General features: G+C 34.9%; 2 protein-coding genes across 2 annotated transcripts; both read right to left on the bottom strand.

Moving 5' to 3' along the window:
- Positions 1–9350: 9350 nt before the first annotated feature.
- On the bottom strand, positions 9351–13755 carry wfikkn2b (WAP, follistatin/kazal, immunoglobulin, kunitz and netrin domain containing 2b). The gene is made up of 2 exons (XM_042734901.1): positions 12006–13755; positions 9351–11462 (listed from the first exon to the last, which is right to left on the bottom strand). The coding sequence occupies exons 1-2, from the start codon at positions 12204–12206 to the stop codon at positions 9966–9968; spliced, it is 1698 nt and encodes a 565-aa protein (XP_042590835.1). The 5' UTR covers positions 12207–13755; the 3' UTR covers positions 9351–9965.
- A 7606-nt stretch (positions 13756–21361) lies between these two features.
- On the bottom strand, positions 21362–65602 carry abcc3 (ATP-binding cassette, sub-family C (CFTR/MRP), member 3). The gene is given in 32 exon segments (XM_042736032.1): positions 21362–21987; positions 23794–23988; positions 25132–25298; positions 26608–26766; positions 29223–29369; positions 29557–29658; positions 30437–30563; positions 30695–30894; positions 38703–39013; positions 40642–40849; positions 41194–41347; positions 41925–41945; positions 42279–42413; positions 42984–43098; positions 44116–44299; positions 44475–44642; positions 47818–47994; positions 48065–48191; positions 49449–49515; positions 49666–49753; positions 50715–50861; positions 51096–51299; positions 52559–52654; positions 53963–54121; positions 57940–58117; positions 59427–59660; positions 61553–61708; positions 62466–62527; positions 62761–62886; positions 64648–64776; positions 65194–65319; positions 65401–65602. Coding segments are annotated over 32 exon segments (4608 nt in total). The 5' UTR covers positions 65431–65602; the 3' UTR covers positions 21362–21878.
- Between the last annotated feature and the right edge of the window lie 6487 nt (positions 65603–72089).

Genomic DNA, 72089 nt, shown 5'->3' with positions numbered 1-72089 from the left:
AAAAGTTCAATAATCGGGCACTGTTTGACAGGCTATAGCGCACCCGCGCTTCGGGTGTATGCGGCGCTCAGAAAAAGCACAGGTCAGACCAGCGTGCAAATGAAACATTTAGCAAGGAAACACAAGCAAATTATGTGAGAGCAACTCTACCGCTGAGTTAACACTGCTGTGAATGCATGTGGAGTTGTAAAGTATATGATGGAGGCACCAGAACTGCAGCTGATAGAAGTCGCGCTGTAGTACAATACTACGATATTTCTTCAAAAGCAGATTGTGGAGACATTTTTATCGTCCACGATCAAAAATCGTCATATCGCACACCTCTAGTTCATAGTGCATTAAGTAATGATAACAGATCGTGTTTAAAAAATCAATCAAACACAGCATTTATTAACCTCAGATCTGAGTTTATCATGGTTGGAACTTAAAGGGTTAATGTGAACTACATACCAATGTACAAATCTATCGATTGCCTCCTCTCAGCCTTAACAGTAAACATACTACTGTCTTTTCTCCACTAATGCAGCATCTAGTCAACAAATGAATTCCTTTATATTATATTATATTATATTATATTATATTATATTATATTATTAAACATGTTGCTAATGTACTGTATACTCACCATTTTTATGTCTATGTTTTGAATTGGCATCGTCTCGGTTACATATGGTAACTCTTGTTCCCTGAAGGAGGGAACGGAGACGTCATGTCAGTGACTGATGAATTGGGATATCACTTCGATAGACCAATCAACTTCAAGTGTAAACTAAATGAGCCAATGCACATTGGCATGCAATTATTGCATCCAGCTGCAGCTGATCACAGCGTGAGTATAAGAAGGCAGCAGGTGCAATGCATACCAGGTTTTCGCTCAGGAGCCGAGCCGGTAACCCGGCCACTCAGTGATGGTACAGCAGCCGTGGTGCCGGGACGTGACGTCTCCGTTCCCTTCTGCAGGGAACGAGGGTTACCATACGTAACCGAGACGTTCCCTTTCAGTCGGTCACTCTCGACGTCACGTCGGTGACCGATGAATTGGGATTCCCTACCAAAGCGCCATGGTGTAGGCCGGGGCTCACAACAAGAAGTTCCACTCACCATTGTTAAATCACTACCCACTCAGTGAGATTGGATAACACTGGGAAAATGTACCTGTTCCATTTGGAACAGGGACGCTGCGGAAGCTCCATCCTTCCTGAAGGAGGTCTTGTGAGCAAATACACATATGAACATCCGTTTAGGTGCATATGGAAAATTGGAGGTGATTGTAACCCTCTTGGAAATGGCAGAAGTCTGCCGGGGAAACACGGGCTCTAAGGCTAAACCATGGACTTTACACATATGGGATCCACTTAGGTCTCACATATGGACACCAGCCTTCTACTAGTTTTTAAAGACTCAGCGAGTGAAGGCCTGGTGCCGGACACTCCGCCACATCTGGCTGCCAAGGGGATGGAGGAGCTCAACAGGGTCTATGATATGGACTCTCTAGAGAGGTTTTAGCAAGCCGACGCTAGCCGTGGCCTCTCAGTGCCACTACCCGTTTGAGGTAAGAACACAGGAGGATACCGACTCCACACGAAGGCTATAGAATCTAGTGAACATGTTGGGGGTTGCCCAGCCCGCAGCTCTACAAAAATCTGTCAGCGAGGCACCACGGGTCATTGCCCAGGAGGATGCAACACTTCTAGTTGAGTGAGCCCGCAACCTGTACGGGCAGGGCACACCCTGTGCCTGATAAGACAGGGTGATGGTGTCCACTATCCAGTGGGCCATCCTCTGCTTAGAGACGGCATTCCCCTTCTGCTGGCCTCCATAACAGACAAAGAGGTTGTCTGAGGTCCTAAAGCTTTGTGTCCGGTCTACGTAGCATCTGAGGGCTCGGACGGGAGAAAGCAAAGCTAGGGCTGGAGCAATATAGGATTACCTGGGAGTCAGGCGGCCCAAACTCTAGGCATGAATCGTCGACCGAAATGCGTGCAGGTCCCCTACCCTCTTGATGGAGGCCAGTGCAAGCAGGAGCAGAGTTTTCAAAGAAAGAAACTTTAGCTCGACTGACTGCAAAGGCTCAAATGGGCCCTGCTGTAGTGATTTAAGCACTAGAGACAGGTCCCAAGAGGGTATGGAGGGGGGCCAGGAAGGATTTAAAAGCTAGTTCATGCATTCATGACCTCTAGACTGGACTATTGTAATGCACTGCTAGGTGGTTGTCCTGCATCCTCAATAAACAAGCTACAGGTAGTCCAAAATGCAGCGGCTAGAGTCCTTACCAGGTCAAGAAAATATGATCATATTACCCCAATACTACAGTCTCTGCACTGGCTACCTATTAAGTTCCGTATCAGTTACAAAATATTATTACTTACTTATAAGGCCCTTAATGGCTTAGCTCCTGCGTACCTAACTAGTCTTCTACCACGCTACAACCCATCACGCTCCCTAAGGTCACAAAACGCTGGAGTTTTGATAGTACCTAGGATAGCAAAGTCCACTAAAGGAGGTAGAGCTTTTTCGCATTTGGCTCCCAAACTCTGGAATAGCCTTCCTGATAATGTTCGGGGCTCAGACACACTCTCTCTGATCAATATATATCTGATCAAATGTGCATTATTATTCTTTAGCTTGGGTTAAACGAATTAATTGTACTTGGCTGGAACAGCAGCTACGCTAATTATGTCTCTATTTGTTTCTCTGCTTTGCCACGGGATTTACATCCCGTGGTAACTAGGATTTACACAAGCTCCAGTCTGGATCCAGAACACCTGAGAAGAGATGATGCCAGCCCCTCAGAGGACCTCAGATGATGCTAACCCAGAGACAACATACAGAACTACCACATTTTGCTATAAGTTTGATTGCATAATTGCTGTTAATAGTGTTAATCATCTGTTTGTTTACGTCTTTTTATTAATTTTTCAGAACATTTCTGCTATATGCACATGAACTGACAGTCACCACTGATAAGCTACTACTAAATATTGTAGAAACTTAATTTTCTGTAAAGTTGCTTTGTAATGATTTGTATCGTAAAAAGCGCTATACAAATAAACTTGAATTGAATTGAATTGAATTTAACCTCCTGGCCCCTCTAAGGAACCTGATGACCAGGTCATGCTTACCCACCGTCTACCCTTCTACGGGGTCATTGTACGCAGCAATCGCAGCAGTCTGGACTTTGAGGGTGGAGGAAGACAGCCTTCGCTCCAGCCCTGGCTGCAAAAAGGAAAGAATGACCCTGATCGGGCATCTTCAGAGGTCTTCTTGACGAGAAGAACACCACTCGATGAACAGGTTTCACTTCTAGGCATAAGCGTGTCTCATAGACGGTGCTCTCGCCGAAGTGATGGTGTCCACTACCTCTTGGGGTAGGTCACCTAGAGCCTCCGCCTCCATCCAGGGACCAGACATTAAGTTTCCAGAGGTCTGGACGCGGGTGCCATAGAGTGCCCCATCTCTGAGTCAGTAGATTCTGCCTCAGAGGAATCCGCCAGGGAGGGGCTGTCACGAGGACCACTAGTTCAGTGAACCATGTTCGAGTGGGCCAATACGGCGCCACAAGCAAGACCTGCTCCTCGTCCTCCCTGACCCTTGCACAGCATCTGTGTGAGAAGGCTCACTGGGGGAAATGCATACTTGCACAGATCCCGCGGCCAGCTGTGTGCCAGTGCGTCCGTGCCAAGTGTTCCCTGTGGCAGTGAGAGGTCTCTGGGGAGGCAAACCGGTCTACCTGAGCGGCTCTGAAATGTCTCCAAATCAGCTGGACCATGCGGGGATGGAGTCGCTACTTTCCTGGGAGTGCTGTGACTGTGCTAGTATAAGCCAATCATCTAGATAGTTGAGGATGTGAACACCCTGCTCTCTGAGGGGAACAAGAGCCACTTTCATGAAGACACGGGAAGACAGGGACAGCCTGAAGGGCAGGATCTTGTACTGATATGCCCATCCTTCGAACCCAAACCGCAGAAATGGTCTGTGCTGCAGAAGGATCGACACATGAAAGTACGTGTCCTTCAGGTTGATCGCTGCAAACCAATCTCGGGGATGGATGCACCCGAAGATGCGTTTCTGCATCAACATCTTGAACGGTAACCGATGAAGGGCACGGTTCAAAACTCTCAGGTCCAAGATTGACCGTAATCCACCGCCTTTCTTGGGTACAATATAGTAAGGGCTGTAAAACCCCGACCTCATATTGGCTGGAGGGACCAGCTCTATCACGTCCTTCGCCAGTAGGACTGCGAACTCTGCATGCAAGACAGTAGCATCAGCCTCCTTCACTGTTGTAAAGCGGATGCCACTGAACTTGGGGGGACGCAGGTTGAACTGAATCGCATAGCCGAGGCTAAAGGTCCGCAAAAGCCAGCGAGACGGGCTGGGTAGCGCTAGCCAGGCACCCAGATACCGCGCAAGCAGGACCAACGGAACCACCACCATACCCACAGTGGGGCAGCGAAGTGGAACGCAGGGACCCAACTCGGGGGGCTTGTGATCGGACGGGAGAGGGGTCTGAGTGTACTGTGCAATGCATACCTGGTTCCACAGGTTGGCAGAGGGTGCATGATAAGGGCCTTTGTTGACACTCTCGAACCACCCACTGCTGTTGGCTGGCGAAGGAGGAGGATGAGTGGGGTCCGATGTTGGGCCGTCCGCAACTCTCTGTGCCCTATTGGGACTCAGATATATTGAAAACAGCTCTTTTGTCAAGAAATTGGGTACCGTCGACGGTGAGGCTGACAGCAGGGTAAAACTAAACAAGATTCTCCGCCCTATCTCAGCCTGTCTCAGGGCCGCTTGCTCTTCCGCATGCCGCCAGGTGTTACGGGGGACTGGACAGGAGGGGCGGCCTGTCTATGCCCGGCTCCACAATGCTGCTTGGATGGAGCCTGCTGCGGATGCTGTATGGGAGTGAGGGCGGACGCAGTGGTCCACCTTCGGTGACGAGCAGACTGGGGCGCTGTGGCTGGCAGATGGGTGGAGGCAGCAGCTGCCCGCCGGGGCAGCCGAGAACTGCTGGGCAATGCTCTCGACTGCGTCAACGAAAAGAGGCCAGTCTGGGACACAGGGGCATTGAGGAACTGCACCTTGTTGGTGTCCCTCATGTCAGCCAGACACAGCCAGAGATGGTGTTCCTGGACCACAAGCGTGAACATCGCACAACCCAGAGAACTCGCGGTGACCTTCACCGTTTGGAGCGCTAGGTCAGTGGCAGTTCGGAGTTCTTTCAGAACTTCTGGATCGTGACCACCCTCGTGCAGGTCCTTCATTGCCTTGGCCTGGTTCACCTGCAGTAACGGCATAGCGTGTAAGGTGGAAGCAGCTTCCCCGCAAGCCCTATAGGCACTGCCGTTTAGACCAGACATATGCCTACAGAACCGGGAAGGGAGCGACAGGTCTCCCCACCAGGAGGAGGCAGACTTAAGACACAGTTGCATCGCTACCGACCACTCCACCGGGGGAATCACCGAATACCTTTTTGCTGCACCACCATCGAGTGTGGTGAGGAAGGATGACCCAGCAGGCTGGTTTCTGGCAGTAAAAGGTGCCATCCACGACCTGGTGAGCTCCTTATGCACTTCTGGTAAGAAAGGCACTGGTGCGGGCACTGAGAACCAACACGGGCCACCTCGAGAAACCAATCGTCCAGCCTGGAAGGCTTGGGACATGATGGAGGTTTCCACTCGAGCCCTACCTTTTCGGCAGCCCGGAAAAGCATAGCTGCCATCTCTGGATCCGATTAAAGCATTGCCACCATTCTGGAGGGCGGCAGTGCAACCGAATCTTCCTCAGACAGCTCTCCTTCTCCTGCTGAGGCATACAGGGGAATTGACCGCTTGCAGCACAACATGGGGGTAGTGCAGCCTGAAGTGCGCAACCCACTCAACACATAACGACCACCGCTGAAGCGCTGTACCACCAAAACCAGAAGCTTCCAAGAGCGCGTTGAACTCGCAGCTCACTTGAAGACACTGGATGCAGCAGAATGATGTTGTTGCTCATCTTCAAAGCGAAAAGCTGGTATGCATTGCACCTGCTGCCTTCTTATACTCACGCTGTGATCAGCTGCAGCTGGATGCAATAATTGTATGCCAATGTGCATTGGCTCATTTAGTTTACACTTGAAGTAGATTGGTCTATCGGAGTGATATCCCAATTCGTCGGTCACTGACTGAAAAGGGAACTGAAGTATCCCGCTCCACACAGCGCTCAGTCTCACATGTCAAAACAAACAGCATGTGCTGTTAGTGTTTCCACCTCTAGAGGCTGCTCTCACACTGTATAATGACAGCAGACCCTTCTCAGCAGCTCCTCCAGCAATGGATCAACCCAGAAAAACTATCAGCATGGATTTTGCCGATAACCGATTGTTCCAGCAGTCTGCTTGCTGATTAATTGGTCGACCTCTTGATATAATATTTTAGACTTTTATTTTTATATGTTCTGTCTTCACTTTCATTTTAGTTAAATATTTAGTTTTTTTTTTTTTTTCATTTTTAAATAGCTTTATAGTTCTACAAATTTTTATTTCAAAGTTTTAGATTATTTATTTTGCTATTTTCAGCTTTAATTGAAAATGAGAAATGTTCAAATCAATTAAAGTTGGTAAAGATAAATAATTGTGCCACTTAAGTGTTAATTCCCTGCTGTTGTTTCCAGTCATAAGTGGCAGCAAAAGCAGAGCAAAGACAGTTTTGTTGAATGAAACTGACTGATCTAGTACTGTATATGTAGCATTTTTCAGGTAATATTTTGTCAAAGCAGGCAATATTCTGATTTGAGCCAGTGAACTTCATACAGTTTAACCCTTTAAAGCTGCATATTGTGTGCATATGTATTTCTAAAGCGTCTAAATAGTCAACATGATCACAGATTTGCTGTTAAACCTGTTATCCACAATTTACTGTATGCCTTCTATTTTCTGATTAATAGTTCAGATTTGTTTTAGCAAGAAAGGTACAAACTTCCTCCTGTTTATTCCCATATTTGATGTCTTATGCATCAAATATGATGCAAAGCACGTATGCATATTTTTTTTTTTTCAATATTTTGTCTGATGGTTTAATAAATGGTTTCATTTATTTAAAAAAAAAAATCCAGAATTTTATATGTGAGGCTTTATAAATACAAATGTTGGTTGCTTTGAATGTATGGTTTTTCAACTATTATTATTGAGTCTCAAGAAATTTTTGTGTGAAAAAAACTGAAATACACTGACATGCATTAAAACAAACAAACAAACAAAAAACTAAAATCATTACTATACCTAAATAAACCCTAACACCTTTTTGATCTAAAAAATCAAAGCACAAACACATGCTGTGCATATCAAACCTCACACAGTCTGGCAGTTGTGTCTTTTTTGTTCTCTGGCCAAAAAATTCTAATGCCAAACATGTAAATAAATGCATACAATTACACATTGTTCTGAATAAACTCCACAGTGTTATTTGAGGTAACATTTTTGGATAATATCCCAGTGTGTAAACAACGTTATTTGAGTAGTAATTACGGCTCCAAATTTGACTTTCATTGAAACCAGTACTGTTCCCTATAATCATCAAACAATTAGGCAACTTTTAACTAGCAAGGCGATGTTTGCTGAGTGTAATATTCATTTAGATTGTAATATATATGCATATAATACCTTGGCAAACATCTGCTTTATGATTCGATGTTAAACGGGGACACGACGCTGTGGGTCCATCGAGTTTGTGGGGCCAGATTGAAGAAGCAGAAACCAGGGAACAGGAACCACCAGGTGAAATTCATTGAACAAGGTTTACATAACTCAGCACACACTTGGCAGATCAGAGACATGCGTGAGGTTCCCATTAATCTGAATTGGAACGGCACCCATAGCGCCGTAAATTTTCTTTTATGATGCCAGGAGGATTTGCAGCTACAATGAACCATTTCTACACTGCCATATTTACAACAGGAACATTCAGAGTACTAAGGGAAGCCAAAATGTTTACTTTGGGTGAGAGAAGGTATTCCCTGCTTCATTGCAAGTTATTACTATACCTAGAAAACTTCAGGGCATCCCAGGACACGTCCCAGTCTCTCTCTTCTAACAGAAGGACATTAAAAACTGTCATCAAATACTCAGGTTTTACTCATGAGCTGTAATTCTGAATGACATCTAACTGGACGGATTCTTTCCCTTCGGCCCCCTTGATCGGTCTACTGAGCGTCTGGCAGCTAAAAAAATGTTTTTGATATTTTTCTATTCTGCCACTCCCTGCCTTTAAGGTCACGGGTTTGCTTTCCACCACATGCGGCAGGCGTCTTTTGAAGCCCACCCTGAAAAACTATAAGGAAACCATCTGTTAGGACATTAGAGGAAGTCCCAAATGGTCAAAGCTGATATCCAAACAGTTCTTCATCTTCTAGCTCCCCCCGTATCTCAGCATGGCCCTGCGTCTGGGCTGGAATGAGCCGAGGGGCCCCGTCCATGCTGGAGGCAAACATCTACAGCATCTCAAATGCGATGCTTTAAGGCAAAACATTACAGGCACATGCATTGTTTTTTTAAGCATTTGTCAGTTTGAAATTTTGGGCTGTTTTGCTTTCCCTAGTGTTTGTTTGATTGCACTTCATCTAGTTGCATCTGTCGAATTCAATTGCAATCTTTATACATGTTTTCAGAAAATATTTTTTTTCTCCACTTGAGCAGCACTTGCATCCACCAAATTGTATATTCTGTAAAAATATAATAAAAAAAAAACAACAAAAAAAAAAAACATATATAATATATATATATATATATATATATATATATATATATATATATATATATATACTGTAGTTAACATTTAATTCCTGAAAACATGGTGAAAATATATTTTTCTTTTTCTGACTATCGGCAGTATTTTTTAATTTATGGAGTGATAAAAAGTGATAAAAGAGTAATCCAAAATCTCCTCAGTAAAAACCTTTAATATGTCAACAAAATGAAATAAAAATATTGAACCTGGCCTTATCCAATGTTCAGATACATTTTCTGGAAATTTAGGAAACTTGGTGCATATTTATTTAGTTGGCATATTTAAAAATATTTCAGGAAAACTTGTAACTGACACACAAAAAAATGTTTTCAATTCTTAATGCAATCAATTAAATGTGTATTTTGCGCAATTCTGTGCAATTCATTTGTAGTGTCTTACCTTACTAAAAAACCTTATCTAATGTTTGGACAAGGTAAAGTAGTCCAAGCCAAAATTGCATTGAAGATAAACTCAAATGATTAAATACTGCTTGTTTTATGAAAGCAGATTTGGCTAAGAAAATGTTTGTGAGAACTGGTATTGTGCACTTGAAAAAGTAGAAGAATTAGACTTAGAGTTTCAAATGTTTATTTTGGTGTCACTTCACAATGCAAATCGTGACAGACGACTAGAAAGATAATAAAAAGACAATTGTAGAAATACATAAGTGCTTGTAAGAAATGACAGTCAGCTTTTTGGTTAAAAAAAAATCAAAATAAATAGCTTCAAATAAATGCAGTCTGTGCTAAATCATATACACTCAGTTCTATACACAAGTGAGCCTTAAAGACGGATTATTTCTCCTGCTGAAATTGATCTTATTTTCAATATTATACAACTTATCTAAGTGCATTAAGCAAATCTAACTCTATAATACAACAGTCATTTAATTACTAAGAACAACAACAAATCTTCTGTCAACTAAGCACAGAGAGAAAAAAACATTAATTTATCAAAATCATCAGATGACACAGCATTTGTGGGATTTTTGGGTGAGCAGATGGGTTTGTAAGGGCAGCTCTTATAAAAACCTTCCAAGTTGATGTGAGCATTTCTATTCAAGCTGTAGAAACATATCTAACCTTGTCAAAGCAAACAGTCTGGGTACAAAAGCTGTACATAAAAGACAGATTCTCAGAACCCCAGAACAACGATTTAATCGTTACTTTATGTGACGTCAGACATCTGGAAAAAGTCCTACTGGATGAACTCTTTCAAAATGTCACAGGTGTTTTTATTGATGACCTCCCGGAGCTTACGGACGCGTCGGACGCTGGAAAGTACGATGAAGCTGTCGGGCTGCAGGACGGCCATGCCGTTGTCGACGTCCCCCATGATGATGATCTGACCGTCGGAGGCGGTGACGTTTGGACACGGACAGGCCCAGTCCATGTTCTGCAACGTCACCTCCAAGGGCTCATTCCCAAAGAACTTCAGCCCCATTTTCTCATCCTTCAGAATCTCCTCCACGGTGATCAGAGCATGGCCCGAGTCCTGGTCCTCTGTCAGCTCCGTCATACGTCCTAGAATCACGAAATCGCTTTTGCAGAAGCTGGTCACCATCTTGTGCCGCGGCTTGCACGGCTGGCAGCGATGGTTCCTCGGGAACGGGCAGGAATCCTCACACGCCTCTTTGGTTTTGAAGTTGTTCTCATTGCCTTTGCAGCCGCCGTATACGAACGGTTGGCATTGGCGCTGGGTTCCGCTGTAAGCCCAGCGAGGTTCGTACGCCTTGCAAGGTCCCTGGTAGATAGGAAGGTTACAAGGAGAGGCGAGTTCGTCCCGACAGGATGACATGCAGGTCTCGTAAGCGTCAAAACGGTTGCGGTTTTTGCTGCAGTTGCCGTAGGTGAAGGTGTAGCAGTTGTTCCTCTGGGGGTCATAAAACCAACTCAGCTTTTCCTCCCCACAGTTTTCGCTATCAGGCACCTTAAAGCATTCCTCCGCTGGGAAACGAGTGGAGTTCGACTTCGTGACTGGCTCTTGCTCCACTACGGATAGTGGGAAATTCGCTTGGATGGATCCGCCTGCATTCGTGGCCGTGCATGTATAGATGCCGGCATCTTGCAGTTGAGCGTTGTAGACCACCAGCTGGCCGATGTTGGTGACCACAACGTTCCCATGCACGTGATTGGGTTTCAAAACTACTTTTCCTTGGCCGTCCATCTGCTTCTCCCAGGTGATCTCTGGCTTTGGCCGGCCAGCGACTTCACAAAGGAAGCTGGCTGTGTCGCCGACGAACACAGACTGCTGCGATGGGCTGTTCGCCAGGATGGGAGCGTGCACGTCTACAGGAGTGGTGCGCTGCAGTGTGGTGGTGGGCAATGCGGTGGTGCCTGCCGGGAGAGGACTAGTGTTGGGCCAGGTGAGGTGGAAGCGGCACATCACCACTGATAAGGAGATGCCTTTGGAGCACGCTTCCGCGTCCATGTAGCACTTGTTATAGTAGGTCATCCCGTCCGAGGCGCAGGTGAAGTGAGGCTCTCTCTCGCAGCGGTCACGGCATTTGCACACGGGCTGGCCATCCCAGATTTCGCACTCGGAGCCCTGCTGAGTGCACATGAACTTGTCACAGGACGCCTCCTTTGGCATGCCCATGGGCCCTTTCTTGCCTGTAGCGTCGATGTAGCGGGCCGCCACACAGCTGCGATTGCCGCAAACATTGGCACAGCACTTTTCAAACGTTTCACATTCCTGAACAAAGCAAAGGCAGAATGCATCATTTTGCATGTTATTTCAGTTGTATTCTCTTGATAATCATGATTACACAAATGAAAAGAAGTATACATAACAATAAATTGTTATAATATATATTTATATATATATATATGGTATATGGACATGCATGCTGTATGAAGTAATACATACATAAAAAAATTTATATATGTGTTTATACAAATAAAATTGACATGCACAGTTTATACACAAACACACTCTGTATATGTAAGTAATACATATAAAATATTGTGTGTGAGTGTGTATAAAGGAAATGGACATGCTTGCATGCAAGTAATATATACATATAAAATATTGTACATATACATATATAAATAAATGAAATGGACATGCATGCATGCAAATTATATACACACACACAAAAATAACTATATATATATATATATATATATATATACATATATATATATATATATATATATACACACACACAAAAATAACTGCACATATACATGACATATAAATATATACAAATAGTTTCAATGAAATGAAAAGGCAAACCTGATCAGATTCACATTCTCTCGTGCAGGTGCTCATTGCATCAACCCACAAGTTTGGGTTCATGTCGTTTGGACAGATCCCTGCGTGTGAATACGCAACTCTTTGCAAAGTCATGCCTTTCGCGCATTGCCTGTCCACAAATAGCAGCAAAAACTGTCCCGAGACGAACCAGATCCAGCGAGGAAACAGCATCCACCACATGTTGGAGGGCAGAAATGAGGACTTATTTTGAGGAGTTACTAACCTAATTTTATTGAAACAGCTGAGCCAGAATTGAGCGCCTCGAGCTTCCACGAAGCAGGAGACAAGAATTAAAAAAAAAAAATCTCCCAGTGTTTCAGAATACTGTGAGTGAAAAGTGAGTTCAGATCTCTGTATTTATACTATTGTATAGTTTTGACTTCTTGAGCAACAAAGGCTATTCTCCTGACCACAAAACTCGCCTTACGCGCTATGACAGTTATGAATTACTCTGTAGTTCTAGAGAGAGGATTAAAAACATCTGGTCCAGATTTGGGTTGGTACTGGGACACCTGCCTCTCTTTGAAAGCGCTCTAGGCTGCTGCTTTAACCCTTTATCCACGTGATGCGCGCTCGCGAAGTGCGCGCGTGTGGGAATGGCGCGCACACGATCCTTCAGCGTATTCCACATAAGAACCCAAAAGCAAGAACGTCAGTTTTCAAATATCAATGTTTAAGTAATATACACCCGTTTAACCAATCACAGATAAAATCTCCATCATACTTGAGCAGTAGAAAGGCATTTCAGGACAAAATATGCAAGGTAAGAAAAGATGTCACAGCTTTTACCTTTAGCATGGAATTTATCATTACGGATCAGATATATGGCATAAAATCTAATCCTGTCAAACAAATGCAAAGTCGAATCCACTATGTTATACTTTCTTTAGTCGCCAATTCCAATAAGGAGTAGTCTAAGTATGCGAATAAACAGCCCTAACAGCCTACATAACAAAGGGGGAAAAACAGATCCATCGATAATGCTGTCGGTGCATTTTAACATACACTAAAAAATAAAAGACATAAGGGTACAACACAACTAAAGATGCACTAAAGAAGCATTTGATTCTCGTTTAAAACACTAAAGCTGTGCCCGAAGACGCGAGCGCGTCCAGATGATTGCCATTATTTGATCTAATATTTAATGGTTTAAAAAAAAATATTATATAGATATATGTAGCAAATGAGAATCATTATAATTACAGAATATATTCTGAGACAAATGTTATTTGAATGATTTTCAGTTTTGCCATTTTTTATTCTTAAACTGAATATATTTTAGTGACGTGCATAAGAGAATACATATACACTGCACTATTTTACTTATCAAAATAAACAGAATATGGTTGCAACTTTGCTGAAGGGTAGGGATTGTCTTGAACAAGTATTAACCTTTTTTTTTTTTACCATTTTAGCTGCATTTGTATAGATACATTTATAAATACTTTTATGATTTCCCACAAAATATGTTTCTACTTGTTCAATAAAGAGATACTTCTTTTTCTGCAATCATACACTAGTGGAGTAAAGCACATGTTGGTGAAATTGCAAATTAAATAATGTGCATTAAATTAATAAATCTCATGTGCATTAAAATTAGGGTTTATCTTATGTAGAACACATGGAGCTTTCCATAAAACCACAGCCTGTGAGTAAAACTCAAAACCTATGAATGCAAAAACACTAATGCTGATTAACTAAGGGCTACAAGACCCTCATTAGTCCTGCCAAAAATGTGAGCAGAACAAAGGACGTTTCATTCACAGTGCACTTAAGCTAGAGAGTCCCGCCTTAAACAATAAATATATACAAAATAAGACTGATAGATTTTCAATTAATTCAATAATTTAAAAACATTTTAACTTTGATTTTATTCTTTGGCTATTTGTTTGTTTCTTCAGTTTATAATCTCAAAAAAAGTTAATTTTACAAACCATTTTAATTCTAAAATATCTAAAACATATATATAACACAGCAGCTACTGAGCGTTTTTTAACATTGCACTGCTCAAGAGACGCTTCACCTTATTTTACCCCTGTGACCAGAGATTAACTTTAACAGTGCCTTGTTGTTAACTTTAACTGTTTAATTCCTTGTTCTCACATATTGTTCCAGAGAAAGAAAGAAAAAAAAAAAAACCTTTCAGGCTCTCGAGTGTCAAATGAGGACAACCTCTTTATGAATTACACATTCTTTCTTTCTTTTTTCTTCCCCCCTTGCATTTTACCTCACTTAAATATCCAGATATCTCAGACTGTAGACTGACATTCAGGAAAGATCTACTACAATTTGGCCATCAACAGTTATCCATATGATATTTCACGCCTCAGGAGTTTCGATCCAAATATATCATTACCCGAACCTCTAACAATCAAGCATTTTTTCCTCAAACATTGCAGAGGAAGCGTGTTTGAGTGAAGGATCCAGGTTGAGGAGAGTATCTGGCCTCCAGCAGGAATAAAAGGCTTTGATGAGCCGCTTTAACTGCTGGCACATTGATAACATACTGCAACAGCAGCTCCTCTGCGCTCGGTGTGATTGATTGCTGAAGGAGCTGCTACACACTGCATTCTTTCACGTACCTGCTTCGGAGACGCATTACCTTACTTGCCCTCTACGGAGGCAATGTGGGATGTGTTTGTTTGAGGAAATATTGTAATGGGAACAGAAAATTAATAAACTCCTGTCAGTCTGAACATCTTGAGTGAGGACTGATGCAACCTCAGGGTGTGCCATTAAAATAACAGCTTAGTTAGTTGTGGAAAACCCAGTTTAAAATCATCGACCGGGAGGCTTTAACACAGCAGACTGAACTATACTAATTATTTCAAGACAAATAATTATCACTCTGTTAAGAAATGGTAGACAGTTTAATGGACAAATTAAGCAGATGAATTAAAGTTCTTCGGGGTATTCATGACTGTGACATTTTATTGGAAATGAGGCCATTATTGGTTTTAAGATACCAACCCTTCAGAAAGATTTCCCTAGCTTGATCACTATTGATTTCAGGAATTTATGAATTTACACAGTATGCTACAATGTAACTGCAAAAAAAAAAAAAAACCTGTAATGTTTTTTAAGGTAAAGAATGTAAACTTTAAATACATACACTACTGTTTAAAATTTGGGGTCAGTCTCTTCTGATCACCAATGCTGCATTTATTTAATCAAATACAGTAAAAATTCAGAAATATTATTACAATTTAAAAAATATTGTTTTCTATAAGAATATGTTAAAATGTAATTTATTCCTGAGATCAAAGCTGAATTATTTTCAGCAGCCATTACTCCAGTAATGCTCCAAAGTTGTTGCCAAATTGCAAAAAAAATAAAAATAAATAAATAACAGCATAGGAGTACAAAGCAGCTTCTTGTAGTTAAATGAATAGTTCACCTCTAAAATTAACATATGCTGAAAATGTCTTCACCTTTATTTCTTCATCAGATTTGGAGAAAAGTAGCATTGCATCAGTGTCTCACCTATGGATGCTCTGCAGTGAATGGGTGCCGTCAGAATGAGAGTCCAAACAGCTGATAAAAACATCACAATAATCCACACCACTCCAGTCCATCAGTTAACATTTTATGAAGCCAAAAGCTGAGTGTTTATAAGAAAATAAACCCATCATTAAAATGTTTTTTAACTTCAAACCATTGCTTTTGGCTAAAATACGAGTCCATAATCCATTATAACGCTTCCTCCAGTGAAAAAGTCCATCTCCTGTTGTCTCTCACATCAAAATCCACAAACATTTGTTCAGAACTGTTTTGGCTTGTAAACGGTGCTTGATCTGTGAAGATTTCTCTCCTGATTCAGACGAAATAACTTCTTTACTGGAGAAAGTGTTGTTATGGATTATGAACTCATATTTTGGCAACAGTTTAGTTAAACTGTCTTGATTGATTTGTTTGTTACAAACACGCAGCTTTTGGCTCCACAAGATATTAACTGATGGACTGGAGTGGTGTGGATTACTTGTGATGTTTTTATCAGCTGTTTGGACTCTCATTCTGACGGCACCCATTCACTGCAGAGCATCCATTGATGAGCAAGTGATGCAATGCTACATTTCTCCAAATCTGATGAAGAAACAAACTCATCTTCATCTGCACGTCCCATAACGAATGAAAATCGAGCGCAGTATTAGTTCAGTCAGGCCATGGAGGCATAGGCTGCGACCAGCTGACGCGGTCAGCTGTCAAATCGCTCCAATCACTACCATTCTTCTATTAGACACAGGACATATATACGTGGCACTACTGCTCGGTAAGTATGCTCAAATGGCTCTCAACCCTTCCTTCCCATTATAAGCTTGAGCATATTACCGTGCACCTTCTGGTTGTCGTCTTCTTTGTTTCAGATCACTAAGGCTTTCAAGTCCCGGTTGGCATGGACCTCACTGCTGAGAGTCACTCATCCTCATAACCAAGCTACAAGATAGACGTCTGACTGCCACATCTACACGATTACCACTGTTCGCCTTTAAAGACATTACTAAAGTGTCTTAATTGTCATGTATTTCCAAGCTGATGGTTCCGGGGGGGTTCATGTTTAAGCTCTTGTATGTTCAATTAATTTGGGAGCAAGAACCGCCATAAGGAACCATACCGCCAAAGATAAGTTGTGTTCAATAAACTCAAGTAACTTGCCAAAGTGGTCCTGTCTGAACTACAGTTTATGCTTCTAAAGAAGTGTTTTCATCCCAGCTCACATTCAGCACGTCTGCAGATCCAGGAACACCGGCTGCACATAACCCTGTTGTTCTCAATATAAAAACAGCATGCTATATTCTCACAAACAGGCCCAACCCTTGCAAGAAGGTTTATTTCCCAGAAAACACCTTCCACTCCAGATATCATTTACAAAAACCACAGGCCGTCAAAGCCACAGATAACTAAATTGGGAAATGCGCTGACAGTACGAAGATAAATTGGCCCTCAATAACAAACAAGCGCTTTGTTTTATATCGCAGGCAAATCTTGCTTTGTCACCGGTCCATCGAAACACACCCGCCTCTGCTCCAATCTTTCCGCCCGCAGCGTGAAGTGATCAGGCAGGTAAAGAGGAAGAGCCAAACCCATCCATATTTCATGTGCTCAGCCTGAGGGAGCCAATCTGCCTCGCAATTACATCCTTCTGTGTCCATCATCATCTGTCAGCGCAGCGGCGGTGAGACAGCACTCTTTAAATGAAGTAACACCGCTGATCCTAATTAAGAAAATGACATTAAAGGACAGCCAACACTCAGATCTCCAGCGCAGAGCATGAGGTGTCTTGTTTGGAGATGAATGGGAATAAACAGCCCTCCTGTCTGGATCCTTGCAGGCCTGCCAATGTTTGTCACTCACAGGGAGCTGTATGACGGAGGTTATTTCAAGATCTGGGATTTTTTTCTGCCTCCAGGAGATGTTTCGTGATTAAGCTTGCTCCGTGAGCCGAAAGGAGCCGTGGAGGGAGTTTTGTGGGCTTGTGTCATTGAATTAGCCAATTTCGTTACTGAAGTGTTTGACATTTGGAATGACTGGTTTCTCAGAGGTAAAGATCTGGAGAAAATCATTGTGAGCCATTATCATATCAAAAACATACAGGGTTATCATTAGGAATGCACGCGCCACTAATAAATTTCTCTTTCGATATTGAAGCAAACAAAAATAACGACTTTATTCAACAATTCCTTTGTCAGTGGTCTCCTCTGTGTGTCATCCGCGCCACAAGGATGTGCTGTTTCTACGTGTATTTAGTTTTGATTTGAAATAAAACAGTGCATCCTTCTGTATCGGATGATACAGAAGAGCATACGCAGCATACGGTGATATGGAGAGACACAGAGGAGACCGTTGACAAAGGAATTATTGAATAAAGTCATTATTTTTGTTTTCTTCGCTTACAAAAAGTGTTCCCGTCACTTCATATAACCCAGATTGCACGTCTGATGGCAGATGGAGTATTCTGACGAAGACTTTCATATCTTTTCTGGACCTTGACACTGCTATTTATTTGGCAGTCTATGGGACAGTCACAGGCCTCCCGGTTTTCTTCCAAAATATCTTAAATTGTGTTCCGAAGACTTTAATTGGACTTCAAAATCTCAAACGACATGAGGATAAGTGATTAATGACAAAATTTTCATTTTGGGGTGGAGTATCCCTTTAACCCGGAGCCGTGTGGAGCACTTTTATTATGGATTTATGCGCTTTTATTGGACTTCAAAATCTCAACAGCCATTCACTGCCATTATAAAGCTTGGAAGAGCCAACACATTTTTTTATATAACTTCGATTGCATTTGTCTGAAAGAAGAAAGTCATATACACCTAGAATGAGGGTGAGGAAATCATGGGGTAAATTTTTATTTTTGGGTTAAAAAAACGAATGCTGTAAACTATACCGGAACCTTCTCATTTGTTATATCACTAAAATATATTAGAAGTTAGACTATTAGAAATGAACTATTATAATAAACGGATATAATGATCATGCTCAAACAAAAACTGAAACATTTGAGTCTAAAACTCAGTTGCACATCATAAAAACTTGTCTTCATGTTGGATTTATTTAAACATACATATATAATTAACAGTAAACAAGACTTTTTTCTTTCAGCAACTTCTGATGTTCCTTCATGTTTATTTTGCGCTAAAACTAATAGTAAACAGAAAGAGATTATCGATGCACATGCCGCTTGAACTACAGTTGCTACAGCGATCTGTCACAACAAATTCAAGAGCATAAAAAACACATTTATTGTTTGAATTGTGTGACAGAATGGACAGAATTTGAGAGCTGAGAATTTGTTTCTCATTAAAAGTAACAAAGCTTCTGCGATTATTGGATGGGGAGTGCGGCGTAAATAATGTCTGGTGAAGGGAAAACCACGGATCTGGCAACCCTGACATGAATTATGAGTGAATCAGATGTTCAAATAGAACCCCAAATAGAGCTATTTTTAAATTGTGTTATGCGTTATTATCGTGTTATTGACAGGAAATAATTGGCCCTGATTATCAGCTGGTTTTAAACAGTGACCCAATATTTTACAGGAAATAATTGCCCCTGATCATCAGCTGGTTTTAAACAGTGGCCCAATAGTGCTTTAATTGTTTGATAGTTAAAACTTAGAACTAAAACCAGAAAAAAAAAAAAAAATAATAAATTAATTTTTAAACCTAATAAAAAATTTTAAAAAAATCATTACTTGAAACAAAAATAATTTATTTCTAGTTAGGAAACATTTATCTAAACCATTTAAAAACTAAAACCTATTAAAACTGTGTAGAGATATTAAAAAATAATAATCAAACAAAATAAAATCTACTTAAAAATATTAAATCTATTAGTTTATTAGTGATACAAAAACAACACTGCTTTTGTACTTCTTGGATTTTCCTACATTTATTTAATTACATTAAATGTTTTTTTTTTTACACATTTAAAAGTTCAAAAGTCAGAGTATTATTGTGAAATAAATGCTGTTCTTTTCAACTTTTTATTCACCAAAGAATGCTGAAAAATCAGAAATGTTTCTTGAGCAGTTAATCAGCAGAATGATTTCTGAAGGATCACGTGACACTGAAGACTGGAGTAAAATTCAGCTTTGATCAGAGCAATAAATTACATTTGACTACTTATTCACATAGAAAGCAGTTATTTTGAATTGTAATAATATTTCACAAATTTAACTGTATTTCTGATCAAATAAATGCAGCCTTAGTGAGCAGAAGAGACATTTTTCAAAAACAAAAAAAACTTACTGATCCCAAATCTTTGAACAGTAGTGTATATTTACAGATCTTTCCATGTAAATGTAGTCAGGTCAGTCTCAACAGATTATGAGGGTTAAATCAAATCTGTTTCATTGCTTGGCACGACCTTTAAGATCTTTAGATGTGCAGTCAGTGAAGCTCAGAGGAGACGGACAGCAGCTGCGTCCAGAATGAGAGGAATGACACCCTTTGACCCGCTTTATGTTGCATCTATTGCGGCAGATTTTTATACATTCACACTATGAGCCCTCAAAGTGTCAACAGTTCAACATTAGATGTGTTCAAGCCTATTCCTAAAACCAAAGTGTCCTCAGACAGAGGTGATTCAATCATCAAGCACATTAGTTAATGTTTTAATGTTTTGTCTCTGTTGAGGCTCAATTGCAGGATCAGAAAGGTTCATGTGCTTTATTACAGATGACATGATGATGCTGAGGAACGTCCTCTAGTGGTCAGTTATGATTTACATCTACAGACACTGAAACACAAGGACTGGGCAGTGAATTCAGGTTCAGATCTACTGCAGTTCACTCTATACATTCATACTCATGAAGAGATTTTAATATTATTTTAGTAAACAGACATTTATCTTTCATGCTGTTTTAGAAATTAGCAATAAATTTTAGTAAACAATACACTTCTGAATTCTCTTTCATTTCAACTTCACCTGAACATATTTAAACTTTTATTTAAAAATAAATGACATTTATAAAATCTATAGTTAATTTAACTGGGTTTATGTCCATCTATTTCATTTTATTTTAGTGAAAGTGGATGTTTATTATCATTACTCTCCTCAAAAACTGTCATTAAAAACCAAATCAGCTTTTGACAGAGTATATTAAAATGTATTTATGATTAATTGGGCTAGTGTAGATAAAGTTTTATCAAAATTAAAAAACAACAACAAAAAAAGTAATAAAACAACAAAAAATAACTTATTTGTAATTATTAATAGCTGCCACAACTATTAAGCAATACATTAAACTATAATTATAATAAAAAAAAAATAAAATTAAAATTATAAAAAATCTTAAAAACATTATTCAAAAATAATAATTTATATCAGGTAGTAGTTTATATCAAAACTGTGAAAAACATTATGCAATGATTATATGATATTATAATTATAATATAGCATATGAGGTTTTGTCAAAATGATGAAAAATGTATATATATATATATATATATATATATGAAAACCAATTAGAGAAAAAAAACTTGCTAAACAATTAAAAATATATATATATATATATTAATAAATCATAGGTTTGTGAGTCCTACTCTGGTAAAAAAAAAACAGTGAAAACCAATTAGAGAAAAAAAAAACTTGCGAAACATTGAAAAAGTATTACTTTTTTATTTATTATTATAATAGTATAATGATATTATAGTATAGTAGTAATAATAATAATACTTACAAGTAGTAATAGTATAATTATAATTTATAGTTGGCTAGCATAAATGAAGTTTTTTTCAAAATTATGTAAAATTCACTATCATGCTGTATTGTTTATGAGTTTATATCTATAAGGGCTAAAAGATAATATTACAAATAAGTTATTAAAAAAAAGTTACAATTAATTCTTAAAGTAAATACCCTAAAAAATGTATAAATTAAAATATAAGAGTGGCAGAATTTCCTGCTGTATGTCAGGTCACTACAAAAAGGAAGTTTATGAGTGCAATGAAAATCAAAACGGCTTTTGGACAGAGAATTTCCAAAATACACATAGAAACAGTATTACTTTTTTTTTTTAATAAATGCAACAATACTCCAATTCTGCTAACAGAATTCAAGTTTTTACAGATTTGGTTTACAAAAGGAATCACACAGAAATCTTCCCTATTGAACAACTTCAAAAAGTGACTTAAATAATACAGTACAAAAATAGACTGCTTCATCATGAAACGACTCATTCAGTAACAGTGGCACTGTAGTCATAGAAAAAACAACAATAATGTAAAAACAATAAAAGATCCTAGATGTAGCTTTCGCTGTTGAGTAAAAACAAAACAACATTACATTCACTGGCATTGTGTGTGTGATACTGTGTGAAGGCACTGCGGTTTACAGCATAGCGGCTCACGCCAGACCCGCGTCTTTAGCCATCCCATAGAAGATTCCTTTCTGAGCGATCAGGTTAGTCGGCGTGTCGAACTCTGCGATCTGTCCCTTGTCCAAAACGAGCACTCTGTCACAAGAGAAACGCACATGAACCGCCTTCAGAAGAATGATATGGGTTGGCGATATACTGCTAGACATGCCTCATTGGGGTTGAACCCAGTAAGTGAGTTGTAAACACAGCTGTTTATGTCTTAAGTGAAGGTAAATAGAAAACGCAAGAGTGTCAGTATATTAGATCCGTGCATTAGGTCTTAAAGTGACAGCAGCCTAATAAGCCTGCTGTTGTCATTAATGCTATTCAAACAATAAAAAAGAAAATCTCTCACTGCTTTCAACTCAAATCACTTTTGCATGGAATTGCATTTCTGCCAATTAATAAAGAAATAGTTCATTGGGACTTTTTATTGCACAATTCTGACATTTTAGATTTTTTTTCCACTCAGAATTGAGATATAAACTGAAAATCATAATTGCATGATTTAATTTGAGATACTTTGTTTCTCAGAACTGAGAGTTCATATCACACAAGAAAAGAAGTCAGAATTCTGAGAAATAAAGTCAGAATAAAAAAATACAAAATAACAAAATAAATAAAATATTAAATTTTATACTCATAAAATTACTTTAAAAAAAGCAATAACAACGACATATCTCAAAATTCTGAAAAAAGAAGCCAAAATTGTGAGACAAACGTCAGAATTTTGAGATATATAAGTCAGAATTGCAAGTTTTATATAACGTAACTTTGAGTTTACTGCATATCTTGCAATTTTGAGTAAAAAAGTGAGATAAGTCGCAATTGTCTTGTTTTGTTTTTTATACAGTGATGGAAACAAGCTTCCGTTCTCTTTAATAGGACTAAATTTATATTTAATGTACACAGTGAAGACTATGCAGTGTTTGTTTGTATAGAACAGAATTAAAGTTCTTATTTCTAGTGCTTGACGTTTTTCACTTGGGTCTATTTCATTTGTGTCTTCGTTGTTGTAGTTTTCATCCTTTCATTTGTTTCTTAATGTTCTTATTTTATCTGACTGTTTATTTGTCTTCAGTAAGCTTGAGAGATTTTCTTTTACTTATGTTAGGTTAGTGTTAGTTTTTTGTGATATTTAAATTGATGATAAGAATTATATGAATGGTTTCGAAACTTCTGCTATCATAAAAGCTTTACTTAAAGCAAAAATATAATAATATAATAAAATAACAAAATATACTATAACAGAGCTGAGTTTGTGCTGCATCTGTCAGTGATGCCAAAAATGACTAAAATAACATATGCATCATGAAAAATAATTATGCTGATTTACAAAAAAAAAAAAAAAAATCCTAATGATAGCTTGTTCAAAATGATGAAAAATCAGTGATGCATTATTATTTATGAATACTTCGAAATTGCAAATAAATTACATTTTGTAATTAAAATATTTTAAAAAATAAGGGGCACAATTTTCTGCTATTATATCATGTGCCAAAAGCCATTCATGATTATTATTACTCTGGTCAAGTGAAAACCAAAGGCATTTTTGGACAAATAACTTATGAAATATACATTGAATCAGTATTACTTTAATAATAAATGCAATGTAATAATACATTAACTCCACTTATCACAACAACAGTCAAATGTCAAAAATGACTAAATGTATAATTTAATTTAAAATATGCAAAAAAGGTGTTTTGACTACAAGACTACTTCACCCTACAAGCGATCATCAAATGCAAAAATGCTATAAAATGCATCATATTTTTTGTGAGAAAATGTGACGTGGTCCAGCAAAGCAGACCGTATTTTTGGAATCTGCAGCTCAAATGTAGTAAGAAACAAGAATTGTGTTTGCAGACGTGATGCGGGACGGTGTGTGATTTGATGTACCTGGTGTAGTCCATGATGGTGTTGAGTCTGTGAGCGATGGTGAAAACGGTGCAGTCCTCGAACTGTGTGCGGATGGTGGACTGGATGAGATCGTCCGTCTCCAGATCGACGGCAGCCGTGGCTTCATCCAGGACCAGGATCCTGGTCTTCCTCAGTAAAGCTCGCGCTAAACACACCAGCTGCCTCTGACCCACACTGACACACAACCACACAGGATTCATAACACGCTATACATAAATACACTCATAATTAGGGTGGCCATATGCGCCGTTCATACGGGACACGTCCTGGCCAGGATTTTAATATTGCCTAAAACATCCAAAGCAGTTTGACCAATAACATGCAGGTATTGTACATAATCGACCAATTGTGGGGCTGTGCGTGAGAAGGTGAGATCTACAGTACAGGGAAAGATCAAAGCGATGCAAATATGCATACGTGTTTGTTATTTCGTTTGACTTGAAGCATCGCTGCGCAAAAAGTAGGTGCGAGAGCAATTCAAAAGCAGAGCTGTCTGCTCTGCTCTCTATAGCTCTTGTGAATGTCACACAACGATCGACCTGCACAGTGCAAACAGCCAAAACCTGGATATTTTAGGCAATATTAAAATCCTGTTCGGGACTTGTCCCGTATGAACGGCGCATATGGCCACCCTACTCATAATGCATCACACTTACCGCAAATATTGTGGGAAGTCCATTTATGCATGTATGTATGTATGTGTTTGTTTGTTTGTTTATCTATTTATTTATGTATTTATGTATGTATGTATGTATTTAATTATTTATTTCCCTGAAAGAGAATATACTATTTGATTTTGATAACGTTTTTTATTTAATATTTTTTATTTTTAGAGGACTTTATTGTACTAATTTATATTAAATTATGTACATAAAAAAATATATTTATATTTATTATATTTAAATAATAATTATATGTATTAAATCTTAAATGTTTTGAAGCACAGACGCAGAAAAAAGTTAGTTAGAAGTTTATTATTATAAAAAATGCATATACTATTTTTAAATTTTACATGAAATATATATTTTACAAAACATGTTTAAGTCTGAAACTGTTTGAAAAACAATGCTTTGAATTAAGTTGTGCTCCAAATTTGAGGTTGACATCACAAAAAAAAAGTGTGCCTATTATTTTTCAAGATCATTTAACCTTTTCAAATCATGTCAATATTTTTTTTTCATGTTTATGTTCACACATCAAGTTTTTTTTAGTTGTAAACAACCAAAACAACCAGAGGATTAAAATATCAGTGTTTTTTTCGTGAATATATTGTGATGTATTGCACAGCCCATATTGCTGTATTGCTCCTGCTTGTACCTGAGGTTTTCTCCTCCTTCGGAGCACTCCAGCTCGAGCTTGGACGTCTGGTTGCTCACAAACTTCTTCAGATGAGAGAGTTCCAGCACTTTCCACACTTCTTCATCACTGTATTTCTCAAAGGGATCGAGGTTCATCCGCAGAGTCCCGGAGAACAGGACGGGCTCCTACAAACACACATCAGTCGCACAACACACCGCACCGTCAGATACTGTGTCATGCAAAACATCTATAACCAAAACTCACTTATATTTGGAGAAAAACAGCATTTATTTATCATCAGCATGAATCAATGTGAATGGCAGGACTCAACCATAAATAACAAAATTATTATTAAATAATAAATTAAATAATATAAGCAGCATGATTTCCTGCTATTAATGCAAATTAATAAAAAAAAAAATTAACATTAACATAAATTTGATTTTCCAAAAATATTTTCAATATTTAACTTTACTGAACTCAATATTTACTTAATGCAATTGTTGAATTAAATTTATGGCTGTCACAGTTAAATAATATGTTATTAAATAATATATAAAATTATAATAAATTGAAAAAATTAAATATGTAAAGTGGTGATAAAACCAGCTTTTAATGGAATTAATTAAAAAAAGAAAATGTAATTACATTAATACATATTTGATTTCAAAAATATTTTCAATATTTAACTTTTTTGAACTAAATATTTAACTAATGCTGTACTGCTGAATATATAGCTAAATATATAGTTATTTACTAAATAATATATAAAATTATAATAAACTATAAATTGAAATTAAATAAGTGGCACAATTTCCTGCTATTAATACAAATTAATTAAAAATAAAATGCAACATTTAACTTTATTAAACTCAATATTTAACAAACGCTGTATTGTTTATGAACTTATAGATGTGAAATAAATAAGTTACTCATTGAATAAAATATAAAATCATAATTAAAATAAATAATAAATTAAAATCAAATGATATAAGCAGCAAAACTCCTGCTATTAATGCAAATGAATAAAAAAAGAAAATATAACATTTATATATATTTGATATATATTTGAATACTGTAAATATATAGAAAATTTGAATAAAACTGCTGTCCTGTAATCGCTGTGAATAGTGAATGGCGCTGAGCAAAACACATTAAAACACTGCAGCATTTTAGCAACTGTTAAAAGGTGAAATGAGGTTAAGAACAGGTTTTACTAGAGAAAACAAACAACATGTTAATAATCTGGACACAAGCTAACAGGCCATTAGCTTATAACAGGCTAATTAGCCAGCGTTTAGTGAGCCTGAAGGTGCTTTGGCATCAAAATCACTATCAACTGCTTTATGGCTCTGAATGGGGAAATGAGCTTTTTCTGCTGAGCCATCATGAGCGCAACGCTCACACAGCAGTAAACACCATTCCCAAGCTGTGCTTAAATTAAAACAGATGCTTTACCACCAACAAAGCCCAAGAAAAAGCCAAAAGAGCCACCTGAGGGATGATGGTGAGTTTGGAGCGGAGGTCGTGAAGGCCGATCTCTGAGATCTTCACCTCGTCGATCACGATCTCTCCATCCGCCGCCTCCAGCAGACGGAACAGACACAGAGTCATGGAGGACTTTCCAGCACCTGTCCGTCCGACGATACCGATCTGAAGAGCCACACGCCACCAGTTATGAACTCAAACCATCATACAGAAACATGTGCTGAATCTACTTGAAAATACACAGAACGATTCTAGACACCTTATTATGAATGACTTAAGATTCGTAGAATGCTGCATTTTCATCAGCTGGTTAAATTTCACAACACTGCTTATGTGCTTCATAAAGGAACACAGAAATAATGGGGTTGCCCTGTAAACAAAACATTGTCTGTTTCTGACGCCCGCTTTTCATGGAGAAGAAGAGAAGTCCAACAGTATTTAAGATTCAATATTATGCAAGTGTGCAATTGTGAGAAAAATGGTCATAATTATGAGATATAAACTAAAAATTACAAGATATAAATGTGCATTTGAGAAAAAAGTCATGATTATGAGATATAAACTCAAAATTACAAGATAAAAATGCAATTCTGAGAAAATGGTAATAAATTTGAGATATAAACTAAAAATCACACGATATAAATGCGCAATTCTGAGAAAATGGCCATAATCAAGAGATATACACTCAAAATTTAAAGATACAAATGTGCATTTCTGAGAGAAAAAAGCCATAATTATGAGATATAAACTAAAAATTACAATATATAAATGTTCAATTCTGAGAAAAAAAGTCATAATTATGAGATATAAACTCAAAATTGCAAGATATAAATGTGCATTTGAGAAAAAGTCATGATTATGAGATATAAACTCAAAATTGCAGGATATAAATGTGTATTTGAGAAAAGAGTCATGATCATGAGATATAAACTCAAAATAACAATATATAAATGCACATATCTTTTTTTTTTCCTGTAGTGGAAACAGCCTTCCATAAAATTATTGAGATATAAAATAAAATAAAAACGAAAAACAAAATAATACAAAAAAGTGCAAGATACTGTATAAATGCACAATTCTGAGAAAACAGTCATAATTATGAGATATACAATAAAATATTGCAATATATAAATGTGCATTTCTGAGAAAAAAAAGTAATAATTATGAGATATAAACTCAAAATTACACATTATAAATGCAATCCTGAGAAAACGGTCAAAAATTTGAGATACAAACTAAAAACTGCAAGAGATAAATGCGCAATTCTGAGAAAACAATCATAATTATGAGATATACAATAAAATATTGCAATATATAAATGTGCATTTTTGAGAAAAAAAGTCATAATTATGAGATATAAACTCAAAATTACACATTATAAATGCAATTCTGAGAAAACGGTCAGAAATTTGAGATACAAACTAAAAACTGCAAGATATGTGCAGTTCTGAGAAAAAAAGTCATAATCATGAGATATAAACTCAATTACAAGATATAAATCCACAAATCTTTTTTTTAGCAATTATCTTTTTTTTCTGTGGAAAAAACATCCCCACATATATACACATAAAAAAGCAACAAAAAAAAAATCAACACTGAGGAAAAAAAAAAAAGTCATATTTATAAGACATAAACTAAGAATAACACATTATAAATGCAATTCTGAGAAAACAGTCAAAAATTTGAGATAAAATTCAAAATTTAAAGATACAAATGTGCATTTCTGAGAGAAAAAAGCCATAATTATGAGATATAAACTAAAAATGGCAAGATATAAATGTGCATTTGAGAAAAAAAGCCATAATTATGGGATATAAACTAAAAATCACAAGATAGAAATGTGGTATTCTGAGAAAAGGGTCATAATTATGAGATATAAACTCAAAATTGCAAGATATAAATGTGGTATTCTAAAAAAAATTATAATTATTAGATATAAACTCAAAATTGCAGGATATAAATCCACAAATCTTTTTTTTAGCAATTATCTTTTTTTTCTTTGGTGGAAATAGCCTTCCATATATATATACATATAAAAGTGCAAGATATAAATGCGCAATTCTGAGGAAAAAAAAGTCATATTTATTAGACATAAACTAAGAATAACACATTATAAATGCAATTCTGAGAAAACAGTCAAAAATTTTAGATACAAATTAAAAATTGCAAGATATAAATGTGCAGTTCTGAGAAAAGGGTCATAATTATGAGATATAAACTCAAAATTGCAATATAAATGTGCAGTTCTGAGAAAAAATATCATAATTATGATATATTAAATCAAAATCATAATATATAAATGTGCAATTCTGAGAAAACTGTCATACTTATGAGATACAACCTCAAAATTACACAATATACTAAATGCAATTATGAATATAATTCATGCCAAATATTTGCAAATGTTCTGATTCTTTATTGTTTTTCTTCATAGATGTGTGAAGTCTTTAGCAATCACTGTGATGTGAAAAAAAATGCATGACATCACTTTAACATCACTTTTTACGGTATACTGGGTGAAGTAACAGTACCTGAAATAGACTACATGATGTTTTAGCTGAGAAGAATGTTTCTGTGCTGTGACAGATCTAAAGCAGGTCAATGAGAGCAGCACAGCTCACCTTCTCTCCTCCTTTGACCTTCAGCGAGATGTTCCTCAGCACCAGGTCCAGTCCCTCGCGATACCTCACGCTGTAGTCTACGAACTCCACGTCTCCCTTCGGAGGCCAGTCTGGAGGAGGCTGCTTGTCCTTCACTATCCATGGAGCCTACGGGTTCGATTTCAATGATTTACAATGAACTCTAGCTGTCTATTGAGCAGTCTGTGTGCAGAGTCAACTGCAAAGTGGACCAGACTTTAAACTGATATTCAAAGTCTTGCTCATGCAAATGATTTCTTAACCCTAGGAAAATGATTATATGATGACGGTGGATTACATTCTACTGTATGTGTACCTCAGTCTGCGTCTCGGAATACTCCTTCACTCTCTCCACTGCTACTATGTTGCTCTCGAGGTCAGAGGTCATCCTCACCATCCAGTTTAGGGACATTGTGACCTGTTTAGCAGAAATAACAATTGTTGATGCAGATTTTATTTGCACAAAAAACATTGCATTTCTCTTTTTCATAATATGGCTTTATAATAAACGTGACATTGTATCGTGTGAATGTTGTTGGCTCTGTGATGAAGTGCTTACGCTCCTCTATTTCAAGTTGCTTTGGATAAAAGAATTTGATAAAAAAATGCATACACTACCAGTCAAAAGTTTGTTTTTGTGCTTTTGATGGTGCTCACCAAAGCTGCATAGCAGTAAAAACTAATACCTGTTTTCAATGTGAATCTCTGTTAAAGTGTAATTTATTCCTGTGATGCGCAGCTGTGTTTTCAGCATCATTACTGCAGTCTTCAGTGTCACATGATCTTCAGAAATCATTCTAATATGCTGATTTGCTGCTCAAGAAACATTTCTGATTATTATCAATGTTTTTTGTGGAAATCGTGATACACTACCATTAAAAAATTTAGGGTAAGATGAATAAAAGGATGCATTAAATTGATCAAAAGTGACTTAAATAAATGTAGCTTTGGTAAGCAGAAGAGACTTTTTCTTAAATAAAAACAATCTTTATTTCAAACTTTTTACTGGTACAGTGTTTCTCGATAGTCCTATTATATGTTTTTGAGCATCAGGAGATGCAGTTATAATAAAACACAGTAGAAAAATATCTAATGAGAACTATTGCTCTGCATTATGATTTAAGCAGTTCAATCTTTTACTCATCTAAAGGTATATGTTAACTTGATTATACAGTACATAGTGAGTGTGATTTTACCTGCAGAGCATATGACACGGACAGACCGACCAATCCGGGGCTGAGTTTGTCCTTCCCAATCACAGCAAACAGAGCAGCAAACAGCACAATGCAATTGCCGATGAACTCGATGCGAACCCCCAACCACCTGTGAGCATCCGAACACAACACGCTGAGAGATGCTCGAGACTGAATTCAGAATTCAGAAAGCAAGTGTTGTTATTCTCTGTGAAGCACGAAAACATGCATGCATCCAGACGAGAGCGAGACCAAACCTACCTGTTGGAAACAATACCAGGGTAGTAACTCTTTTGGTTCTCATCCACTTTCATATCGCTCATGAGAACAAAGGCAGCGTTGCGCCCGTAGGCGCGGATCACGCTAGTGCCTGTGATGGTCTCCGAAAAATGAGAATATATAGGAGACCTACTGACAGACTCCAGTCTCTTAAGCTGCCGAGACGTGGCTACATAAAACCTCTACAGAGGAAATCAGGGAGAGAAATAAACAAGCTGCTATTACAACAACATCACATACAGTAGATGTATAGCATTCAACAGGAACATTAGATATTCATAAATATACAAATGAGCGAGGATTCTCATCATTTGACTGGCAACATGCAAGTCTTTTCAAATAAGGCAATAAATTAAAGCATTAAAAGCAAAAACATAAATCCAAACAAGCAAAAAAACACAATAACTCAATATTTCACTTAACTCTGAAACCTGTAACGGATGTTTGGTCACTAACTAATTTATGACATAAATTTGAGCAAGAGAAAAATGAATGCAAACTATTTTATGGTGGGCAAAAGCTTCTATATAATCATTTTCAAATTCAAATACAAATCAAAAATAAACTTTAACCACTCTTTTGTCAGTTTTTGACAAATTTTTGACACACTCACCTTCTGCTCACCGAGGCCGCATTTATTTGATTAAAAAATACAGTAAACTATTTCAGCGTCATTACTCCAGTCATCATTCAATCATTCTGCTATTCAGATTTGCTGCTCAAGAAACATTTCTGATTATTATCAATGTTGAAAACAGTTGATATTTTTGCAGAAACTGTGATACATTTCATTTTTCAGGATTCTTTGATGAATAGAAAGTTCAAAAGAGTTTTACAAAGAACAGCTTTATTTGAACAATTTTTTGAAAAAAGTTTTTAATCCAAATTCTTCTGAATTTTGATCAATTGAATGTGTCCTTGATGAATAATTTCCTTCAAAAACAGTCTTTTAAAAAGTTATAAGATTAATACGATAATCCAAATTCTTCTGAATATCAATTACTAGTATCTATAATAAACTGTGTGTAGATAATCCAAACATTCCTTCGTTCAGACAAACCACGATGTCCAATTTTTAATTTACAATTGAATTTAGTTTCTAGAATCCTCACTTTTAATCAGTTATCAAACAACTTAAGAATACATGATGTGGCTATCTTTAAACATCCAAATATGTCAAGACAATGTTCACATTAAGGGAACAAATGTAAACGGGATCAAACACTATCATAATGTTGTAGTGTTTGGTTTGGCTTTGTGCATTCCTGAGTTTGTGTACAGTATATAATGAAATTAATGAGAATTTAAAAGAATGCATTTGATATTTTTTTGCATGCAACAAGTGATTCATTTAGTCATCGCACAGAAAATACAGAAAGCCAGTTTGCGCCATGCAAAGCCTTAGCAATACGTAAAAGAGACATTGTATGTGAAATTAAAAGACAATCAGGAGGGATGCAAGACCAAGTTAAAATTATGCAATGAGAGATTGTAATTTTAGTACCTAAACCATCTTGAGAATCACAGTAGAATGACTAGACCAAAACTGCAAAACTAATGAAATTACACCAAAGGCCCATAAACATCTGAAACACTATCTTTAAAAAACATCATTAATCAGTATCACATGCTATTTTTGTTATCACCACAATGCTGTTTTCCTTTCATCTACTGTTCTTGTAATTAGGATCTGAACTGGTTAAGCAAAATTTAACACTATGTTGTTAGTAGCCTAAATATTAGTAATAAGTTAAAGGAACAGTTCACCCAATAATTTTAATTCACTGAAAAAGTGCTCACCCTCAGGCCATCCGAGATGTAAATGAGTTTGTTTCTTCATCAGATTTGCAGGAATGTAGCATTGCATCACTGTCTCAGCAATGGATGCTCTGCAGTGAATGGGTGCCGTCAGAATGAGAGTCCAAACAGCTGATAAAAACATCACAATAATCCACAAGTAATCCACACCACTCCAGTCTATAAAATAACATCTTTTGAAGCCAAAAGCTGTGAGTTTGTAAGAAAAAAATCCATTGTTATGAGTCATTTTTAAAAGTTTTATATAAAATAGGAGTCCCTAATCCATTATAATGTTTGCTCCAGTGAAAAAAACCATATCCAGCCACATACATATTTGTTTAGAGCTGTTTCGGTTTATAAACAGTGCTTGATCTGTGCAGATTTCTCTCCTGATTCAGACCAGACCACTTTTTCACTGGAGGAAGTGTTATTATGGATTAGGGACTTGTATTTTAGTTAAAAAGATCTCAAAAAAGTTTTAAAAGTATTTGTTTCTTACAAAAGTGCAGCTTTTGGCTTCACAAGACGTTAAATGATTGACTGGAGTGGTGTGGATTATTGTGATGTTTTTATCAGCTGTTTGGACTCTCATTCTGACGGCACCCAATCACACATATCACCAAATCTGATGAATAAACAAACTCAACTACATCTCGGATGACCTGAGGATGAGCACATTTTCATCTTTGTCTGAACTATTCCTTTAACAGCGGGACACACCCCCAAATCCCTAATCTTAATCTCAATCCAACCTCACACCCACATCCCCATCACTAAAATAAAAACAACAACAAGAACACACCATCACAACACCCCCTCATTTCATCAAAAAAACAACCACTAAAACAACGTAAAGAAACAAAGTTAAAAGTCCTGTCTGTTATGTGCGCTAGCATTAGTACTGACAGCTACATGCTACACTGTTAGTGTTAGAGGAGCACACAGTATGAGTGCGGATGTGATGCGAAGGTTAGGCTGATGAAGTGATGAGATACAGCACAGCAAAACACTTCAAAATCATGTTCAGTAGAAGACAAACGAATTAACTTCTACTCCTGCAAAAGCTAACTCTACAGTAAAAGGCTGTTCTTTACCTGCCTTTATTACTTTTCAAAATAACGGATCATTCTCAGATTATGATTGATAATATGGAATATGAAGTTTGCTGCTGTCACTACAGGGAATATACTGTTTACTACATGCCAAAAAGTACTAAGAAATTCATCAATAAAATAAATAAATAAACAAATAAATTACTTTAGATTAATAATCGTAATCATTAATTATCATTACGTTATTTTTATTTTTATTTTTTTTTTTTTATTTGCTTTTTTTGCCATGAAATTAATTATATTTGTTTTTTTTTTTTTTTTTTTCTCCCCCCACACCTTACTACTACTCTATATTAATCATAATGATAATTAATAGCAACATCAAAATTAAATAATAAAAAAAATTAATACTACTCTATATTAATCATAATGATAATTTATTGCAACATTTAAATTATATAATAATAATAATTTGTACTAGTAGTAGCAGCATTAAATCCTTTAATACATTAATTTAATAATAATAATAATTTAGTAAACAATATAGTAACAAATATATTTAATACTACTAGTAGTAGTATCAATATTATATCATTTGATAAATTACTGCAAAAATTTATTATTACTATTACTGTTAATAATATTAATTATTATTATTATTTATAATCATTTATTGCACTAACATATAATTACATAATAATAATAATAATAATAATAATAATAATAATTTACTGTAATAATGTTTTAAATTATATCCTAAAACTAATCATTATTATCATTACTAGTAATAGTATTAATAGCATATCATTTAACAAATTATTGTAATAATTATTTTTTTATAATAATAATAATAATAATAATAATAAATGATTGCAATGACAGTAAATAAAAATGAAAATTAAAAAATTCTTACAATAGATATTTTGTAAAATGGTGCTTTGGTTATTTCATAGCATTAAAAAGAGAAATAAAGACAAAATTCATGAAGTTAAAAATTAAAACTGAAATTTGATATAATAGTATAATAGATATAATAGATACTATTATAGCATAGATAGCATTGCATCATTTAACAAAATTACAAATTTATTACTGTTGTCGTTAATATTCTTAATAATAGCAATAATAAATCTTAGTAAAATATATAATAATAATACTTTTGACAAAACTTTGATAAAAACTAACTAGGAAGTTCTCAGAAACTCATGATTCGGTAAAGAACAGCCGCGACTAACCGATCAGAGAGCCGAACCTCGGCGGGCCTCGACTCCCGATAAGTGAACCTCGGCGGGCCTCGACTCCCTGAGCGCACTACAACAGAATTACTAACCGATCAGAGAGCCGAACCTCGGCGGGCCTCGACTCCCTGAGCGCACTACAACAGAATGACCAAACCACACGGCGTCCAACTACAACACTACGACATAATGATAATGCAGCTAGAACATAACAACAACAACAACAACAACATGTTAGCATGCTGTATTAATGAGTTAGCAGACTTGTTCCTATTTACCTGGACCCACCAATAGAACAGCATTAACGGCACTATGACTATGAGGAACATAGGGGTGAGGGCAGAGCATACGATCAGCACATTTACTGTGTACCAGAAAGTGCGCATCCAGATATCAATATTTTCTGGAATGACAGAGTCTATAGTGTCCACGTCTTTGCTGAAGCGGTTCAAGACCCGCCCAGAGGGTGTGGCCTCGAAAAAGGCCTGCGGGGCCCTCAGAATGGCGTGGAGCATGTGGAGGTGCGTCTGGTGGGCTGCCTTCAGCATGCTGTACGCCCGACACAGTAAACAGTTGGCCAGAATCAGCGCACCTGTTGAAGGGCAGCACACGGGTTAGTGGAGTCAGCCCTCGCTCGCTCACGGCTGCTTCAGACAGTGTGTGTGTGTGTGTGTGTGTGTGTGTGTGTGTGTGTGTGTGTGTGTGTGTGTGTGTGTGTGTGTGTGTGAGAAATACTGCCAGAGGCCAGCACCGTCTCCGCTCATCTAGGAGAGAAACAGACTCGTGTGTACATCAGAAAACTGCTTTCTCTGGTTGTGTTTCTGTTGTGCTTGTGAGAAATTCAGCATTCAAATGATTATGACATTCACACACTTTAATGTAGCTTAGATGAAAACTGTTCAAAAGTTTTGGGTCGGTAAGAAAGAAATGCACACTTTTGATTATCCAGGCTGCATTTTTTATGTGTTTCTGTTTCAAATAAATGCTGTTCTTCTGAACTTTCTATTTATCTGTGAATATTGAAAAATAAAATGTATGATGGTTTCCACACAAATGTGACCCTGGACCACAAAACCTAAGTGTCTTAAGTGTCAATTTTTCGAAATTGAGATTTATACATCATCTGAAAGCTGAATAAATAATCTTTCCATTGATGTATGGTTTGTTAGGAGGACAATATTTGTCTGAGATACAACTATTTGAAAATCTGGAATCTGAGGGAGCAAAAAAATCTAAATATTGAGAAAATCATCTTTAAATTTGTCCAAAAGAAGTTCATAGCAATGCATATTACTAATCAAAAATTAAGTTTTGATATATTTACAGTAAGATACTTTTAAAATTTCTTCATGGAACATGATCTTTATTTAATATCCCAATGATTTTTGGCATAAAAGAAAAAATGGTAATTTTGACCCATACAATGTATTTTTGGCTATTGCTACAAATATACCCCAGAGACTTAAGACTGCTTTTGTGCTCCAGGGACACAAATATGATGCAGCACAAATGTTTTCATCACTGATGATAATCAGAAATATTTTTGAGCAGCAAATTAGAATGATTTCTGAAGATCATGTGACACTGAAGACTGCAGTAATGATGCTGAAAATTCAGCTGCGCATCACAGAAATAAATTCCATTTTAGCATATAATCACATAGAGAACAGCTATTTTAAATTGGAATAATATTTCATAATTTATATTGCATTTTTAACCAAATAAATGCAGCCTTGGTGAGCATAAGAGGCTTTCAAATACATAAAAAATCTTGCCGACCTCAATCTTTTGAATGGTAGTGTAAAGAATTTTCTGAGATATTTTTAAGATGTGATCTGAAACTACTAGAGACATGAGATTACTTGGGTCTTTATCTGAGGAGAAACATCTGAGAGCCTAAAGGCTTCACAAAAGATCTCAATATTGTGTCATTGCTGTCTAGAAGCAACAACTGAGATATTACAAATATTTTTCTTCAATATTTTCGTCCTATTCTCCCAGTACAAATAACCAAACATTTACTTGAGAAGCAAAATGACTTGTTTTCTGAACAAAATGTATCAAAATTGAGTGAATTTAAGTCTATATATATATATATATATATATATTCCCCTTAGAAAACAAATATATATATATATATATATATATTCCCTTATTTTAAACAAAAACTTACCTCATTTTGATACTTTTTTTTTTTTGAAAACAAGAAAGCAATTTTGTTTTTCAAGTAAATGATATGATATTTGTACTGGAAAACAAGACAAAAATACTGAGAAGAAAGATCTCATTTGGATTATTAACTAAAAACAAGATAATCACTAGGTTGTACTCACTGCTCTCAAATACAGAGAGCAAACACGCACCATTTACTGTAGTAACTCATAGTGAAGTGACTGGAGAAGTGTGGATGTGTTTGATGATCAGCAGAGGGCGCTGGTGAAGCACAAACCAGAGACGGACAGACACTCCCAGAGTCCCTGCGTGCATGTTTGTGTGATGGTTTGTGCTCATGAATGGGTGCCATTGTGAAAGCAAACAGCCGCAGAGGTCAAAGCAGGAAGTGGGCAGCAGGCGCTGAGGGAGGAACAGGAAACAAGCTCTTCCACATGCCGGGAGTCACGACACACAAGACACGAGACACGGCTTTGCTCACACCACGTGAAAATCTGATCTTTAGAACTCAGTGTCTGCGTGTGATAACATCACATCTGTGTGTTCAGACACTGTTGTGCATAAAACTACTGGTTTTTCATTCACTGTTTACTACATACAGAAGACTGCAAAAAATTATTTTCTTACTCAGTATTTCTGTTGTTGTTTCTCACAATAAATATTAGAACATTCTTAAATAAAGATACATAGTCTTAAATCAAGGTACACTTACTTAGAAAAATTTAGAAAACTCAAAACTTTTTGGAAATGCACCAAAATGTATCAAGTTTAAGCTTAACACAAGAAAAAAAAATATGTATATAAAAAGAAAAAAAAGAAAAAAAAAAGCAAATTGGGTCAGAAAAATGTATTAAATTTAATTAAAAAATTTAACAAGTATTTTTTTTTTTTTATTAATGATAAATAATAATAATACATTATTATTATTACTATATATATAATATATAATATATATATATATATATATATATATATACATATATATATATAATAATACTATATACTTATATATATATATATAAAATTTAGGGTTAGAAAAATAAACTTAATAATAATTCAAAGTGAAAACTAGTTTATTTTACTCCCGACTGACAGATGATTTCTTTTGTTTTAAGCTAAAACTTGCATAATTTGATCTAAAAATTAAAGACTTAACATTTTAAGTCAATTTGCTTCTCTAGAAATGTAATTAAATAACACAAAAATTAATAAAAAAAATTATTATATTAATTAAAATTACATAAAATGTCTTAAAATTCAATATGATAAAAATTCTAAAATACTTTCTGGAAGGATCTTATTTAAGTCCTAATAAAAAAAAAAAAATAATTGTTTACTTGCATTAAAAGCAGATGAATGTTTTAAAAAAACACTAAGAAAATAATTGTTTGCAGTGTAGAATAATAATGCACACTTTGTGTGATTTTATATTGACAGGGTGTGTCCTAATTGACAGAATAAATGCAAATCGAAGAGACTGTTTAAGTTTGCTATTCTAATTGTTCAATAAAACCCAAAACAACAACTAAGAAATCAGATTTTCCCGCTGTCTGAACAAAGCCATACAGACATAGAGGAAGGAAGAAATCACACGGGTTACACACACTGACTCTGTACCATATTCTGGAAATCACACGCTCAAAAACTCCTCGAAAGGGAACTGAAATGCAAACGTTATCCCGCTTTCATCCAGAATCGGTGTACAGCTGCAAAAAAGGGCAAAAATACCTGCACAAAGACGTAAATCAAAGCCAGAGGGCCAATGACCAGCGCGAATATGGGCGTACTGCAAATGATAACAATCATGGTGGACACAGAGGCAAAGAAGGTGCCCAGGAACATGAGGATGGTGGACGGGAGGACCTCATCGATCACGTAAATGTCCTTGGAGAAGCGGTTGATGATCCGGCCTATGGGGGTGGTGTCAAAGAAAGACTGGGGCGTGTGAAATTTGTTGTCCAGCAGGGTCTGATGCAGCTTGCGTGCGGCCTGGATTTTCCCCAGAGCCAGAGTAAAGGAGGAAAACATAACCAGGACGCCTGTGTTAGAGAGACCAGAGGAGGGGCACAGCATCACTACACTACACACGCCTGCAGGGGATTGTGGGATACGGGAGAGCTACAGAGCGGGAGTCAAACGAGAGCACAGTCCTCACCACAAATACACACAGGGGCCGAGTTCACACAAAAACTTCAGTGGAACGCAAAAGGAGACATTAACGCAGCTCTTATAATCCGTATAATGACAATAAAGCTGTATTCATTCATAATAGAGGATAAAAACATCCACTTTTAAACACATGTGCCTAGTTTTTATTATATTTAGTCAACCTGTCTTGTTTTTTGTTTGTCATCTTTGCTTTTTCATCAGAGAACGCATGTGTGAATGGTTGCCAGGTTGAGAAGATAAAGTGAAACACTGTGCAGAAAATGTATCCTTTCAAGAGAGAAGCTCTAATTTGGGGATTTAAACTCATCTGGCAACCCCAATAATTCAAACACATGGAGGCCTGCCTTGGATATACAGAGTTTTTATTTTTTAAACTACATTTTAGTCTCGTCTTTTTTTGTTAACGGTATTGCATGTTAATATAGTCACTGTAGTGTAATGATGCTCATGGAAAAAAGGTTGTCGGGGAATATTTTCGTTAACGAAATGATCAATTCTTGCAATGCAACTCTTAGTTTTCACATTAGTTTCATATGGTTTTGATAACTTTTATACCACTTTATACAAAAATGTTGGTATGTACATAACTAATTATTAAAATTATTTATGATACCTGGTACCAAAATGTTGGTCTTAATGCTGTTCAAAACCCTGTATTTATGTGATTTGGTTATTTTATAGGAAAACTAAAGTTTTAATTAAAATTCTTAAAATAAAAAATTAAAATAAAAAAACTTGGTAAGTTTTATTTTTTAATGTTTATTTATTTATTTATTTATTTGTTTTTGACATTTTTAAATGTCATTTGGTGTAACCAACAGGTAAATGCCACATTTTCCGGACAGGCAAGTGTACACATTAATAGTTCCTAAAATATATTCTTTTAAAAGGATAAAAGAAAATGTATTTTTTCTTCTTGCAAATATTATGAATTAATATTACAGTCAATAAATTGTCACATTTTTGTGGAATTTAACAAAACAAAATATAACAACACCAAATCCATATAAAAGTCAACTATTAATAACATTTTAATATTTATTACATTTAATTATAATTATACTAAATGCATAATTGTATATATTATAATCAATAATACAAGATTTCTTGATTTTGACATACAGTCTAGACTAGTTTTTTTATGTAAACAAACATGATGTGCCAGTTTGAATACGCAGAATGGAGAATAACAGATACTGAGCAAGTTCTGACTTTTAAGAAGAGATTAATGCTGTTTCTAAAGTTTGACAGACATGGTCACTTTAACAGAAGCGAGTGAATCTTCATAATTTCTAATTTTTCATTCCACTGAAGCAGTATAAGGGTGTTTTTGGGTGCTGTTTTGATTTTTGTGTGAACTGTCCCTTTATGGTGGATGTGAATGAAATGATACGACCAGGTGTTCAGTCAGTATTTCTGTGCTTGGTTAAATAACACAATCAGACGAGACTCGTTAGATATGCATTAGTGTGTCTGTGCTCAGAGTATCTGACGGTACCTTGTGAAATGCCCAGCGCGGCGTACACCCCCACCCTCATGGACACTTGGTCCTGCGTCCGGTTGTGCTGCGCGTCGTTCGTCCACTCGCTCAGCCAGAAGTTTGCTCCGATGGCGGAGGCGCTCTGGCAGCCGTACAGGAAACAGATGAAGAGTGACAGGAACGGCCCCACGGCCTTCGCATACTCCCAGTACACCTTAAACTTCACCTGCAACACACACAACACACAAGACATCACGAGAAAACACTCTAAAGGAGTCAAAACAAGTGCATAACATCCTAAAAAAGAAATAAATGTTTTGTTAAATGGTGCTTTGGATATTCATAAAGCAAAAAAAATCAAAATAAAGGTTGGGTACTATATATATATATATATAAATATATATATATATATATTACAAAACTTAATGTATATAGTATACTATATATATCAGTATATATATAAATATATATATATATTTATTACAAAACTTAATGTAATGTGCCATTATAGTCAGGTAGAGTTGTGTGTAGTGTTTGTCCTCCACACGAGGGCAGTCTGGAGTCACGAACCCGTCCGGTCTCAGTCGTCTCAGCCTGGATGAGTTTGTCCACCTTCAGCTCCTTCTTCTCGGTCGGAGACTCTGGGTGCTTCCGCTCGCTGCAGCGCCGCCGGCGGGACATTTTCTTTGGGTTCTCCAGATCATTAGACATGATGCTCATCTGCCTCGCAACGACAGAAGAAGACGCAGACTGATGGGACATCCCAACTCACACCCCATGTTGTGTAATATTGAATGAAATGAGATCTTTCAGGGTGACGATTATTTGGATATTTATATAAACCCCTGAAGATCCTGCATTCAACCCTCTTATCGACTTTTGCATTCAAGGTGCACAATTTTCATTCATGGTTACCAACACTATTTTTGTAAATGTTACACCATAGTACTATGCAAGAGCAATGTAATTTGGTATTTTTTTTTTTTATGTTGTTTAAACCAAATTTATTATTCCTCAAACATGCATGCATCTATAGGATGATGCTTTATTTTATAAACATTCAAATAGAACTAAATATAGCGTTTCATTGGCATCCAAATGTCTTTTGTATATTCCACTGAATGTGATATCAGGTGGTTTTTAACTGGATATACAACATGCTAATTACATTGTATATCATAAAGTCACTGAAAAATAAAAGCAGTGTTTGCCGAGAGCCAAATTTGTCATCAGAAGTGCTTGTAAAAGCAGAAGTCACAAAGCAACTGACAGAGCGAGAGGCATTAAAAATGCATGTGTACCTCATGAACTGGCCTGCGTGCCTCCATTGACCACAGGCTCGTTACCCACCATATCTGCACTGTGGATTACTGAAGCATCTGTCAGGGCAACTCCTCGCTCCTCGTCACATCAACCAATAAACTGAAAAAAAAAACCATCAAAGGAGTCAAAGTCAGAAAAACATAGTGCAAAGACCAAAACTAAACGCAATAATGTTATCATAAATATATTATGAATAAATAAACAAATCTATATCCATAAAATAATCTAATATTTAATAGTGAAATTATAGTCAGGTAGAGTTGTGTGTGGTTTGTGCCTCCACACGAGGGCAGTCCTGGATTGACACACGAACCCGTCCGGTCTCAGTGTATCAGCCTGGATGAGGTTTGTCCACCTTCAGCTCCTTCTTCTCGGTCGGAGACTCTGGGTGCTTCCGCTCGCTGCAGCGCCGCCGGCGGGACATTTTCTTTGGGTTCTCCAGATCATTAGACATGATGCTCATCTGCCTGCAACAGACAGAAGAGAGACGCAGACTGATGGGACATCCCAACTCAAACACCCATGTATTCATATTGATGGAAATGAGATTTTCAGACGATTATTTTGGATATTTATATAAACCCCTGAAGATCATCATCAACCTCTTATCGACTCATCGACTTTGCATTCAAGGTGCACAATTTTCATTCATGTGACAACACTATTTTTTAAATTTTACACATAGTACTATGCAAGGCAAGTGTAATTTGATCTTTTTTTTTTTGTTGTTTAAACCAAAATTTATTATTTCTGAAACATGCATGCATCTATAGGATGATGCTTATTTATAAACATTCAAATAGAAATAAATATAGCAGTTCAGTGGCATCCAAATGTCTTTTGTATATTCCACTGAATGTGATATCAGGTGGTTTTTAACTGGATATACAACATACTAAATAAACATAAAATCATAAAGAAAAATAAAAACAAAATCAGCCTATACCCAAATCCAAATTTCATCATCAGAAGTGCTTGTAAAAGCAGAAGTCACAAAGCAACTGACAGAGCGAGAGGCATTAAAAATGCATGTGTACCTCATGAACTGTCTGCGCGCCTCATTGACTACAGGCTCGTTATCCACCATATCTGTGTGATTACTGAGAGCATCTTCAGGAAACTCCTCCTCCTCGTCATCATCAACCAATGAAACTGAAAAACCATCAGGAGTCAAAGTCAGAAGAACATAGTGCAAGACCAAAACTAAAGCAATAATGTATCATAAATATATTATGAATAAATAAACAAATATATATACATAACTAATATTTAATAGTGAATTAATATTTTACAGTTGATTAATATTTAATTAATATTTTATAACATTGTAATATGTATTACAAATAAATCTTTAATGATAAATGATAAATAAACAAATAAATGATAAACAAAATAAATGAAATATTTTAATAATAAACATTTCATAATATGTATTAGAAATAAGTAATGTATATATAAATATGTATTATGAATAAAAATACATATATTTATTTAGAAATATCTGTCAAACAACAAAACTGAAAAACCACAGTGTCAAAGTGAACTTGTATAAGATCAAAATGAAAGTAATAAATAATTGATTTTTTAAAAATATATTTAATTAATAATATGTAGAAATAAATAAATATGCAACCAACAAACAAATAATTATTTATTAATATGTATTATAAACAAATAAACACTCTAAATACTCTAAATATCTGAATAATAATATTCCAAAATATGCATTACAAATAAAAAATATATAAATATATCAATTAGAAACATTTATTGTGTATTATAAACAAAAATAAATAACATCTAAATATATGAATAACAAATATTTCATATGTATTACAAATGAATAAATAAATAAAATTATATATAAATGTACAAATGATAAATACTTGATAATATTACAGCTAAATAAAAAGAATTTAAATATATGAATAATAAATATTTTATAAAATGCATTATATATAATATTTAAATAATATTTTCTATATTATATTTAAATACAAATATACATATATATATATATATATATATATATAATATCTATATATATCTATATATATATATATATATATATATATTATAACTTAAAAATAAATATTTATATAAAGATATATAGGAACATATTTTATAATATGTATAATAAATAATGAATAATTATTTATTAACATGTACCGGTGACTTCATCATCTTCGATGATATCCTCGAGAGAGTAGTTTCTAAGGAACTCTGCAAAAGCTCCATTCTGCTTGAGCAGATCCTGGTAGGAGCCCATTTCTGACACGCGTCCGTCCACCATCACCAGGATGTTGTCCACCTGCGGCAGGAAGCTGATCCCGTGGGTCACCAGTATCCGCGTCTGGAATAGGAACAGCACATCACTTTACCCTGATCTGCTAAATCACATTACAGTCTGACTGTGACAGATGAGAGTGCATCACATACACGGGTCAATGTGAGACCATTGTCCTGACCACTGCTAGTTCACTCAAATTGTTTTCAGGGAAAAGGCTCTGAAATAGTTATGCACATACCTTTCCCTTGAGGGCTCCTTCAGGCCCGATGACTTTGTCAAAGATGTGTTTGGCGACGTGAGCGTCGACGGCAGACAGAGGATCGTCCAGCAGATAGACGTCTGCATCACTGTACAGCGCTCTGGCCAAACTCACTCTCTGCCGCTGACCACCGGACAGATTGATGCCCTGCACACACACCATTAATTGCATGACATTCTGATAATCACATTACATGACACTGGTCATAAACAGATTTGTAAGCAATAAGGTACGAGAGGCCGTGCTGTACAGTGAATAAGTCACGACTGAAAGGCATTGTTAGGCAGTAATTCACAATACAGTACACCTGTGCCGTATTGCTTTTATAAAATGTTTACTACGCCATAAATAATAAATATTAAAACCAAAAATGTATGTATTGATATTATACTTCTTTGAAGTAAGTTAGCTAAAAAAATAGTTCCTGACAGCAACAGTAAACAGCAAGAGAATGTTCCAATTTAACATGACTCATCTTATGGAGCTTAAATAAAAACAGAAAATAGGAAATCTTCTCATCCTCATCCTTCCATGAGGAATGCTCAAATCGTACTTATCTGACCGCCATCAATTTGTAGCAGTGAATGAAGAGGTATTATATTGATCACAAGTGCAGTACCTCAAGGCTCAGTACTAGGGCCATTACTCTTCACGCTTTACATGTTACTTCACAATATATCAAAAAAAAAGCACGACGATAGCTTTCACTGTTATCCTGATGATACTCAGCTCTATATTTCTTTGTGGCCTGGCAAAACATACCAATTTGAAAAACTAACGGAATGCACAGTTGATATAAAAGACTGGATGACGAGTAATTTCTTACTGCTAAAATTTTACTGTGTTAATTATCGGACCTACTGTAAAACATCCGCATGTAATGACCTAGAACACTGTCTAAGACTTGATGGATGCTCTGTCCATTCTTCGTCATCAGTTAGGAACCTAGATGTGCTATTTGATAGCAATCTTTCCTTTGAATGACATTCTGATAATCACATTACATGACAATGGTCATAAACAGATTTGCAAGCAATAAAATACGAGAGGCCGTGCTGTACAGTGAATAAGTCATGACTGAAAGGCGTTGTTAGGCAGTTATTCACAATACAGTACACCTGTGCCTTATTGCATTTATAAAATGGCTACCACGCCATAAATAATAAATATTACAACCAAAAATGTATGTATTGATATCATACTTCTTTGAAGTAAGTTAGTTAAATGTTGTCCTTCCGCTAAAAAAATAGTTCCTGACAGCAACAGTAAACAGCAAGAGAATGTTCCAATTTAACATGACTCATCTTATGGAGCTTAAATAAAAACAGAGAATAGAGAATCTTCTCATCCTCATCCTTCCATGAGGAATGCTAAAATCATACTTATCTGACCGCCATCAATTTGTAGCAGTGAATGAAGAGGTATTATATTGATCACAAGTGCAGTACCTCAAGGCTCAGTTCTAGGGCCGTTACTTTTTACGCTTTACATGTTACCCTTTGGAGATATCATCAGAAAACACAGTGTTAGCTTTCACTGTTATGCTGATGATACTCAGCTCTATATTTCTTTGCGGCCCGGCGAAACATACCAATTTGAAAAACTAATGGAATGCACAGTCGTTATAAAAGACTGGATGACGAGTAATTTCTTACTGCTAAATTCTGAAAAAACAGAGGTTTTAATTATCGGACCTACTGTAAAACATCCGCATGTAATAACCTAGAACACTGTCTAAGATTTGATGGCTGCTCTGTCAATTCTTCGTCATCAGTTAGGAACCTAGATGTGCTATTTGATAGCAATCTTTCCTTTGAAATCGATGTTTCTAGCATTTGTAAAACTGCATTTTTCCATTTTTTCAATACTCTTTAACTGAAAATGGAGTGTTTACTATTGTCCTTTTGCATTATTGACACACTAAACACATTAAATAAATAACAGTTAATTTTGCCGAAATACATAATACATGGGACAGTTTAGATGCTGTATTATTGATTGTTTATGTTGCTAAGGATGGTTGCTAAGGGTCTTGCACAGTGATACCCAGAAGCATTGAGTGAAAAGGTAATAGTCGTGCATTATCGTGAATCAGAATTTAGGACTGTAACTAACCGTTTTATAAACATATTTTTTTATATCTGCTGAGAAATGTCCAAAGCCTAACTGCATTGTCTTAATTGCTCAGATGGTAAGAAAACCGTAAAAAATAACTAACTAAATAAATAAAACAAATAATAATAATAAAAACACATTCAAAAGTCATACATAATTAAAATCAGGTAAATGCACTGCACACATCTTAACTGCAATGCTGGAATTATTATTAAATAATATTAAATCCTATAAAATGTCTTTTTATATAATTGCACACAGATACTAACCATTACTACAAATGCTGTATTACAGTTAGGGCTGTCAATTTGTTAGTTTTTAATATGATTAATTACATGATATGCTAATTAATTAATTAAGTTAATTGCAAATAATACGTTTATATGCTGAAAAAACCCAAAGCCCCAAATCGTGCTTTGTATTTGGTATATGCATTGCCTGAATTAGCTGCTAAGAAGAAAAATTATATTTGTTATGTTTATATATGTATACTTATATATGTATAAGCAACTTATTTATGTGCCAGGTGCATGATTAAATGTGTTAATTTCTTTTAAAAATATTACTAAACAATATTTAATGCTATGGAATATTATATAAAATATATTTTATATGATTAATTCTATTAAATGCATATTTTTAACTAACAGCTTTAATAACATTACTTTATATATTTAAAAAAAAACATATAAAACAATTAAAATCAGATTAATGCACACACATAACCTTTACTAAAAATGTACTTTATGTAAAAATGTACACAAACTGTACTAAAAATGTCTGTCAAACAGTTAAATTTTAATATGATTAATTATATGATATGCTGATTAATTAATCAGATTAATTGCAAATAATTGCATAAATGAATATCTGTTGAGAAAAGTCCAAAAATGCTTTGTATGTCATGATTAGATGTGTTTTAAATATATAAAATAATAAATACTATATAGTGTTAAATATAATATAATATAATATAATATAATATAATATAATATAATATAATATAATATAATATAATATAATATATATTTTTATATAATTATTTTTATTAAATGAACATATTAATCTGACAGCACTAGTTACCATTTAATTAAAATATCTAAATAAATAAAAAAATATCATAAAACAATAAACTAAAAAAAACGAACATTAAAAACCTACACACCACCTTATCCAAAATCCAAGCACAGCCTCCTCCGGGAAGCACCTTCTCTCCGATCTCAGTCTGGTCTCCTCCAGGAAGCACTTCCAGGTCAGGGGTCAAAGCGCAGGCCTCCAGCACACATCTGTACTTCTGCTCCACGTACGGTCTGCCGAACAGGATGTTGTCTCTGAGCGTGGCGTTCTGGATCCAGGCCTGCTGCGGTACGTAAGCCACGGATCCCTACAGGAGGAGACGAGTGTCAAACACAGCATTCCCCTGATAAAGACTGATCTGGAGACGAACTACACACCCGTATAGAGATCTGACCCTCCAGCTTCTCCATCTCTCCCAGCAGAGCACACACCAGCGACGTCTTCCCACAACCCACGTGACCCACGACCGCCAGCAGAGAGCCCTGCGGCACCATCACATTAATGCTGCCAACACATCACACGGGTTACTCAGCACTGCTATTAATCAATCACTTCCCCTTTAAGAGAAGCACAATCATGAGACAGCTTTAAATCTTGTCTTAAAACATCTTACTTAAGGATTGGTTTAACTTGACTACTGGTTTAATTCTATATTTATTTTACATTTTATTTCATTTTATTATTTGTATTTTTTTGTTTTATATTTTATCTTATTTTGTCTCATTTTTTATTTTGTCTTTTATTTAATAATTTTTTTATATTTATTGTATTCTATTTAATTTAGTTTATTTTGTTGTTTTTTTGTATTATTTTCTTATTTCATTTTATTCATTTTGTTACATGTTTTGGCTTGTTTTATTTTATTATTTTATTTTATTTATTTTTATCATCAATTTTATTTTATTATTTGGCTAATTTTTGTTTAATTCTATTTTATTTGGCTTATTTTTATTTAATTTTATTGTTTTATATTTTAATTTATTTTGTTTTTGTTTTTATTTCATGTTTTAATTTATTTATTTTGTTTTATTTGTTGTTGTTTTATTTTATTTTACATTTTATTGTTTTTATATGTTTTATTTATTTTTGTTATATTTTTGGTCTTATTTTAAAGTTTAATGTATTCTTCTGTCCTCACATCTTGTGTTGTCTTTTTTCTTGTGTTTTGCATGTTGTAAAGCACTTTGAGGAAGCAACTTTTAAAGGCACCATTTAAAATAAAGCTATTATTTTTGCTCTATTTTTCATTCAACACACAACAACGTGTGAAAAGATGCATAAAAAATGTTTTCACAGAAATGTTAATACATCAATACTTTTGCACTATTTTCTAATCTAAAGGATAAATTTAGAAACCACATGCATGTGAAAATCACTTAGAAACATGAAAAGTGTCAGGCTAAAATGCCTCTTATATTGATACTGAATAAGTGATCCTAAAATAAGTCTCATGTGTTTCAGAGGACTATAAATGATGTGCATAATTCTAAAACAGGTTCAGCACTGACATGCAGTAAAGGCCTCTATGAAAGTGGTTGTTTTGTTTAAATTACACCGTGAATCAAAAGGAACATAGACATATGTTTGCAACAGGAGGTTGTACATGACGCCCATATATGGAGATAGTGGGTGTGTATTATGTTAATTAGCATCTGCAGGATAATTCAGATTTACCTGCATTAGATGTGCTGTTGTGAGCACATAAATAAGATCAGCTGCACACATTATGATGAATGAAAGCAGGTATTTTGTGAGTCTTACTTGTCAAGAATGGCCTGGTCTTGTTTGGCCCACGAGAACTTCCCGTTCACGACGCTCACGGCGTATTCTGACGAAGAGAAAGCATGAGTCAGCTAAACCGAGTCGTGGCTCATTTAGCAGACAGCAGAGATTTCACAATGACTCGGCATGAGAGGCGCTGGAGTCGAGTTTGATTGTTTCAGCATGACCGTTTTCTTCAAGAGCTCAGCTCCGTTACCTGAAGCGTTATTTCTTCTGTCCACACTCTCTGGATCCAGCTCATCATGACTCAGGAAATCCTGGATGCGTTTCAGAGACACGCTGGCCTGACGAGCGATCACACACAGAAACAATCAGAACTGCTTATTCTGTAGGAGCACAAGACATGATGAATCTGATCTCACTCCAGGAATATTACGCAATTATCTGAAACATAGACTAACCCTCTAAAGTAGGTCACTTCTGAATATGAACTGAGCACAATCAGTTTATTCAAACTGAGGAAAAATTATTTTCTGGTGTAGTGCTGTAGAAAATAACTAATTTTGTCTCACTTTTTTATATATGTATATATAATTTTTCTTTTTCCAAAATGAAAATTATTTATTTTCAACTTTTCTGATCAATTTATAGATATTTTATTAAATTAATTAATAAATTAAAAATTAATTGTATTAATTAATAATTATTTTATTAAAATGATAATTTAATTTAGTATAATTTAGAATATATATATATATATAGTTTTAAATAAAAGTATACTGTATATACAGGTGCATCTCAAAAAATTTGAATATCGTAAAAAAGTTCATTTTTTTGTAACTTATTTCAAAAAGTGAAACTTTCATATATTCTAGATTCATGACATGTAAAGTAAAACACTTCAAAAAGTTTTTTTTTTTTTTGATGATTAGAGCTTATAGCTCATGAAAGTCAAAAATCTATTATCTAATTTTTCAGTATTTCTATTTTTTTGAGATCCAGCTGTTTTTATATATATTCTTTTATTTAAAATCTTTAATCTTTTTTAAAACTTAGGACATACAGTATATTTATTGTATTGTTATTATATTAATCTGATGTAACTTTGTAATTTAATTTAATTTAATTCTCTCTCTCTCTCTCTGTGACAGATGCTGGCATAATATATTTTTGCCTTACTTTGGTAGTCACAGGCTATATGTATATGTCAATTAATTTTGCACCGTAATCAACAGCGTCAGATGTATCTGTAAAGCTGGATTCACCCTGTAATATCTGTGTAATATGAAGGAAGCGGAGGCTCACTTGTACGATGCTGCTGATGACCTGTGGAAGCATGTTCAGCGGGAACCTCAAGATGTTGAACTTACATTCTCTGCGTCAAACATTCTCTCCACACAAAAAATCACTAACACACAAAACCACGTACACAAAAAAACCTGAAACAAACAACTAAAGCACATCACAGCACAATCGTGACAGTGTTAGACTTCGGTCAGTGCTAAAAGATTGAAACCAAGCGCCGTGTTTGGTGTGCACTTTGAGCTTATTAATCACATCGGCTAATGCACTTTTGAAACATGAGCCGGCAACTCGACGCCTAGATAGGGATCAACCGCATATTATCAAAGATAAGCACTTTGCATTTCCATCAGACACGAAGCCGCACAGAAACAGATAAGTTACCAGGAAGGGCGCGCTGATCCAGGCCATGGTGGAGAGAGCGCTGAGATACGCCGTCTTACGCAGCACATTCAGCTCCTTCTGCCGGATCTGCAGGATCTTCTCCTTGAAGGAGACTTCCCAGGCATAGAGCTTCAGCACCTTTATACCGTTGAGAATCTCGTTCATCAGCTTGATGCGGTCGTCCTTATGCTTCATCTGCTCCACCTGTGCCGACCAATGCAAGGAGTTACTGAAGTTTAACATTGTCCATTTTAGTTAACGTTTTAGTCTTTTTGTTGTGCATTTCTGTCATTTGTATTAGTTTTGGGTTTTATAAATTTTTCATATAAAATTGCATTCATTTTCATTTTAGTTTTAGTTAAGTACATCAAATGAAACTGAATAAAAATGAGAAATGTTGCCTTGCATGTAATTTAAATTTGAAGATAATGTTGCCTCACTAATGCTGCCAAAAATCTATATTATATATGGTGGTCACATACAAAATTAACCTTTTTAATTTAATTTAATTTAATTTTTATTAAATTAATAATTATATATATATAATTTTTTAATAGAAATGTTCATTTTAGTTTCAGTTAAGTACATCCTATAGATAATAACAGATAAAAATGAGAAATGTTGCCTTGCATGTAATTTAAATAAAAAAAAAATGTTGGCTCACTAATGCAGCCATAAAAATTTATATTATATATGGTGGTCTCATTTTTTTTTTTTTTAATTAAATTAAATTAAATTAAATTAATTAAAATAATTAAATTAAATTAAATTAAATATTTTTTTTATTACATTTTTAATTTCATTTTCTGCCAAAATTAACATCCTGTGTGATGTAGCTCTTTTTTTTTAAATCTGGAATATATATATATATATATATATATATATATATATATATATATATATATATATATATATATATACAGTATATATATATATACATTTTTAATAGAAATGTTTAAAATAAGTGTTTTATATATTTTATATTTCATTTAATTTTATTTCAAGTAACGCAAATGCTTTTTTAAAGGTTTTAGTTAACAATAATAATTGTTATCTGAACCATTATTATTAACACAAACTGCCAACACTATGCTAAACTTATTAATATAAACACAAACTGCAAACAATATGTTGAGTTATTAAGAAAGCATTGGCTAAATGTGAAAATTTACATTTTTTATCAAGTTTTGGTGTTATTTTATTTCAGTCTAAAAAACACACTTTTTTATACTTTTAATGAACTATAATAAACCTGGTGTGGCATACAGACAGAAATGACTCCACACATGGTGTTTTGTTTCCAGTTTTATTTGTGATCTGTCTCTTTAAGAGGAAACGATGGCTCGTTAGAAACTTCAGCTAAATGTTAAAGTCTGATAAGCATAAGCTGTGAAAACCTCAGAGCAGACGCAAACATTGATGAGCACGATAACTCAATGCTAATGAAGAGAAGAGAGCCAAACCTGGTAAGTTCTGGTCTTCATGGCGATGAAAGCGTTGAATGGGATCAGCAGAACCATCACGGCCACACCGGCCAGAACCGACGGACCCAGATTCTGAACACAAGACAGAAAACTCTCAGAACGTTTCTGTCAGACGTCTCTTCAGACTTCAAGTACTGACCCAACACAATAACCATCATATTTTTATATTTTAAATGAGATTTATTTTTGAATTATTTAAATTTCACTTTCATTTTAGCTAAAGCTTTAGTAATTTTACTAAAGTAGCTTTTGTCATTTTCATTAATTAATTAATTAATTTTCATTACATAATTACAATTTATATTAAAAAAATTTTTTTTATGGTTTTAGATTAGGCTTAGTTAATGATCATTAAATTTTTTATTATTTTATTTTCATCTTAATTTTAGCTAAGTTTTAGTAATTTGTTGTGTTTTTGTCATTTTCATGCGTTTTTTTAAATGTCTCTATATTTTCTAGTAATTTTATTTTTTTAATGTATTAATAAATTAAAATGTGTTAAGAATGTTTAAATTATTTATAATTATTCATATTAACAATTAATTTATTTATGAATTTTTCTTTAGTTTTAGTTATCTAAAAGAAAATGAGAAATTTTGCCTTTGCATTGGCTACTAAATGAAATAAATGAAATAAAAATAAGTTTCAGTACTTTATTTCAATTAATGTTTATTTTATTACAAGTAAAAACATTTTTTACATTTTTATAAATTTTATTTTCACTTTCATTTTTGCTAAAATGGTCATTTTCATTAGTTTTTTATTTTATTTTAATGTCTCTATACCTTTATTAATTTATTTATAAATTTAAGAATGATTAATTTAATAATAATCATTATTTTTACCAGTCAATTGATTTATGAATTTTCTTTAGTTTTAGTTATTCTAGTACTTCAAGTTAAACTAAATCAAAAATTTGCAGTTTCAGTATTTTATTTCAATTAATTTAATTTCAAGCAGCAACATTTTTTTTTTATGGTTTTAGATAAGGTTTCATTAATGATAATAACCCCAATCAACAATATTATTAACATGATATTGACCGAACAAAAAAAATTGACCATTTTAAACTAAATGTCTTGATTTTCAATGGTTCTCGGAAATCAATAATACACCTCAAAACACAAGGCGCTCAACACAAACCTTTGTTTTTTACTTTTCTTTACGGTTTTGTTCATGGTTTTTAAGACATGTTCCCTTACATACATACCTTAATGTTAAAAAAACCCTAAATTCTCTTTTAAAAGCCATCAATCACTATGCATGATTGACCATCTCTTTTAAGAACAAAACTGCAACAAATTAAATAAAATAAAAATACCATAAGAACACCATCAACATTAACAAAACAGAAAGCACAATAAGCATCCAAACCTACAACAGCCAGAGGAAGAAGAGCGCCAGGATGATCTGCAGCGGCGCTGACCACAGCATGTTGAGGAAAGTGGTGAGATCCATGAACCGCTGGGCATCCACAGACATCAGGTTGACCACCTCACCCACCGTCGACGAGCGCTTGGCCTCGTTCGTGATCACTAGAGACTGCAGAGACACCACAAACTGTCAGAAACTGCACCGTATGCATCGGTGATTCAACTATAAATAATAATAAATAACTTAGTGCTGTCAAACGATTAATCGCGAATAAATCGCATCCGAAATAGTTTTTGTTTACATAATATATGTGTGTATACTGTGTATATTTATTATGTACATATAAATACACACACATGCATATATATATATATATATATATATTTAAGAAAAATATGTTATGTTTATATATTAAATATATTTATATATAATATAAAATATAAGAATATGAATATATAATTGCATAAATGTAAATATTTTTAAAATATATACTGTATGTGTGTGTATTTATATATACATAATAAATATACACAGTACACATACATATATAATGTAAACAAAAACTTTTATTTTGGATGCGATTAATCGCGATTAATCATTTCAGAGCACTATAAATAACAATTCTGTAATGCTTCCACAAATCAGCATAAACTGGAAAAATCTCTCTTTTCATTCTCGTAATACAAAACAACTAATAATTTAATTTTTACTTTGAATTCAGATTGATTTTATCAACCTTTTTTAGGATAATTCAGTTTAAAGTGGCCAAAAAAGGTTAGCGATTAATAATAATAAAGCTGTAAATAAATTTCGAGCTGCTTAAAATGTTCAGTAATAAGTAATAATAAATAATATCTCTGTAGCTGTCAAACAGGTTTCCACAAACATATACAATAAAAACTTTCTTTTCATTGTCACAATTCAATTACAACTAATAATTTCATTTCTGCTTCACTTTCAACTCTGTTTTCTGTAATTTAAAGTAGTTCATCAATCTTTACTGTTGTCAAACAATCCAAAAACAACTAATAATTTCATTTCTACTTCGATTTTAACTAGATTTTACATTAACAATTCAATATAAAGTGGTTGAAAAAGTTTCATAATAAATAATAATACATAATATTTCTGTATCTGAGGAACATGTTTCCACAAACCAGTAAACATAATAAAAGTCTTTATTTTTTATTGTCACAATCCAATAACAACTAATCATTTCATTTCTACTTTGCAACTTGATTTTCTGCCAAAGTAATTTAAAGTGGATAAAAAAATAATAAATAAAAATAAATAATGTCTGTTGTTGTCAAACAGGTTTCCACAAACCAGCATAAACTGTAAAAATATTTATTTTCATTGCCATAATGCATAAACAACTACTAATTTAATTAATTTCAACTAAATTTTGTCGTCAGCAAATCAATTTAAAGTTTATAATAAATAATAATAATAATAATAATAATATCTCTGTAGTTGTTAAACAGGTTTCCACAAACCAAAACAGTGTAAAAAATAGTTATTTTTATTGTCATAATGCAAAAACGATTAACATAATTTAATTTAACATGATTAAAAATGTTGTAATAAATAATAATAAATACATACAATGTAGGTTGTAACTTTGACACCACTATTTAGGATTACAATTTTTTAAAAATCATCAAAAATGAGCAAATAACCCTGTTTTATATTTTCGTGGACTATTTTTTACAGTGTTCAGGTTATTTATTTTTTTTGCAGCTTATCTTCCACAGAAGGTCTAAACCAACAGAGCAATAAAAACCTAAAACAGTTTCTACTAAAAAAGATGTGAACAAAAGTTTGTACTATGTTTTGGACTTGATTTCTTTGATGTAATATGGAATACCATCTACATCTCATACAAACATGCTATACGAACATGCTAGCCCTTCAGTACCACAGTATATATCAAATTAGTTATTGCATTGAACTGGTGATGCATTTCAATGTTTTTTCTAATGCAATATCCAGTGATGAAGCAGAATTTCAGGAATATTTCACACCCATGAGTTCAGCAGCATTCGGTTATTACGCAGATCTGGGTAAAAGTGCACGTGTGTGAAAGTGCACCGTCACACCTACACCACACCTAACACAACTCAAATCTTTCTTTTATTCTATTTGTTTACTCATGTGGAGTAGAGCAGTAGAGCAGAGGTCAGACGGCAAAATCACACAAAGGCTGGAGTTTATTTAGATCACCGTCTGTCATCGTGACTCTAAACACAATGTCATGCTGAAATTAACATTAAAATATTGTTCCTTTATTCAGCGCATCTTATTTTGCATTGCATTTTTTTAAAAGGTTGATAAACTGTGAGTGCAAATAAAAAGCAAACCGTACTGTCACACAGAATAAGCATGTTTTCCAGCGTTATGTGTATATAATTACTGTGAAGTAATTCAGCCTTTATCTCACAACATGCGCCAGAAGGATTGTAAACGTAACTCTTGCTTCTGACAGTCACAGCATTACAGTCAGAGCAGGAATAACACATTCAAGTGCAAGTATCTGTTGATATAAGCTCAAATATCAGTGTTTAGAGTTTTCCTTGGGACTCAGCACACTTTCTCTGACATGTATCATATGAACCCAACTACATTTATAATAATAATAACTAAACCTGTAATACTAGAGCATGGAAAGTTCATTTGAGTTTGGAAAGGTACAGTTTCTAGTATAATCTATGAACTGTCAAAACCCTACTGTATAACTTGCATTTTGTCATCATTTACTCATGTGGTTCCTATCTGGAAGATCATTTTTTTCCAATGAATAAACAATAAAAAATGCTAACTATGACTTTTTAATCTTAGGATTCTGATTTTCTTTCTTGCAATTGCAAGTTTGTATCTGGCAATTTATTGTTTCAGCCATAGAATTAAAACTAAAACTGATAACTGCAACTTTTATTGCAAAATTCTGACTTTCTGTCATGCAATTCTGTGTTTATAAATATCTCTGAATTGCAAGATAAAAGTTTGAATTGTGAGATAATGTAATTTTCAATACTTTTTTTTTATCCCATGGCAGGAAAAAAAATCCACAGGTTCCAGACCTGTAAGCAATATTTGTATGTACTATGTACTATAATATTTAGAATAATTATATAGTTCTCATTATTTACTCCTATAAAGTGCTTTAAAAAAATGTGACCCTGGAGCACAAAAGCAGTCTTAAGTCTCTGGGGTATATTTGTAGCAACAGCCAAAAATACATTGTATGGGTCAAAATTATTGATTTTTCTTTTATGCCAAAAATCATTAGGATATTAAGTAAAGATCATGTTCCATAAAGTTATTTTGTAAATGTCCTACCATAAATATATCAAAACTTAATTACTGATTAGTAATATGCATTGCTAAGAATTCATTTGAACAACGTTAAAGATTAATTTCTCAATATTTCGATTTTTTTGCCCCCTCAGATTCCAGATTTTCAAATAGTTGTATCTCAGACAAATATTGTCCTCCTAACAAACCACACATCAGTGGGAAACTGATTTATTCAGCTTCCAGATGATGAATAAATCTCAATTTCGAAAAATTGACCCTTATGAATGGTTTCGTGGTCAAGGGTCTCATATATGGTTCACCAAAAATGTTTACTCATTAAATATTGCATTACTTTTATGTATTATGCATTTATTTCTTCTGTGTAACACAAAAGAAGGTGTTCTGAAAAATGAGTCCACTGACATCCAAAAAAACTTCTTTAATATATCTATATATAAGATATCTATATTTAACATAAAATATTAAAATATTTTTTGTCACACAGGTTTGCAAGTAAAAGACACCAATTTTTGAGTCAACAATCCCTTTAACCCACAGCACTTTCAGTCAGTCACCTCACTGGAAAGACTCTCCTGGTCGGCCAGCACTAACCAGCATGAACCAGTCCTGTCAGAACATAGATTTGTGCTGGTCTGAGCAAGTCTTTATTCTCAGAGAGACATCTGTACCTTCCTGTAAATGGCTCCGATGATTCCCGAGCGCAGCCTCATGCCCGTGACAAAGCAGTACTGAAAGTGCTGATGCAAGATGAGGGTCTGTAAGAGGGAAGTGCCGAACATCATGAACGCCAGCGAGTAACCCCACCACAGCGGGGCATTGGACTGTTTGGTGAAGTCAATCAACATCCTGACAATGAAAGGAGAATCACGTTAAAAACACACCTCTCTGCATTGTGGTTTCCATAAATTATCAACTGTAGACACTACCAGGCAAAAGTTTGGGGTTGAAAGGTTTTTTGAAAGAAGTCTCGTCTGTTCACTAAGTCTGCGTTTATTTGACCGAAAATATAGTAAAAAATGTGAAATATTATTACAATTTAAAATAGCTGTTTTCCATGTGAATATCTGTTAAAATGTAATTTATTCCTATGATCAAAACTGAATTTTCAGCATCATTACTCCAGTCTTCAGTGTCACAAGTGAGATATAAAAGAAAAAGAAAAAAATATTTTTTATTTTTTGCATTAAACTGATTAAAAGTGACAGTAATGACATTTATAATGTTGCAAACGATTCCTGTTTCAAATAAATGCTGCTCTTTTGAACTTTCTGGTCATCAAAGAATCCTGAAAAATAAAATGCATCACAGTCTCCACAAAAATATTGTGCAGCACAACTGTTTTCAACACTGATAATAATCAGAAATGTTTCTTGAGCAGCAAATCAGCATATTAGAATGACTTCTGAAAGATCATGTGACACTGAAGTCTAAGTGTAATGATGCTGAAAATTCAGCTTTGATCGCAGGAATAAATTACAGTGTAAAAGATATTCACATAGAAAACAAGTATTTTAAACTGTAATAATATTTCTCAAGTCTACTGTATTTTTGATCCAATAAATGCTTATTTATTTCAAACTTTTGACTAGAAGTGCCTGTTTCAAAATAGTAAAAAGGACTGTAGAGAAACATATTTGCATTCTGTTTGCATTGCAAAACACAGGCAGAGAGTGTGAAGAGCATATGTGAGGAAAGTAAAACAACATGCAAATGATTCTGCAGGCTTCTATGGAAAACAGCAATATAAAAGATAATTTTTACATCACATTCCATCTAATCTGCGTAATTCATGTTTGCTCTTCCTGTTATAAGCAAACGAAATAAATCCATGCGTGTAATAAAACCCAGGTCTAGGTAAATGTTAACGGAACATACAAATAATATTACAGCTGATCTGACTAAATCAATCCCTTTAATATATCAGTTATGAATCATAATATCAGCAGCTACCATGAATGAAAACAGAAGCTCGTCACAACCCTGTGAACATCTTCGGTTAATAACCAGTGCAACAGAGCAAACGTCATCGTAAACGTCACTTACTGGCAGCTTTATCCTGATGAGTGCGATATCACTACCTTCCCATCATAAAATCATAACTAATTATGACTCTAGTGTTCCTCTTTGTTTGGGAATAAAGCAGCAGCGACTTCACCTGAGCAGCTGAGGGTTCACGAAGGTAATGAGATCCTGCAGCAGTTTGAAAGCGGAGCCGATGAGGAAGTAGGGCCCGAAGGCCCTGAGAAGGGCCCGCAGGAACGAAGGCTGTCGCACCTCCTTCCTCTTAGACAGCAGAACCTCCTCCTCCTCCGGACTGACGCTCACATGGTTGGGTTCAGCGTCCGGGCCTGCCTTCCTAAACGCGGCCTGCTCCTTCACACTCGGCTCACTGCACAGAAAAACAAGAACGGGTTCGGTTCCCGGTGAATGCATGAACTGAACAAATAAACAAGAGTTTAATGTAAGTCGCTTCAGACAGAAGCATGAATGTAAATGCATCAGTTTTGGGAAATCAAATCACGAAGCTGAACCTGGACTCACGTGTCATTCTGCACTAGCGGCACCAAAAACACCTTCAAAAATAACTATTTTTCACACCGTTTCAAAACGTTGCTTGTGCATAATAACCGTATTTTTTTATTAATATATCACAGTGATGAAAACAGAAGCTCATCATAAACTTGACATTTAAAAATTACGATACACAACAGAATTTTTTTTAAAAAGTATTACGTTAAGTTGTTTTGACAAATTCAATTAATTAGGAAGGCTGTCAGTCGATTTAAAAATGAACTAATCACAAATTTTTGTGTAATTAATAACAATTAATTGCATATTAATATAGTTATATTGTCATTTCACATTGAATTTCCAAATGAATGTAGGAACAACAAAGAAGGTATATGTTAAATATGTGTTTAATGGCATCTTTTTACTTAGTAGCCTATTATTAATTAAAACATCATTAATAGCAATACTGCTACTGAATGATGTCTCTATTAAATGCATTTTCCCCTCAATATTAGCCATTAATTATAGAAATTCAACATTACAGTATAACTGATAGCCATTTTTTTTAACATTCAATAGGCTTTGAAAAATATTAGAACTTTTCATTTAAGCGAACTCAATGCAATCTTCAGATAAAACTACACATTTAAATTATATTTCATTAAAATATTTAAATTATATTTTTAAACGATACATTTTCTTTTGCTCTTTGCATTTCCATCAATAGGCGCGTTTCCATTATCCTTCAAATTGCTCAAATTGAAATTGCGAATTGAAAATACGGCTAACGGAAAAGCATTGATTTCGCAAAAACGCCCATATATCGCAAAAAAGTTTTTACGCTCGCATGAGGTGGTTTTTCCAGGCAATGCGAAAAATATATAATTTGCAAAGCTGCAATGGAAAGGTTTTTTTTTTTTTTTTTTTTTTTTTTTCATTTACCGGTAACATGGCGTATGTAAAAAGTCATATGATCATTTTTCAGTGTACTATAACCTCCATGAAACACTTCATAAGTGGCAGCGCTCCAGTATAAGGGGCTTTCCCTACCATTATTGCTTAGACAATTTACACTGCACACGTCTGCGGTGCTGAAGACCACAGAAGCTGATTGCGGTCTATGGTTTATTCCAGCTGCACCACGCATGTTTCTGAAGCGACTCTCTGTGCTGCTTCTGTAAACATACACGCATACGCCTCCTTTGAATAAACATCTGTCAATCTGTCAAAATCCCACCAAAATCCATTGCCATGACTAATCGCGAGAGGCAAAAGGTTACGTTTTAGTCCGTTTTAGTCGCATAAAATTGGTTAACGGAAACGCAGTCATTTCACAATACTTTTTTATCGACATTTATAAAATATCGCCAAAGTTTTACGCAAATCTATAATGGAAACACGCCTAATGACAGACTGCAGCAGGTTTCACTTTAAAAGCAGCGCTGTCTCTTTAAAACTTGATGCACATAACGTGGATCTGACAGATATCCGGTTTTCTCACAGTTTTTTGCTGTCATTTAAGACTTTTTAGCTCATTTAAAAGCATGCTTACAAGGTCACTCACCAAAAATGGGCACATTAATCACACAATTGCAACTGGAAAAAAAAAATGGAATTTGGAATTTTGGAAAACATCCTGGAGCTTAGTGTTACTTACTGTAAACAAGAAATGACACTCACAACCTTTTTAATTTACCCAATGTGACAGTGATCGTGAAATCTCTGCCCCTGAAAAAAATGAAAATCTTCCTTTTCTGTTTGAATGTATACCTCTGTGCTTTGGATTTCTCCACCTCCCATTCATTGAGCAGATTGGGAACCACCAGCTCGGAACTGTCTTGCTTGTTCAGCGACCAGACATAAACATCCCAAAACAACACTAATGTTGGAATATCACAATCATTCAAAACACAAACAAAAATCTGTCTTAGAAACACCTTAAAACAAGAATTCGTCTAGCATTGGACAGTCATTTTCAGTGCTTTTATTTTTGTTGTTTATGTCGATTTAAAGGGACAGTTCACCATTCTGTCATCATTTACTCATCCCCATGTTTTCTATCCTCTACAGAATCCAAATAAGAAGATATTTTGAAGAACCTATTCATTTCGCTAAATTTCTTCTTTTATGTTTCAGAGAGGAAAGAAAGTCCTAGAGGTTTGAGAACGACATGAGACCATGTCAGCTTTTTGGTGAACTATCCCTTTAAATCTTACACTTTGGTTTGAGAAAAACATTTGGGCCAAAAGCAATGTAAACTAAACAAACTGACGTTATAAAAATGTTGTGGAAACTGTTGTGGAATGTTTCTAAAATTTATAAATATCCACTTTTATTCTTCTTGATTTGAACGTTGTTTAAAGGTTACAAAAACATTTCTTACAACATTCTACTAACTTTATTTTCACCCCAAATGTAACAGTATTTGAATGTTCTAAGAACATTAAAAAGTCCACTTTACTTGTCATGTACAAATATCATCATAGAGTTGAATGTATATTCAGAATGTATACCAAGCTATAAGAATGTTCCATAAACATTACTTTAGGAACATCTTGTCCTAATATTTATATAACTTAAAAAAAAAAACATTAGTGTAAGTTGTGAGAACAGCTGGACAGCCACTGTTATTACTTTATTTTATATTTGTATATTTGATTATATTTTACTTCATATTACTCACCTAGTAAACCACCAAAAGGTCATTTTGGAGAGGAAACCAGCAGTTATTTCTGGACAAGCATTCTGAAAATCCAATAAAAACACCGCAGACATTTTTTAGTTTGCTGTTCTGAACTTTCCATGAGCTTTCTAATGTTCAAAGATCCACATAATCCACAGTTGATGGCACTAAATCATTCTTTTATTCAATCTTGTATTTTGAAAGCATGACGGTTACCACTGGGCCTAGATCACACACACACACACACACACACACACACACACACACACACACACACACACACACACACACTTACAGGATCTGTGACCACGCTGGAGAAGAGAGGAGGCTTTTCATTGAAGCATGAGAGGATGAGTTGAATCAGGGTGAGGCCGAAGTAAATGTAGAACGTGGTGAACCGCAGCTTGTCTTCGACCCCGTTCTGAAAACAGAGAACGCTGCTTTATCAAGTAATCATAACATCTCTACGCCACATCACAAACGCCCTCAGCCCTGAGCGTGTCCTTATTCCACACAACCCTGCTCTTTATGATATCTTATTTGATTTCACAATGTCAGACCAAGCCTGTTCACATCAGGCTTTCACCCCACACTCACGCCATCAGTCACGCTGTCTGTCAGGAAGGACGAGACGCTCAAACAATGAGTGATGTTCTGAATAATGTCCCAATGTTTTGAAGAAATTGACCTACAAAGAGCTAACTTTTAGCTGTATATCCTCATCATGCTTACAGAGGAAAGTATTTTAAAACTAATGAATCTTTATGACCAAAACACCATTTGATAAAATATATGAAAAAATGTATAATGCACATATTAATATTCATTAATACATCTAAACAAAGTAAATGCACAACATGCACAAACATTATTCATATTATTAAATTATTTATCTGACAATTTGGAATGCAAAACATGCATGAGCCATGTTAATATTATTAAATTAATATATCTGAAAAATGTAAATGCACAACATGCACAAACAATGAATAAATTAATACATCTAAAAAACATCATGGAAAACATGCATAAATAATAATAATGGTATTCAATTAATATATCTGAAAAATGTATAATGCACAACGTGCACAAGCAACATTAACAGCATGAAATATAACTGAAAACTCAAAATACAAAACATGCATAAAAAATATGAATATTATTTAGTGCTGTCAAACGATTAATCGCGATAATAATATGTATGTGTACTGTGTTCATTTATTATGTATATATAAATACACAAACATACAGTATATATCTTTTAAATATTTACATGTATATATTATTATATTTTTTATTATATATAAATATATTTGATATATAAACACAACATATTTTTCTTAAATATATACATGCACGTGTTTGTTTGTATTGATATATACATAATAGATATACACAGTACACACTCATATATTATGTAAACAAAAACCTTTATTTTGGATGCGATTAATCGTGATTAATCGTTTGTCAGCACTAATATTATTAAATTAATATGTCTGAAAAATGCATAATGCAAAGGATGCACAGACAATATAACTATTATTATATTAATATATCTAAAAAAGTGCATAATGCACAATGCACACAAACAATATAATATAATTAAATTAATATATCTGAAAAATGCATCATGCACAAACATTCCTAATATCATTATATATTTCTAGTTACAATATTTGAGTGTTCCTGCAGAGCATGGCATCTCAGTTCATGGGTTCAGTCCCCAGGGAACGCAGGATGTGAATAAATATACTTTAAATGCAATGCGATTCACTTTGAATAAAAGCGTCTGTCAAGTGCATAAAAGTGATTATTCAAAATTCTAAATCAGATGGCATTTGTCATAACCAGGAGCAAGAATCAGACTTATTTGACTTGGAAAAACAGCGGCAGCCTTGAGCTATGTTTGTTGCTCTGTGAGTTAGATAAGCTGTCTTGAAGCAGGTTTTAGGAACAACAGCAGCCCTATTCTCTCAAAACAGTCATGGCCTTAACTGAACTCCTTCAGAGCCGAGAAAAAGCTCAACATGTAGGTCAAAAGATGCATGTGAGGAATAAAACGGGAGGGAAAAGTGCAGAAAGGGGAGAGAGTCGCACTTTACTGAGAGATGACTGTGCTGCCAGAGCAGTTTCCATGGTTAGACTCCTTAATGGAATATCTGCTTAAAACGGACATACTGACCTGATACATGATTTTGGAGCGGAAAGGCACGATGGCAAACAACACTGAGATCGTCCAAAATATGAAGAGCACACCGGACGACTGCACTCCTTTCAGCCTCTCGTACTGGATCAGGAACGTGGCTAACAGCTCAAAGAGAGAAAAGACAGCGAAAGTCTCACAAAACACTGAGATACACCTTCCTTCTGAGCACATACAGTATACTGACTTTTAGATATAAGTGGAGTCATACTGTACATTTTATTAGAATATTTATTTGTTCCACATTACATGCTAAAACTTGTAGCTAGTAATGTAATCCACTACATTACACATTTTAGGCAATGTAATCGGACTGCTTTTAGATTTCTTTTAGATCACTTGTGAAAAAAACAAAAGCCTACCAAAGCAACTCAAAATCAAAAGCCTACAAAACAAATCATGTGCTTCATGTTCACGTTGATCTGATTTTAGACATGAGTGGAGGTTATGAGAACAAGCCATTGTTGAATGAAAGTCTTTTTTGGACTTGAGAGATCTGGACACAACCAACATATTCACACTTACCATTGTCATGCCAACTATTAGAGGAGTAACGAAATATATTGGGGGTTTAGACTGATTCTGGCTCATCTCGTGAAATGAAGAAAACAGGTCTGTCCAGCATACGATCCACAATATCAAGCCGAGAACCTGCACACGCAGATACAACGGATTATTACAAAGAGATAGCAGAGAACTCCAGCACACCTCAGAGACGTTCACATCCCCCACCGTTTTGATTCTGTTCAGTATAGACATCATGATGTAGCCTCTGTTGTTCCTCTTGAGGTAGAGGATGTAGAAAGGAGACGTGAGCCACAGGTAGATGCAGGGGCTCCATGGCAGGACGGACAGCTGAAAGCATGCTGGGAGATCCGGCAGGTCTGTGTGCTTCGTGAGATTGGAGTCCTGAGGGAACACCAAGATCAATTCAGATTCACAGTCCCCAAGCTACATGATATCATACAGTATGTACAGTCCCACAAAGAATGGGAGTCTATTCAATTTGAATCATGCATGGGAATTTCGGTGGGAATCAAACCCATGATCTTGCGAGCATCATGCTCTTCAAAAAAGCACACAAAAATAAAAATTCAATTTGTAAAAATGCACAAACAATATTAAGATTATCATACATTTTTATAATCAATATATAATATCTGAGCTGTCCTGTAGTAGAGCATGGTGTCTCTTTATGAGCTCAAGTTAATATATGAAGTGAATAAATATGCATACTTTGAATGCTTTTCAAACTTCTGATGAAATAAAAATTCCATTAGAACTCACAATATAAGCAGAACTATGAATATGTATGATTTTTTAATTATGATAAAAAATAAATAACCTAGAACTCATAGCATAAACAGAAATATCAATATTTATAAATATTTTTCAAAATTATAATAAAAAATAATAAATTACATTGGAACTCACAATATAAGCAGAAACATGAATATTAAAAATAAATAAATAAATTACACACACAGTAGTTCAGGAATATGAATGTGCATCCTTTAGGAGTGTATAATAAATCGGTACTATAATTAATTAATTAATATTAGTTTTTTAAATGTATCATTTGATATTGGACATTTATCAAGTGATTATGCTCGTTTCTCCTATTTTTACATTTAGATTATCTTTGCCATCCTCCACTCTCACTTAAAGTTAATCTTTAAAATCACAAAAAAAATAACAAGTGTTAAATCTGTTCATCAGCGGCAAATCTTAAAGTAAATATCCATTTTTCATTATGCACATTATAATGCAATTGTGATGTCTAAATTGACTAGTATTAAAGAAGATTTAATTTAGTTATGTTTTGTTGTTAATTGTTATTTAAAATAAATATTCCTGTGTCCAGAAATAAAGCAACAGGTTAATTTAATGTCAATAACATTAAAAAATCAGGTAATAACAAAGCACATTTTTATATCACGCTCTAGTGACTTTCCTATCATTTTAAGTATTTGTTTTGTCCCAGGTCTCAAGAATCAGTTATACACCACAATAAAAATATATTTTATAACACCATGCACGATAAGGCTTCGACAAACAACAGTCGTCCAATATTCCTCAGTCACGACAGAGACTCCAGTGTGGCAACCATCACCATAAAAGAGCTGCAGAGGACATCTCCAGAGAGCCGTATTCTCTTATCAAGCTCAAACAGAGCTGGGAAAGAGAGCTCAGATGTGTATTTGTGTTCCCTTCTCTCGTTTCTAATCACCATGATGCTCTAGAGTCTCCGAGTTCTGGCTTTAGCCTGATCACTTAAACAAGCAAACCTGATTAAACTCAGGGAAATCCAAGCGGCAGCCATTGCACGAGATACCAAATGCACAGCATTCAATACAGTTAGAGAAAATAAAGCAAGGCTTGATAATGGAGACGAGGACGTGTAAGTCACTTCCATCTCCAACCTTTTAAAAAGCTTATGCCAGCATTGGGGGTGACAAGTAATCGGATTACTTATTTTCATGTAACAAATTATGTTTTAATTGACAAGAAAATAATATATTAAGTAGCAATTGCAAAAGTAATGTAATGCATTACTTTACATAAAAAGTAACTAATTAACATTACTAGTTACTTTTTAGGGAGTAACACAATATTGTAATACATTACATTAAAAGTAACTAACTAACATAACTAGTTACTTTTTAGGGAGTAACACAATATTGTAACGCATTACATTACATAAAAAGTAACTAAGTAACATAACTAGTTACTTTTTAGGGAGTATCGTAATATTGTAACGCATTGCTTTACATAAAAAGTAACTAAGTAACATAACTAGTTACTTTTTAGGGAGTATCGTAATATTGTAACGCATTGCTTTACATTAAAAGTAACTAACTAACATAACTAGTTACTTTTTAGGGAGTAACACAATATTGTAACGCATTACATTACATAAAAAGTAACTAAGTAACATAACTAGTTACTTTTTTAGGGAGTAACACAATATTGTAACGCATTACTTTACATAAAAAGCAGAAATATGTAAGCAGCACAATGTAAGCAAAAATATGAATATATATATAATATTATAATTATTGTGATAAAACAATTGTAAATTACATCATAATTATTATAATATTCATACATATTCATATTTCGGCTTACATTGAGAATTCTAATGGAATTTATAATTTATATCATAATTTAGAAAAATATTATATAAACAGAAATAAGAATACGTATGAATATGTTTTCAAAATTATTGTACAAATGAGTAATAACATCGGAACTCATAACATAAACAGGAATATCAATATTTATGAATATTTTACGATAAAAAAATGATAAATTACTCAATTGTAAACAGAAATATGAATATTTTTGAAAATGATGATAAAAGTTATAAATTACATAGTAGCTCAGGAATATGAATATGTATCTTTTAGGAGTGCACGATAAATCAGTACCATATTAATTCAGCCGATATTGGCGATTTTTTAAACGTATCCTTTAATATTAGATATTTATCGACTGAGGCTTATTCATTTCATTGTAAGGGTTTTTACATTTGCCAAAAATAGTACTTTTTACATTAAAAACAAACAATCAAGCCCATCCCAGCTTTTTGCAAAAGTAAAGAAATCCAACTAGTACGTAACTACAGTAGTTATCTTGTTAGGGAGTAACAATATTGTAATGCATTGATTTTAAAAGTAACTTTCCTCAGCACTAGGCTGTGTTTATGTCGTTGCTCTCACAGGATGCGGGCTGTGGTTTGAAGGGAAGACAACTCTCAATGCACCGCCTTAGTTATGAGGTTATGAGTTCAAACGCACAAATCTGTTCAACATAAAGTAATTTTTGCTCCACTTCGGTTAGTACTGAGTCTTTAAACTGGAGGTGAAGGACAGAATAACACAAGCAGCTTCCTGGTGAGTTTCAGATAGTATTACAGTACAGCAGCTGCTTGAGTTAATCGCTAAGATCCCTTAAAACATGGATAACAGTTACTAAGAGAGCTGGATGAGATCTGTTTAGCTGCTAACATCCGCTCATCTGCTCATATGTTTAAATGTTTTCAGGAAACACAAACATAGAACAGTGACAGATTAACTACTAACTCCTAGGCTGTGCTCAAAATCCTTTACCTAATTTGGTGTTCCCATTCAAAAATTGCCAGTAAATCTCTCATTATTCTATGTTATCAGCTTTCAGTTTTTTATCAACTTGTTTTCCTTCAATTAGCACAGGTATTGTATTTCTTTTTGAAACTGATTGATCTGAACTCATGCGCCTCAGTTTTTGAGTAAGAAAAGCATTATTTGTGGATATTTTGGCTTAAAAACTGAAGTGCATGAGCTCAGATCAATGAAGCCTACGATCAATCAGATCCAGAAACGAGCACAAAACCTGTGCTGACTGAAAGAAAACAAGTCGACTAAAACATTGAATCTAATGTTTGGTGATAATATAGTATAACAAGAAATTTATAAGCAATTTTCGGTAGGCTGGTCATTTTTGAATTTGAACATCTCAAGTGTAACAAGATGGGAATAAAGTCCCAAAAATGGCTAAGGAAGCTGTTATACCCTGTGTGAGCAAAGTCAGTAAGTTTTAGTCCAATGCGATAACATTAACAAGCATTTTCAGGAAAAAGAAAATCCTCTTTGGGCCAAAATGACCAGAAAACGAGGGTTAAACAGCATTACTTCTCTTCATGCCCTTCCAAACCTGTACTGCTTTCTTTCTTTACAGGAGCACAAAAGAAGAAACTTGTAAATTTAGTTCATTTCATTGACTTTCAAAGACTTGCAATAAATCTTATCAATAAATTTTATGAGTAACAGACTGAGATTTAAGACATTAGTGAAAATCTTGATATCCAGCCTAGGTCACTGCGTCATGTTCGTTCAGAAGACAAATGGCCATTGTGGACATGAAGATATCTTTATTTTAGTGAGGTTTTTTGACTTTTCGATTTTGTGTGAACTAACACTTTAAATGTCAGTCTGTTCCTCACGCAAAGCAATGGCTTCAGCAGACCTGAATTATAGAGCACAAGTTGCATGGACTTAAATTATAAATCTTTTGTGTTGCTTTTAAAATGTGATGATGACCAACATTTATTCATTGGCGAAGGATCCCTTTATTAAAGCTCACAGAGCGCTGTTTTCATGCACGTGCTCTCTGAACTTGGATGAAGTCCTTGTGCGGCAGGTTCTTGGCCGGCTCAAGCTGTCCTGTCCCTTTTATCTGAGACACGGCCTTCAAATGACATGCATTTCTTATAAGGTCACAATGAGTTTCTCTCTCTATCTCCCCTCAGTCATGTTAATGTATTGCATGCACACTGCTCAGTGCACAGTAGTTTATATTATATTAGAAATGTTTAATTCCACCTGGTCTCTCCACACAAGTACTTCCTTCAATCAGTACAAACATGAAAGATGTTAAAAACTGACTGGAAACCCTGACTGGAAAAAAGATGGTATATTAACAAAATCAGCAGAGACCAGACAGGCTTTCCCTGCAGCCTCAGTAAGATAAACACAGCTGCCGTTCCTCTCTGTCTGTCAGCATTGCTCTGATGTGTGTGTTTGTGTGTGTGTGTGGGCGTCTGCCGTCGAGGAGAGCAAACCCAGATCCACCAACTGATATATGTACTGTGTTCACATGTAAACGTCCACATAACCAACACGACATGCAAAGAGCTCAAGACAGCAGCGTAAAGAAAATGCAAAACAGAGGACTTTTGACAAAACAGAAGATTTTTGTATGCGGCATCCAGAGCTAACAGGGAAAGTTCTCATTACTTTAATTAACATTATTTAAAAGTGATATAACTGTTAGGATAAAACGTTCTTAATGTATATGGAATGTTCTAACTTCAATAATATTTGATATACATTCTCATGACATTGAGAGAAAACATTCTGAGAACAATATTCTAAAAATGTTCTTATGATGTCAATTGTACTTAATGAACATTCTAATAAACGTTGTTGTAACATTTAAATAACATTCTAATCACGACAAGAAAACTAGACATTTTAATGCTTTTAGAATATTAAAATAAACATTCAAATAACCTTGTATTTAGGGTGAAAATAAAGTAGAATGTTGTAAGAAACATTTTTTTTTACCTTTAAATAAAGTTTAATCATGACAAGAAAACTGTATATATTTTAACATTTTAAGAATAAAAAATAATCTTTTTAAAATAATCTAAAAATAATCATTTAAATAATATAAAATAACGTTAACTTATCTTTAAATATAATTTTAATCACGAAAAAAAATGGTCATTTAAATGTTAAAAATAGAAGTTCAAATAATATTATAACATTTGAAAAATAAAGTTAGCAGAATATTTTAAGAAATGTTTAGTATCATTCTAATCACGACATGAAAATTGAACATTTTAAGGTTCTTAGAATATAAAAAATAATAGTTTAAAGACAAGAAAACCTCTCGGGTTACGCAAGTAACTATGGTTCCCCGAAAGGGAACGAGACACTGCGCTCCCTAGGGGGCACATTTTGGGAATGCCGAGAGCATGACTGGTGTCTGAAGCACATGCGAAACAACGTCAATCCTATTGGTCCACATGGCCCATGACATCATAGGTGGGGTGCCCGGAAGTATAAAAGGGTACCTGCTGAATACGTCACCAACTTTGTCTGAAGCAGACATAAACAAGCAGGCCGAAGGCATGGCGAGGAGGTACAGCGTCTCGTTTCCTCTCAGGGAACCATGGTAATATGCGTAACCCAAGACGTTCCCCTTCTAGGGAACTCCATGCTGTGCCCCCTAGAGGGGCACATTGGGAAACGAAATCCAAATATTTTAAATTAAAACTTACCACTGACAGAAACAGTCGGCTCTTGTGCCTTTTATATTTAAATCTTTATTACAAATAGAGATCAAATAGGGTCTTAAAGAACTTTGTTTTACTACCTCCACAAGTGCATATGTTGCCTTGTTTATCTAAAAGTGCACTTTTCTTTGTTTTAAACCTAGCCAAAAAGCCTGTGAAACAGACTTTAATTATATCTATTTATTGTGAAATTACTAAATTTCCGTGTCAATGTGCTTTAAAAAAACACGCACAACACAAAAAAAATACACTCTGCACAAAAAATAACACCACCACTGCACACCAACCACTCACACAAACAAACATACATACACCTAAAATCATTCACCGCTAATCCGTTAACATGGGTGCGTTAAAAAAAACGCAACGCACACGCACTGCAGACGGAGTATGTGTGAACCAGGTGTAAAGGCTCAAGAGACCACTATTTGAAACCATAAGCAGGGGAGTCTATTTAGCCTTCCTTCAGAGCTGGCAACATTCCCCAATGTGCCCCCTAGAGGGTGCAGCGTGAAGTACCCCAGAAGGGGAACTGGACATTTCAACATTTTAGAAAGATTTCAAAACAACGTTCCTACAA

This window comes from Cyprinus carpio, chromosome B12 (genome assembly GCF_018340385.1).
Source record: "Cyprinus carpio isolate SPL01 chromosome B12, ASM1834038v1, whole genome shotgun sequence".
NCBI classification, from domain to species: domain Eukaryota; kingdom Metazoa; phylum Chordata; class Actinopteri; order Cypriniformes; family Cyprinidae; genus Cyprinus; species Cyprinus carpio.
This window is presented reverse-complemented; position numbering and strand designations above follow the sequence as displayed.

Excerpts from the sequence above, each read along its gene's own strand:
- wfikkn2b (XM_042734901.1), bottom strand. The coding sequence starts at position 12,206 with ATGTGGTGGATGCTGTTTCCTCGCTGGATCTGGTTCGTCTCGGGACAG. Across the intron at positions 11,463-12,005 it reads GAGAATGTGAATCTGATCAG|GAATGTGAAACGTTTGAAAA; the intron begins GTTTGCCTTTTC and ends TGCTTTGTTCAG.